Below are 72,089 nucleotides of genomic sequence, written 5' to 3'. Positions count from 1 at the left end.
AAATTAGTGTCCTGAAAAAAATTATTGTGGTTCCTTAATAACAACAGAGATGCTTGGTTCTAATAACAAACCCCATTCTAAGTACTGAATGTTAACAGACTAAATCAGTCGTACAACAGGGCTGAAACAAAGAGGATCCAAATACAGTGAAACAATGCAATATGTTTAGGAACAATTCCACCTATTCACTGATGAAATTTGTAACTGCTAAGATCCCTTAAATTTTTGTATTTCTGATTTTCTTGCAGTGAAAGATATTTTCTTCCAATTGGAGGTTATGTAGCATAACCTCTGTATGCTGTTTCAACACAGGCTTGTTTTTTTCACAATAGCTGCCAATGTTCTGAGCTTTTTCCTTTATTTCTTATGCATAACAGCCTCATCTTGTGTAATAATCTCCTATCTTACTTTTGCAGATGTGTTGCTGATGTAAATGCTTTTTGGTGCTAAGCTCAGGATTATTGACTCATTGACAATTCTGATCCCTAATACAGTTTATTTCCATATTTATGTTCCCCAACTTTAAAAACTCCTTCCTTTTTCTGAGAGTTATCTGTGCATGATTATAGGAGGTCGCATGACTCAGAAAGATGGATAGGGAGCTTCAGCCCTCTGAATCTATTCACAATTATTGTCTGCACAATTATTGTCAAGGTAAACAAATAGGGATTATTTAGATTTTTAACTTACCCGTTATAAAAAAAAACAAAACAAAAAACACGTGACTGTAAATCAATTTTGCAAGCTTTGCACAATGAAGTGATTGTTAAAAAGTGTTTTAGCTAAACACAGCTTCAGGTTTTAATGGTATAAAATGATGATTCACCTTCTGGAGAAGAGAGGTGACGAATTGTGGTTGATTCAGCAAAATCCTCAGTAAATGATGGATATACAGTAGATATATTTAGAGAAGAAAAATACAATGTATGTTACCATGAAAACAGAGCGGCCACCATTGGAAGATAGCTGATTTAAGCCATAAAACATAAAGTGGTTGCAAAAGTGACCTGGTTTCTGACTGCATTATAGAACATGGTACAGATATGTCAAAAGGTCCTACTTTTCATTATTTGTTTTGAAAAAAATAATCACTATGGAAGGATTAAGAAAAGAGTACATAGACATGGTAAACAGCTTAAAAGTTTACCAGTGGGTTATAACAGAAATCAGTTTGATCTCATCCATATTAAATTTAAAGCCAGAAAAGAAATGTTTGCAGCTTTCAGCTTTTATCCCCTTTTCTTTTTAAGTTTTAGAGTAGTCATCTTCTGTTACCCGACTGTGAGCAACAGAAAAGAGAGTTTGGCTAGAGTGTGAGATACTCTGTCCAGGCACAACATGTTTAGGACTAGAGCTGTAATGAGCCATGACAGCTTCTCAGTGGGAGCCCTGTATGAGCAAATGGACAAGAGAAGAGAAGCCATAATGCATCAAACTAAGATGAAACCCTTTATTGACAAATCACTAAAATGATTATCTGATGTTTAAGAATAAAGAAAACAAACTTTAGAGTGCTATCAATGTTTTTTTCTGTAAACAATGTTCAGATTCAGAAGAAAGCAAAAGATTGTTCGATTGAACGTTTTACCAATTAGATAGCATTAAAAGAGATAAAAACATTGATTTCCAAAGAGCATTTACTCCAAGTCTTTTGTGTTGCCTCATAAATGGAGGTGATTTCTGCTTTAACCGAGGCTGTGCTAATTCCAGCCTGGCCTTTGGTACACATGAGGCAGCCCTTTAAAGACAGCTGTCTTTTGAAGCCTGCTGGTCGAGCTGTTCAAAGCTGCAGCTGTTTTTGGTGGTGTTTGACAGCTTTAATTGATGTTTATTTTGGCATCGAGTTTCGTTCCTTTCATGCAAATGTCCAGCATGCAGGGAAGTAGGTCAGGGCAGCACTAGGTGGGCACAGCCTGTGTGTGCTTGGATAAGAGCAAAGCGGTTAACGATTTACATTACAGATCTAAAAACATCAACAAGCACAAAACAAAGAAAAGTACAAATACTGAGGCTTATGTTTGAAAAACAGCTTCATTAGCATCTTCCTGATTAGCTAACACCTGATGGCAGCTTTCAGTAGGATATTACCAATTTTTTTTCACTTTTAAATGAGTTGTACTGTACAACACTGCATGAAAAGTGGGATTTTCGTCAATATGCAGCACTGTAGATTGTCGTGGAACTTCAGGTTAGCGGCAGTTTACGACAATTTGCAGGCTTCGCCGAAAACTCCCGTAAATTGTCAGAAATTGACGTGGACTCTCTTAGGCAGTGTTCCCCCCATGCCTCCCCCCCATGGAATTCTAGGGGAGGCTTTAACATGTAAATGAACATGCTGTGAGCTATACAAATGCAAACCAGGGTTGCAGGGGGGTTTTACCCCAAGTGACATCTTTCTGGGTAAGAAATTCTCTGATACAAAGAGATCAGGCTTAGTATAGCCTCTTCCATTTTAGCTTGGATTGATTTATTTAATTAAAGTATAGAGACCAAAACAGATCTTTAGCTGACAGAGCAATACATTTAGAGCAGTAATTATAAAAAAAAAATTTGCATTTAAGATAAAAAATAAAATGTTGTCTGTCAATATGCTCAATTCACAATTACTTAAGTGGAAAAGTTTCAAGAAATGAGTCTGAGATGATTTACTTTATAACATGGCGCATTATCCTGTTGGAAGTAGCCATGAGAAGATTGGTACACTGTGGTCATAAGATCCGGCCAGGTCAAGATCCGCAATTGCAATCGCACCAAACAGGAAAAAGAACATCGACAAATTCCGGTCCGTCAAATTAAAATATAGCAGCAACAGATCGGTGACTAGAAATTATAGCACAATTCTTATATATATATACTGTATATAAATATATATATATAAAAAAAAACTAACACCGTTTATTTAAATGATTGGATCCAAACTATTGGTTATTCACCAACGAGGAAGCAGATTTCTCATCTCCATCAAAATATTTATTTTATACCGAGGGACTTAAACTTTAATGAAATCCATTCAAAAGAAACTTCTTATTACAGGAATGAAAAGAGATGCTGAGTTTGGAAGTAGTGAACAAGTTCATTAAAAAAAAAGCAGTTTTGAATTATCCTTATCCCCGTTACAAAAATCTACATATATATTTGGGCAGAAACTGAACATGGATGATGGTGGGATTTTTTTAATATGTCATATTAAATTAAGCACTCACAGGGTTCATACAGGAATGAGTGACTCTAATTTAATGCTATTTTAATGCTATTTGAAATGATTTTAATGCCATCATCAAGAACCATGTACACAAGTTATTAGTGTACATGAAATATGAAGGAGCTGCAAGCAGAGTTCCATGACTCCTGTATGTATGTAAACACACACACACACATATATACGTATATATATATCCTCTAGCTTTTTCTCCGCCTGGAGCGATATAATATATCTGACGAAATTGTTTTATAAGCATTTTTTATTAAAGAATTATAAATACTTCGATAAACATATTTAAATAATTTTAATGCCAATTAAGGCCTTGATAAAAAAAAAAAAAAGAATGATTTTTTAATTATTTTTATTGATCCGCGGACACCCTGGTTCATCTCGCGCATGCTCCCTACGATCTCCAAGAAACTCAGAACGGCGGTGTGCAGCCACAGTGGAGGATGTATGCTTTGCTTTGTGCAGCGGTCTGGAGCTTCTGGATTTCGGGGTAAAACTCCTCTTGGACGCGATGGCGACTCTGCATCGAACAAGACGAACTCAAAGAAGAGATTCTAGCGGTAAATATATGTTCGATTACTGCCTGCTAGGCTAAAAGCAGCCTAGCCTAAGCTACCGGCTAATAGCGGCTAATAGTAGCCTTGCTAGAACAAGCTTTATTAAAGTGTATTTTTTGTGATTTACAGGAAGCAGTACGCCCTCTTAACAACTCGGAGACTAATTGCAGGCGCTATGAACCGGAGCAAGGGTAAGATTTAAAGAATATGCTTTCATTCTGCGGTAAAAGGCAATGGATACGGATGGATACCGATCATAGCTTTTACATTTTGTTTTCACAGACCTCCCATCTCGGCAAGTCCAGATTTGCACGATGTTGATAAAGACGACATTGTGTGTAAGTGACTTGTTTTAATGTTTTCTCCTTCCTTGTTACTGTGACTTGCGTTTGATTTTTTATTTATACCACTCTCATTTAATTGTTTTCCAGCTGCCTGTAAGACGTATTTTCAGACGGTACGCAGGAGCTTCAGATATACGCAGCCAGCCACACGCTGCGTGCGGAGGCTATCTGCTCGGAGTCGGGCCAGAAGAAAGAGGGTAAGACTTTATTTGGTGACTATTTTTCAGGTGCATTAATAGATGTGTTGTGTCCATACGCAGTGCGCTGATTCATTGTTTTTTTTTCAGCTGCTGAAAGCGAGGCAGAGTGTGCTAGCAGATCAGGAAGTGGAACTCTGGAAGTCCGCCTTCCTCGGCGGTGTCTCTGGATGGATTGTACGGTCGCCGCCATTTCGTAGGCCGGATCTCACTGAACTCTGTGTTAAGCTGCAGTCCCGGTTAGAAGCGATGCCGAAGTACAGGGCCACGCACACTAGGCGTCTGCACATCGGACCTGCCTCGGAGGGAATGCTGCCAGTTACCTCCAACCCCGAGGAAGCAAACGGACCGTTCACGGAGTTTTAATTTTTAGAAACGCATGTGTTTGGATACGCGTTGTATATAGTTGTGTTTCAATAAAGCTCTTTCTTTGCATAAACAGCTTCCTGGCAAATCTTCATTTCCTGTATAAATTCATTCATGTCCTTGATGGTAGCATAATAATTGTGTAGTAGTGTAGGATAACATAAATACACACCATATGAATGAATAAATATATGAATGAATAAATATATGAATGAATAAATATATATATATATATGAATAAATATATATATATGTAAATTTATATGTAAATATATATATATATGCCAACCAATCACGAGCGACTTTACTTGTTTAAAAAGAAGTGGTTCCGTCCAATACTCAGTAAGAAAATTAAAGCCTGGCGTGGCCACGTGTGGTTTTGCTGCCAATCACGAGCGATTTTACTTGTTTGAGAATAGTGGTTTCAGCCAATACTGAGAAGGTTATTCAAGCCAGACCTGGCCAGCCGCGCGGGTTTGCTGTATTCATATGCTAATTAGGGCCATTAGTACAGCTGATCGCTCTCCACATACGTCACGGTACGTTTCCGACAATTTGTGGCACGACAAACGCGGACAAGCACGGGTTGCAAATTGTCGGAAACTGACGAAAATCAGGCAGATCTGCGGGAGTTTACGGGGGTTTACGGGGACGAAAATCTCACTTTTCATGCAGTGCAAAATATTTCTTTCCATCCATCTCTCCACCTGCACACCCGCTGAGTTTCAGCCAGTTATCAGACACCCTGGCTCCTAGCCTGTGTCCAGTACCCCTCCCCAATCCTATACCCACCCCTCCCTCTTTGCTTGATCCTTTTTCCCTCGGCCTGGTCTGACATCACTATGGAGGCACGCAGGGGCCTCCTCATCTGCTCCCAATTAAAGCCTTTCAAACTCCTCCATGGAAACAACCTCAAACTGCTATGATACTAAGAGGAGCAACCCGAGACCTTGTAAAAACAAGCTAGTGATGAAGCTTGCCACCAGTGTCTGTGGTAAGGTGCAAATTTGTGTATGATCATCAAATTAAAGCATGAACAGCAGTCATTGAAGCGAGGCAGTGTTGAGGATATGGTAATGGAGGATCTTGTCATCTCTGATGACCAAGCATAGATGGGAAGGGGCCTCATTGCTAGTTTTGGCTTCACATCTGTATGTTTTACCCTGTATTTTCCATAATATTTTCAGCTCCAATAGATGGTAGAAAATTTGTTTGTAGTACAGAGATGTCATATTTAATTTTGATATTCTAATTTTGATATTCTAAGATCAAAGCTTTGTTGACAATCATCAAAGTGGTACAAATCAGGTCAGAAGCGACACACATATCATAGATCGTCTTTGGTACAACTACAGAGACATTGGTTGTATTTAAACCATGTAAAAAAAAAAAGAAAACATTTTGCTATATGACTTATCCAGGGCAGAAACCCAAATTCACTCTGGCTCCTTTATATGCGAGTGACCATTTAACAATGTGTTCATAACATACATTTTTGATCAGTTGCAGAGATTTTTGTTTAGAAGTTAAGACTGTTCCAGATTCTATGCAGCACATTGTGTTTCTTCTGCATTTTGCAAGTTCTTTTATTACATTCTTAGCTTTTTCTTAACCTTCTCCTGTTCGATTGATTCTGAGAAACTAGTTCATGCATTTGTCACTTCAAGGCAGGACTATCGTAATTCTTTACTATCAGGAAGTCCACAAACTGTACTTAAAAGCCTTCAGCTGATCCAAAATGCTGCAGCCAGAGTTCTGATGAAAAATAATGTCCTAGCTTCTCTTTATGGGCTTCATGTTAAATCTAGCATATAATTTAAAATCCACCCTCACATATAAAGCCTTAAATGTCCAAGCGTAATCTTATATCAGAGATATGATTTTTACTTGTTCCTAACAGAACACTTCTCTCTCAATCCGCAGGTTTACTAGTGGTTCCAAAAAAGGAATGGGAGGCAGATCTTTTAGTTATCAGGTTCCTCTCCTTTGGAACCAACTACCAGTTTTAGTCTGTGAGGCAGACACCCTGTCTACTTTTAAGGCTAGGCTTAAAAAGATCCTTTCTAAAAAAGCTTATAGTTAGAGTGGCTCAGGTTATCCAGAGCTAACTCTATAGTTATGCTGCTATAGGTTTAGGCAGCTGGAGGACATAAGGACCCCTTTTCATCTTTCTGCTTCATTCTCCCCCTATTCTCCACTCCTGCTTTGTTCTCCCAACAACTTATTTTGTTTATCATCAACAACTGAATTATAAACAAAATAACCTTTATAAATAGACTACTGAAAATTCCAACCAAAATGTGACATTCATTTCCCTTCCTGTGTTTTACTCCTTCCTCATCAAAGAAAGAAAGGCCTCCAACATAATGACGTAACTGATGACCACGCACCCTCATCCCACATTACCTTCACCCCATCCCCCCTTTTTGAAGTCAGTTTAGACCAACAGGCCTCCAACTGGCCAGCCTTTCTGTTTTGGAACAAGAAGAATTGTCTAATTGTGAGGACCCGGCTTCCCCCTCACGCAGGAGAAGGTGGGGCCTCAGAGAATGGACAATGGGGCATCATGCCGTGACCTGGCTTCAGGGGTCAATTCACTCACTCTTCACTCACTCTTCACTCACTGTTCACTCACTCACCACTTGGTAAATCAATATATTTCATTACTGAGTGTCTGTGCTCTCTTCCCAGTCCAGAACCAGCTCAAAACCATATCAAGTGCCAAACGGCTGATATAGTTTTTTTTGTGTTTTTTAATAAAATGTTTGCAGTGATGCTTGCACTGTGAGCAAAAGAGGCAGCACTTAATTCACAACTGAAATGAAAGTGTATATAGGTCATTTGGAAAACGTTTAGTTTATATGGTGGCTACCTTGAACATGAGACTTTTTTTTAACAAGTTTTCTGTATTAGTTTCAGTGGTTGCTTGGAAGGATAAGGATTTTGGTCCTATCATGTCCACCCAGCAGTACTGACCAAACAACCCAGTTAGCAAATGCTAACTTATTGAGGTGAACATGTGTTTTGATCATTTCAGTGAAAAGTCTTTTTTTCTTAAGACTTTTATCAGTCTTCCTAAGAAGAGTCTTATTTTACTGTAAGCCTCTGTAGCAATAGCATGAAATTAGCATCAGACAGATGGAGAGAAGTGGTGTTGTAGTGAAGACCAGTGTCTTTCTTCCAGGTTGGAAGACAACAACAGAAATTTTGCTCTGTGGTTTCCAAGGCAGTATTTTTTAGCTGACTTTGGAAAGTTTAACAAAACTATTATATGGGGCCTTTAAATATGGCTATGTGACAGTATTTACTACTAAGGTCATAACCCTTGTTACTTTTATTACACTTAAATGAGACTCCCTTTCCACTAAATTAGGACTACTGCAAAATCTTTTTGAACTCAATGGCTGCTGGAATGTGATTAGCTTGCTGTAAATCTGGAACTAACTCTAATAGGACTTTTTCTCAATAAGATTATCTTATGTAACCATCTTATCTTAATTTTTCATCTTTATTTTCCCTAATTATTTGTGTTGCCTTCATGCCACTGTGATGTAATTTTAATTTTCTTGTCATGAACACCGCTTTGAATTATACTACTGAATGTGTTTTTTTTTTTTTTATTAACCTGCCTTGTCTCTTATAAAGGCAATAATGGTAACTCTCTTCACCATCTACAGCAGAGGTGGAAAGAGTATTAAAAAATTGTAACTGAGAAAAAGTATCTTTACTTGGCCTAAATTCTACTCAGAGTAAAAGTAAAATTACCCATCTCGAAATTTACTCAAGTAAAAGTACAAAATTACTTCATTTAAAATGTAATTTGAGTAAAAGTTACTTAGTTACTTTGAGTTATTCAATTCATTCATGAGTCATGAATCAAATTGACCACAAAGTGTTTTAATTGATTTCAAGGCGTATTTCAGTGGACATCCACACTTGCAAAAGATCAGCTGGGCTGAAAAACATACTTCCTCATAGCACAGGGTCAGAACCTGAACCATAAAGGGCAAACGATTTTCAATCCTACTGTCCAACAGACAACACCATGATAGGAATAAAGAAATTTAAACTACATTTTAAAGTTTTCAAAATGCACACAAAATTAAATGCCCAAAAGATACCAGAAATCAAACTAAAACGCAACAGGATCCCACTGTTATTAACAAGCTCCTCATTTAATGGTTTTAACTGACACTTGTTTTACTTTAATAGTGATTTTTAACTGACACTTGTTTTTACATCAATTGTTTATATGTTTGAATTGTGTAAATAAAGTGCTGGTAAAAGTCAAAAGTCTTCTTCTATTTTTTAATGGTGATTAAGTGTTGGTTCTGTAACACAGAGGTTTAAATTTCCGGCCGCATTACATTTTTTCACCATCAGTATTTTATTATTTTTTTTACTCAGTTACATGAGGGGGTTTTAAATGTAGCAAAGTAAAACAACTTAGGTTAAAATTTACTAAATTACATATTTCAAAAACTACTCAGAAAATTACAATTACTCATAAAAAGTACTCAATTACAGTAACGTGAGTAAATCTAATTCGTTACTTTCCACCCCTGCTCTACACCACTTCTACACCCTCTTCAGGGTGACAGAGGGTTTATTGGAGTTTACCCAATTGCTTTGTGAACCTGGAGAAGGCATTTTACTATTTCACTTATGTTTGGGGTTGCTCCAAGAGTGCAGAGTTGGGGGCCCTTTAGTAGAGGCCTCTGTGCAAGCAGAGCAGGAGATTGGTCCCCATTGCTGGAGCATGAGGATGGAGCATGTTGAACTGTCAAATGTCTTGTTCATAACCGTTATGGACAGGATTACTGCAGCCAAGGGCCGGAGAGAACAGGTTTGGGGACCAGCTTTTTGCAGATGACAGTGCTCTTCTGGCTGCTTCCTTCCATGACCTCCAGCAGCACTGGGGTGGTTCTCAGCCCCATTGTGGAGTGGCTGGGATATGATTCAGCTCCTCAAAGTCTGAGGCCATGGTTCTGAGAAAAAAAGATGGCATGTACCCTTCAGGTTGAAGGAAAGTTCCTGCTTCAACTGGAGGATGTTGGGGTCCTCTTCATGAGTGAGGGGAGGACAGAGCAGGAGATCGAGAGATGAATAGGTGCTGCTGTTGCTATAATGGGGACCCTGCACTGGTTAGTGAGCTGACAAAAAAGACAAAGCTCCCAAATTACTGGTTTATCTACATTCCTACAAAAATCTAAATCCTAGATATAAACGACTGAAATTATCTTTGTTCTTATGGTGGCTGAGCACTCTCTTAGAGATAGGCTGAAGAGCCTGGTAATCTCAATGAGGCTCAGAGTAGAGCCACTTCTCCCCCACATCTGTTTTAGATGGCCCCTTGATGCATCCCTGGTGTTCCAGGCATGCTCCACCAGGAGGAGGCCCAGGGGACCGCTTAGGACACGTTAGAGAGAGACTATGTCTCTCGGCTTGCCTTGGAGCCACTCAGGCTTCCCCCAGCGGAGCTAAAGGAAGTGTCTGGGAGAGGGAAGCCTTGGAGTTCCTTCTGAAACTGCTGCCCCTGCGACCCAAAGCCAGATCAAGCATAAGATGACGAGAATGAGTATAAGTGATGTTACAAATGCAGTTGAAGTATTTTTTTGTATTTACTGTACGTACTTCTTTCCTTGCTATATTGCCTCTATGTAACACTATGGCTTAACATCTGTGCACAAACATATAATAATCTGCAGATGTTCCTATGTTTCCCTTGTGGCCTCCTCCATTGATTTCAGCCTTGCTGCAAAACCGCACATCCCATTTATTTTCAACAGCCTATAAGCAAAATATAAGAATTCAGTTGTGGAGGATTTCAAGAATTTAATGCATAGCAGAGCATTTTATCCAGAACGTTTAATCTGGTATGGGACTATGTGCATATCAAAAAAGTGCAATCAGATAGTCTCATGCACAAAAATCTGAAACCCTTAGCTACTCCTGTTTTTTTCCAACACTACAAAAAACATGCAGTTTGTGTTTTTGTTCTCAACGATAAGATGAGAAATGTGCTGTACTACAGATTAAACGTTTTACTGTGGTAGAAATCAGCTTGTACAGAATTAAAGCTGTTGCTGTAGTTTTGAAATGCCTCTGCTTTTCTGTAACTGAGCAGATAGATGCAGAGTTCTGGGGGTCTGGTTGTGAGCCAACTCAGAATTTTTTCGTTGCTGTGAAAAAAATTATTACAAGCAGTTGTTTACAACAGTGCTTGGGGCATGCCTGCTTTCAGAGAGAGCGGGCTGCAACTTTTAACTTGTTTTAACATTACATGTTTATAGAATAAACACACAAGAAAGAATACGGGAAAAAACAGCACAACGTAAATAGACTTTTGAGTAATTGCTTCAAGGCTGTACTACATAAACTGAATATGTTTCTTTGGATACATTTGTTATACATTAAGGTATTTAGTATTTTCATGCACGAATTCACATTCTTCTAAGCGGCAACTAAGAGTGGTTTGTAAATCTGTTAGAGAGATTGACTGGCTTTCAAATGTCTTATTCTCTTGAACGTTTTTTTTATTTTTGTATAATTGTCTGGAATCAAAATTTTTGTTAGTTCCAATAAAGCTGCAGTTTTGTTCCACCTTTGTGGTGAATCATGATAGAAATCTGTTGGTTGCTCCTATATCAATCCATGTGTCTATAGGCAAAACCTTTTTACCTCTTTACCAATTAAAGCTGGTGACATTAAACTGTCAATGATTCTCCCATTTACAACTGACCTTTATTGATATTCCAGAAAATCTAAAACACATTGTGATTATTTTCTGTGCCACTGCACCAAACAATACAAGCTCAGAGGTTGGTTGGTAGCTCAGGCAGGCTCATGTATGAGAGAAGACGAGGGGGTATTCAGGGTATGTGTTTGAGGCTTGCCGTCTGACTCTCCTCCTGTTTTGTTTCTGTCTCCTGTCAGGTTTTAATTTTATTACAAGTGTAAACTCTCTAATTGTGTATGATCGCCAAACATTGCTGGACATTGGTGCCTCAGCTGGAAACACGTTACTGAGGACGTATAATGCAGAAAAAACTTCGACCCGGCCGTTGGGCATTCCAGCTCACCTGTGTCGTTTCTGGATTTTGCCTTTCTGTTGGAAGCGGGCGCGCCGCCGTGGAAGGCGCAGCGGTCGGCTGGTGCGATTGAAGGCTGCCCTGCGGCGCGGTTTCTCTGCCTCCGCGATGTGTGGTCTGGTGCCTCGCCTTTCCTGTCCATTGCGTGTGTTGGATCCCGTGGATTCCTGTCTGGTTCCTGTCGGTGGAGGCTGGGATGGAGCGTTCCAGTCCCGTGGTCCCTGCGCTTCTCGGCCCTGTAGACGCAGGGTGAATCCTAGCAACCTGCGCCCTCTCTGCCGGGAGTCCCGGACGGCAGCTGATGACGTGGATCCGCCGATTTCTGTCAGGATCGGTTTGGTAAATGCCAGGTCGCTGGCAAATAAAACTTTCGTAATTAGGGATTTCTTTTCCTCTCAAGGATTAGATTTTTTATTTATAACAGAATCATGGACACGTGGCTTGGGTGATTCCAGCATTTTTAATGAACTTGTCCCAGGGAACTGCAGCTATTTTAATTCTCCAAGGATGTCGGGCTCTGGTGGAGGAATAGTGACTGTTTTTAAAAGTAGTTTTACTTGCAAGCAGTTGCCCGTACCCTCGTTTAGTAGCTTTGAGCTGAGCCTATTTGAACTTGGAAGCTCTCACACTGTGTTGTGTGCTGCAGTCTATCGGCCACCAAAGTATAACAAAAATTTTATAAATGACTTTTCTGATTTCTTGGCCGATATCATGCCAAAATATGACCGAGTTCTCATTGTTGGTGATTTTAATATTCATGTCTGCTGTCCGACTTCACCTATGGCTCAGTCATTTCTTAATGTTATTGATTCTTTTAATTTTGTGCAGTCTGTGACTGGTGCTACTCATGAACATGGTCACACTCTTGATTTGGTTTTATCTTATGGTCTACCAGTCTTTAACTTAGAAATTGGTGACTCATTCTTTTCTGACCATATGCCTGTTTTGTTTGAGACAACGCTGTCCCATGGAAAAGCTAAAACTCGAGCTGCAGCTCGGCTCTGTCGTGTTTTTAACCCTACTACTGCTGGTCAGTTTTCTTCTGTTTTTAATCAGAACTGTACTATTCCAGAGGATGTGGGAAATAACACTGAGGAACTCAGCAACTGGTTTTATTCTACCAGTAAAGCAGCCTTGGATTTGGTGGCACCTCTAAAAATTAGATTTCCAAAATCCAAGCATGAACCCTGGTTAAATGAGGTCACTCGGGCTGCCAGGAGAGACTGCCGCAGAGCAGAACGCAAATGGAGAAAGGACAAATTACAGGTGTCTCTCCAAACATTAAAGGAATGTTGGCGCCGTTATCAAAGGATTGCAAAAGGCAGCCAAAGAAAATACCTGTTGGGTTTGATTGTATCAAATAGTCAGAATCCTGCTATCCTATTTAAAATTATTAACTCTGTTCTAAACGATTCACATAGTGGCTTTATGGAGACCTCACCTGCTGCATGTGAAAACTTCTTACACTTTTTTGATGAGAAAGTTGCTTCTATTAGGGCCCAGATTATCCCCTCTTCTTATGATCCTTCAGTTGTGGTGCCTTGTTCTGGTGTTTTCCACAGCTTTGAATGTGTGAACTTGCAATCATTGCAGGAGGTGGTTAATCACTTAAGGCCAACTGGTTCTCCAGATGATGTTATTTCGCCCCAATTATTTAAAGAAGCTTTCTCTGCTATAGGTCCTTCTGTCCTTGCTCTTGTGAATAGTAGCTTGTCCTCAGGCATTGTTCCTAACGCTCTGAAGCATGCAGTTCTGCAGCCTCTACTTAAGAAACCAGCTTTGGATCCTACTGTTCTGGCAAATTATCGACCTATCTCTAAATTGCCTTTTATTTCAAAAATTCTTGAGAAGGTAGTCTGTAATCAGCTAATGGCCTATCTTAATGAACATAATGTATTAGAGGTTTTTCAGTCTGGTTTTAAACCATTTCATAGCACAGAGTCAGCCCTTTTAAAAGTTTTTAATGATATACTTTTAGCAACTGATTCAGGTGACGTTGTTGTTTTGGTGCTGTTGGATTTATCATCTGCTTTTGACAAGTTGATCATGTCATTTTACTTTCCCGTCTGGAACAGTGGGTGGGCGTCGGTCACATAGCTCTAGATTGGTTTAGATCATATTTGGCTGAACGTACTTTTTGTGTCTGTCTTGATGGCCATAGGTCCCCCTCTGCTCCACTGTCGTGTGGTGTCCCACAGGGCTCAGTTCTAGGCCCGCTCCTTTTCTCACTTTACCTTCTTCCGCTCGGCTCTATTTTAAGAAAACATGGGATTGCCTTTCACTGCTATGCAGATGACACACAGATATATTTACCGCTAAAGAATATATACTCCACCTCTCTTCGGTCTCTGTTTTTATGTCTTGAAGATGTGAAGGCCTGGGTGGCCCTACATTTTTTAAAACTCAATGAGGACAAGACGGACGTAATGATCTTTGGCAGATCCACTGCTGATTCCGTGACCAGTCTTGGCTCCTTGGCTCAGTACGTTAAGCCGGTTATTACAAATTTAGGGGTTAAGATGGATGCTGGTCTTAAAATGGAAGCGCACATCAGAGCCGTTATAAAGTCCAGCTTTTTCCACTTAAGGCAGCTAGCAAAAGTAAAACCCATTCTTTCCAGACAGCATTTCGAAACAGTGATCCATGCATTTGTGACGACACGGCTGGATTACTGTAACTCACTTTATACAGGGGTCAGCGACTTGTATATTTCTCATCTTCAGAGGGTTCAAAATGCTGCTGCACGTCTTTTAACAGGTACACGAAAATTCGACCACATTTCCCCTGTTTTAGCTTCCTTACACTGGCTGCCAGTACATTTTAGGATTAATTTTAAAATTCTTTTATTTGTTTTTAAAACTCTTAATGGCCTTGCTCCTTCTTATCTGTCTGAGCTGTTACATTCTTATACACCCTCCCGTTCCCTCAGGTCAGCTGATCAGTTGCTTCTGAGGGTCCCAAAGACGAAATGCAAGCTCAGAGGAGACCGTGCTTTTTCTGTGGCAGCTCCTAAGCTGTGGAATGATCTGCCTCTGAGCATAAGACAGGCCTCTTCTCTTACTGCTTTTAAGTCCCTTCTTAAGACTCATCTTTTTTCCTTGGCTTTTGACACAATTTGAGACGTTTTACTTTGTTTTATTCTTTTTGTATACTAATATGTATTTTACACTCGTTTTTTCTCTATTTTATAATTTTATTGTATTTTATGATTGTGTACAGCACTTTGGTCCTGTTCGGTGTATAAAGTGCTTCATAAATAAAGTTGGTATGGTATGGTATGGTATGTAGAGGTCGTTTTTTGGCCAATGTAACAGTTATGTCAAGCAAACCAAAAACTTGAGGTGGCCAATACAAACAAACACAAGGTTAGCTACAGAAGCCACCTAAAATGTAATCTTGTTGTGATTTATCTCCTATCTGAAGCGACAGCAAAAACAACAGAAAAAAAAAGATGGTGGATGGGTTTAGACTCTATAAAACGAGGGGACAGAATTTAAAACAATCATCAAATATGCTCTTGAATGCAGTCCACACTTCATACCCAGTACGTAAAGATAAATAGAATATTGTCTCTCATTGGTATGGATTATGGTCTAGTTAAGTAACATTATTCAACCAGCCATGCAAGTGGAGTTTATGGTCAAGATGTTGTCGTTTCTTCTTATTCAAGCCAACTGCATGGTCGTTTTGGGCCTCAGCTCAGCAAGGTAGAACTTGGGATCAACCTCTGCTTTTCTTTTCTATTGTCATGATTCCTGGCACTAGAGCTGGTTTGATTCAGAATGCAATACTCCTCCGCCAAAGCAGCTCCACCCTAAGTCAAATCAGCCTTCATCTGATTCACCTGCTCTGACAATATAACCAGCTCTCAGACCAGTCACTAATGCCATATTATTATGAGCCATCTGTGAGTTTTACCCAGCATTTCTGTTATCGAACTCCTTGCGAGATTCTGACTTGGTTCTGCCTCTTGATTCTCTGAGTCTTCCTCAACCCTGTCGGACCTGTCATAGTGTGTTTTTGGATCTTACCTGTTTTTCTGTGCCGTGATCTAGCTCTTGGATTCTCCCCTCAATTGTCTCTGGATCTTGGATCAGCAGACTTTGACTGTCACCAGTGACACATGCCAACCGGCTTATTCAGAAAGTTCCTCTCATAGTTTGTCCCAAAACTCAGAGAAGGTTAGGAAGCCAGAATCCAGCACTAGAAACATTTCGCTCTGTTTCTGTCCAACTCCCCTCCAGAAGTTCCGGTTTCTGACCCTGGTGAATCCCTCCCGACCTTCTGTATTTTTTTTTTTACATTCCAATAAACTGTTATAATGTCTCTCGTCTTACTCTACCACTTTTTCACATTTGTCAGCTCACGTCACTGCACCGACTGTTCTGCTAATTGCCACCAGAAAGCCTTGGTTGTTGCCACCAGAAGTGTTTTGAGGTGATGATGATCAGTGCCGAGCTTCCATCCATTTTAAACTGCAGACCTCAGTTATTGGCAACTTCTGATTGGCAGAACACAAGATATGTTTGCAGAAAAGATGTATCTCAAATCATATGAAGATATTTTAATTACCAACTAAAGTTAAGGTTATTGGGCAACGAAGTATTGTCCAGATCCTTACAGTGAATACTTAATGAGGTGTTTGTACTAAGGCCCCGTCCACACGAAGTCAAAACCTGGCCTAAACGCACAAATTTTTCATCAAACCAGCCTCTCTTCCATACAAAGCCGGCGTTTCGGGGGTCTGTAAACGATCTTTTTTTTATTCAGCCTTCAGAGTGGGAAGATTTTGAAACGCCGTTTTCGCGTTTCCATCTTTAAGCTCTAACCGCATTTTTTTTTACGCGCATGCGTCATAGCGTCGCCTCTAAACATGCATGCGCGACACAGTATCACAACAACAATGGCGCCGTACTGTGTTGAATGGTTGCTGCTCATGCTACTCACCCTGCTGTCGGGCTTACAACAGAATCTTCTTCTTCTGGAATATCTCCAGGAAGAACAGAGCAATATCGACCACATAGTTCAGCACCTGAATTTGACTGAACCATGAAAATGGACCCGCAGGGCAACCATGTATAAATATTAGTGCGCATGCCCAACATTTCGTCGCCTATTTTTGCTTTGGCACAACAGCGCCACTTACAGGCCTGGCATACATTTTGCAGCGTTTTCGTGCATTCGTGTGGACGATCACATTTATTTTACGTCTCCGTCTTTACGACAAACGTTCTGGAAAATATTAGCGTTTCGTGTTCGTTTTGACTTCGTGTGGACGGGGCCTTAGTTGAGTCCACAGCTTGCATTCGGTTTGGTTTATTTTATCTATATTGTGTCAATTCTCAACACATCATCTCAAGAAAATATACAGTCTCAGTTCAGTCCACTCATTCAGACAGAGGACTAAAAGATTTTTGCTTTTAATCCAGTCAAAGACTTTACAGAATTCAGTCCTGATGTGCATGTAGTGACAGCAGATGTTTCCTTCCATTGTGCATTCCTTTGCAGCAATCCCTCAAGGCACTCCAGCACTCATTGGTATAGGGGGGATTGGAAGAGAACAATTTGATGGAGTTAAAAGAACACTGACTGTTCAAAGTTCACAGAGTGCCCCCTTGATTAACCTGCAGAGGGTCCTGGGGTGAAATGAAATGAAACCCAAACAATAATAATTTCTGTTAATAGACAAACCAAATTACATTGTTGCTGTTTTTGATATTATTACATTACACTTCCACTGTCAATGTAGTCACATGGATGTTTCATAGATCTATGGATTAGCCCAGTGTTAATTACAGTCTCATTTGGACTAAGTATGCCAAAATAGACAACAGCAGTGTCTCTTATTTTAAACATCAGAGCTTCTCAAAGGAAAGACTACTGTTAAGACTATATAGTCAGTGGCTCAGCATGAAATGACAAACAGAAGGTCTGTATGAGTAATGCTGGTCCAAGCTGATAGCAGAGATCACTACCCTTCCCTGTGGTGGCAGTGATAGGCTACAATTTTTTTTCTCCTCTCTTCATTAGCTATTCACATTTGCACCTAATGTGCGGATCACCATCGCCACTCGACGTGAATCCGAGCAGTTCAAAGGCAGAGTTGCTTGGAAGTGTTCACGCCACCCTAGGAGTCTCTGGGTGTTGGCCGCCTGCAGGTTGGTGGGTGCTGAGAGCAGGGGCTTTTTTGGATCAGGGACTGAATTTTCCTCTGAAGATGAGGAAACGGTTTATGGGCATGCTCCCATGAGAGTGTCTCCTGCTCTTTGAAGCTCCTGTCTTGGTGGCTGCTCTTATCTTTGGGAGGGGATTATTTTATCTCCTCCTGTTTCTTTCTTTTTGTTTTTCTTCCCTTTCTTACTCTCCAAAAAACCCAGATCTGGTCCAGAGACCTCTGTGGAGATCATCCCATTGCCCTTACCTTTACTCTCCACTCATTTCTAATTTTTCTTTTAGCACCATCACCCCCAACCTTCCATTGATTTCTCAGTTGCACCCCACATTTTTTTTCTTTCCCTTCAAATCTCCTGTATTCTACCTTCCCAACACATGACAGACTGTGTAATTAATGAGCATCATAAACCTCTCTTTCTATTAGCTACCCATTAATAAACCTGGCATGCCTGTCATTTTGGACAAAAACACACAGCTCCTTCATTTGATCCCCACATCAAAGGGGAACCCCACTGTTCTCGGCTCAATACACTAATTGTGTCCTCGTTCTGGATGGGGCTAAACCCCCACTGCTTTAAAAAAGCAGCCAGTGCTGACTGGAGATAGCAAAGTGGAGTTCATAAGCAGAAATCATTGATTATACAAGCCTAATTTTAGAGAAACCTTTGTAAATGGGAAAATTACCAAACATTTGGCAGAGGGGCCTGAAAGTCAAAATGCGGACATTTATCTGCACACCACCTGAGAGCTTGCTTTTACTGTGGACAATTTTTAAAAATAAGACGTGTCAGTGGGCTTCAGGGTCTGTTAGAGGTGTTTTATGTGCCGCTGTAAAGATAAAAAGGAATTTATAAGCGGGACGGAATGGATTCCCCTACTTTACACTACAAACAAATAATGCAAAATACACAATCGGATATCTGGTTGAGATATGTTTCATCTGAAAATAATACAAAAAGTAACCCATGTGTGTATATGCTATTGTTTCAGTAGTTTTGTGAGCACACGTTCTTCCAAAAAACAAACAAAAGCAAAGCAGGCATAGTTTTTAGAAATATCTAATGCTTAGATATATTACGAATGACCTATAGTACGCTGTCTTTCCTCTTCTTAAAGGCCTGACACATCACACGCTGGGTCACCACAATGGGCCGAGTCACTGCCATGGCAGGAATCATCACTTAACTTCAGTCACGATTGTCTTCTGCCCTTTGCCAGGCTCATGCCCTTTTGTTCCCCTTTATAAAGGCAACCGTCACATGTCTGAGTTTTTTGCGGCCCACAGCTGCTCTTCTCTCCCTCTGCTTCACACCCTCTTCTTTACCTTCAGTAATCATTCCCCCCTGAGGCCAAGAGGTTCATAAAATTGTTAATAGGACATGAACACTTGAAGATTATTGGATCTGCTGGATTCTTTCTGTCTGTCTTCATTGTTTTATTTTTTTTTATTTTTCTAAGGGAGGGGATGACACATTATTAGATGGAATAAGTCAATTTTGGCTATTGAGGATTTTCCACAAGGGTTATGCATCAAGTCAAACAACTTAAATGAGCATCTGTCCCCAAAGTTTAAATGTATTCTATGAAGAGGAAGCAAAGTAATTACAAAAATGTTTTTTCTTTTAATCTGGGCTTGATAAATGTCTCAATGAAGCCTAGATATCTACTTTTTTTGCTCTCTGATTTGATAACTTGCCAGTATAAAAAACAAAACTATCCCATGATTACCAGGGCTGATGGATGCTTTTGGTGGATGTGGTGGTGGGGAGTGCAGGGGGTGGGGTTCTTCATGTCCTTGAGATGGCTTTAAACCCTTGCCACCTCCGCTCTCACAAGCATCAAAGGCGAAAGCTTGGAAATAGGGCTTGCAAAGCCATCTCTCCGTTGGCCTCTTCAAAGGACAGGAAGTGTGTCAGAGGGACAGGCCTTCTTTCCCAGCAAATTTAGGCAAGTTGCAATAATAACAAGCTCATCTGTCTGTCTGTGGCAGTCCGGTTCAAAGGAGAACTCGATTCCTCTTGGTACAACATTCAATGTTTCCTAAACTAGCGAGTTGTAAGCATGGAAGGCTTATTATGGAACATCTTCCAATCAATAGGCTTAATTAGGAAAGTTTTGCAAAGTTTTACATCCTTTTAAAAAAGAATACAAACAGGAGATTCTGAAGATCTTTAGGTAAACTGACACTACCTTTACTTAGATACCCATCCAGGACTGTAGTTGTAACCTGAGCTGGTTCACCAAAGATCTTGAATATGCTTTGTGTACAAATTAAGCATATTCATACTCTTAAAATAAGAGGAAGTTAAAGACTTCAGTCAGACATTATCATACCTGGGTGAATACCATGGATGAAGCTCTTCCTTGGATGTTCTTTACTCTTTCAAACTAAATCAGTGCCTACATTACTGTAGAAGAGCCCTCTAATCCATCTAGCCATCTCCCACTCTATCTCACCAAACAGTACAGTGTAAAGATCATGGTTAGAAAATCCCTGGAGAAATCCAGCATTGTCCAAAAGCAAAGATCAGACATTTAGGTTCCTGAGCATACATGCTCCTCTCCATACCTTTATACTCTAATCCCCAGAAATGCCCCACAGCTTCATTTTTTAACAAAAAAAAAAGAGTGAACTTTTCCACCGTGCTTGAAAATGGTGATTTCCTAATAGTTGGAACAACCTTTCAAACTAAGTGTTTTTCCTGAACCAGACTTCAGTCCTGTTTAGCTCATCCAAACCAATGATCCCCTTAGTCCTATATAGTAACTGTTTGTCGGAACCTGCTTTCACCTTTTGGGAGGGTGAACCTCTGCTCACCCACACCCACCCTCCCATTGATCTAACCCTTCACTGTGACAATTTATACTGACCTGATCTCCCCTTCTCCTCCCTTGAGCCCCACAAGGAGTCACTCAGCCAGACCTACTCTGTTTTATCACTCGAACTTGAGACATGAACAGGCTTCAGGAGGCTGATCATTTGGTTCTTTCAAACTCCAAAACCGATGCTAAACGTATATACAGTTCTATCTAATGACTTATTTTGATGGCTCAAGCTTCTAACCCTTTTATAAAGTATGTTTTGTAATAGAAAACACTCTAAGCTTGGTTAAGAGATCCTTTCAATTATTTCAGTGTTATAATAAAAGAGCCAGCAGTGGAGGAGTTTAAGTATCTTGGGATCTTGTTCACGAATGAGGGAAGAAGGGAGCGGGAGGTCGACAGGCAGATTGGTGCAGCGTCTGCCGTGAAGCGGGCGCTGTACCGGTCCGTCGTGGTGAAGAGAGAGCTGAGTCAAAAAGCGAAGCTCTCGATTTACCGGTCGGTCTACGTTCCTACCCTCATCTATGGTCATGAACTCTGGGTCATGACCAAAAGAACGAGATCGCGGATACAAGCGGCCGAAATGGGTTTCCTCCGTAGGGTGGCTGGGCTCTCCCTTAGGGATAGGGTGAGAAGCTCGGTCATCCGGGAGGGACTCGGAGTAGAGCCGCTGCTCCTCCACGTCGAGAGGAGCCAGTTGAGGTGGCTCAGGCATCTGTTTAGGATGCCTCCTGGACGCCTCCCTCGTGAGGTGTTCCGGGCACGTCCCACCGGGGGGAGGCCCCGGGGAAGACCCAGGACACGCTGGAGAGACTATGTTTCTCGGCTGGCCTGGGAACGCCTTGGGGTTCCTCCTGAAGAGCTGGAAGAAGTGGCTGGGGAGAGGGAAGTCTGGGCCTCCCTTCTTAAGCTGCTGTCCCCGCGACCCGACCCCGGATAAGCGGAGGAAGATGGATGGATAATAAAAGATATTTTAAAAAAGCTATTGTGAAACAACTGTAAAACTGAGGGGCATATCTTTAGGTTGGTAAATAAAACACTGGTTCATTTAGTTTTTTTCTTTTTTTTACGGCACTAGTGGCTCGTTTTTTGTACATTAGGCTGACAGGAAGGGAGGGATGAGAAAGGGGGAGAGACATGCGGGAAAAGACCACAGGCCGGGGTCGCCCGCATCGAGGACTAAAACTGAGCATTAAAAAAATTAACAAATCATTTATAATTAAAATTTTTATTTTTGTAAATTTGGTCACCTCATTTTTTCTTTTTAACTACATTGAGCCTTGATTGAATATAAAATGACCTAATCTATATATAAACCTATTTAAACTTTTTGTTTTTTTAATGAAAATAATGTTAAATTTTGAGTTAGGATATTTTACAGAAAGGGTAGAATAATCATTAATGTGTTACAGATCTTATAAAACTCTTGATTTTTTTAAAATATATTGAGTTTTGATTGAACACCGATGAACTTGACAGAGCATCTCTTTGTAGAACATCAGGAAGCTTAACGTTTTTTTTTTTTTTGTTGGCAGGGAAATGCCCACTGTGTGTAGCATTACTGTCATACTGAGACTGGCAGACTGGCATGAAATGACCCAGTAGCTGCTGTCTTTATGCTGTATATCTGAAGACATCAAAAGCGTCTTAGCTTGCTTTCATCTATCGCCTCAGTCCAATAAGACCCTTATTCTTCTGTCAGAGACCTCAAACAGAGGGATGAGCACTCTGTGCTAATCCTGATTTGATTCTGGCCCCACGAGGCTCAAATGGTTGCATAATTGTTGACTTGGTTTATCTAATTTGGAAAAAGTTGTAAATTTAAATATAATTTAATCAGTCATAGGCCTATATCCTATTCTTTGTTCTTAGATCCAGCCCAGGATTAAAGACACATATCTGAAAATAGATTGTACTTCCTGTAACGCATAATAGAAAGTCACTGAACTATTTTATATTTTATATACTATATATACCTATATATCTCCAATTCACAACATATGTCATGTCAAGGCACTTTACAGAGACAATTCAACCAGATCATACAGTGAAATTGATTAAAAATACAAAGGAAAACCAGTTGATTGACTCATTGAAGACTCGGAGGCACTCCCCCAGTTTTCAGTTTTTGTTTAACCTCTTAGGCTCCGTCCACACGAAGTCAAACCCTGGCCTAAACGCACAAATTTTACACCAAACCAGCCTCTCATCCACACGAAGCCTGCGTTTCGGGGGTCTGTAAACAATCTTTTTTTTATTCAGCCTTCAGAGTGGGAAGATTTTGAAACGCCGTTTTCGCGTTTCCATCTTTACGCTCTAACCGCATTTTTTTTTTTACACGCATGCGTCATAGCTTCGCCTCTAAACACGCATGCGCGACACAGTATCAAAACAACAATGGCGCCGTTGCTGCTAATGCTACTCACCCTGCTGTCGGGCTTACAACAGAATCTTCTTCTTCTGGAATATCTCCAGGAAGAACAGAGCAATATCGATGACATAGTTCAGCACCTGAATTTGACTGAACCACGAAAATGGACCCGCAGGGCAAACATGTATAAATATTAGTGCGCATGCCCAACATTTCGTTGCTTATTTTTGCTTTGGCACCACAGCGCCACTTACAGGCCTGGCATACATTTTGCAGCGTTTTCATGCATTCGTGTGGACGACCACATTTATTTAACGTCTCCGTCTTTACGGCAAATGTTTTGGAAAATATCAGCGTTTCGTGTTCGTTTTGACTTCGTGTGGACGGGGCCTTAATATCCACCTAATTTCTGGGAAATTTGCCTATTTTGCATCCTCAATTGGAAAAGCAAATAACTGAGAAACTAAAGCCCAAATTACTTGTGTGATACGTTATTTGAAAGCTAAGACCTTCTAGTTACTGAATATATATATGATAATTAAGTAAGTGTAACACACCTGAAAAAAAAAAACGGGTAAAGACTTGATCTATTTTTGGTGCACTAACATGTAGTTTAATATGAGATCTAATAAGTAATTCTTAATGTAATTTAGGGTGACCAGACGTCCGTATTTCCCAGGACATGTCCGTATTTCACGTCCTGTCCTGGGCGTCCCGGTTTTTTTTTAGAAAGTGAGGAAATGTCCTGTTTTTTTAAATTACCTTCATTGGACCATTAAATTTACAGGCACTAGGGCACTGCGTGTGACGTAACCCCTGAGCCACGGCAGTGCGGGCAGCCCTGTTCTAATCAGAATATAGATAGCGTGGCTGTCAGTACGCCAACAACATGCAAAGCCACAAATGTATGTTTACCGACGATTTACAAAAGAGTTTCCCCACTTTCAGACCGGGTCGAGAAAAATGGGAGGCCTTGTGCACAGTGTGCAAAGCAGGCACATATGTCTCGATGTCCAATGGAGGTGCAAGAAATCTGAAAAGCCACCTGGACACCGAAAGTAAAGATAGTCTATTGATATGCTTGTTCGTTTTTGGTACATTTTGAGTTATTTTTGCTAAACAAGAGGTATTTTTTGTTAATTAGCTGATTTGTTACTTTTTTTTCTCCAATAGCCTACAGAATAGACATTATTTCGTTCATTGCTGAGGCTGAGTATCATGTATATTGGGAGTTGAGAGTTATTGTTAACTTTTTTGTTAAGTGAGGGATGTTTAGATGAGACATTATTTCTTTCATTGTGCTATTCATTCATTACAGGAATTTTTAAGCATTTTTTAATTAATACATTTTGAATAAAATTATAATTTGTTATGTATTCATTGCTGTTGACTTTTACTGAAAATAATTTTTAATAAACCAACTGTAAATATCATGTTGTTGTAGGATTACGTAGGCCTATGTTAAGTGAGTGCATGCCACAGACATCTCTATGCGTGGGAACAGAGATCCCCCCACCCCCCCACGCTCCAAGGTGTCCTGGTTTGCCCAAATGAAAATATGGTCACCCTAATGTAATCCACCTGACATTTAAAAAGCTAATCTATTCAAAGGTTTTGAGAGTATTATATGTTTTACTTCTGAGACTTAATGTGCTTTTAACATTGTACTTGTTTCATATTGTAATATACATTTTTTTTTTGATACTGTGTGTTCGTTTCTATCCCTGGTTTTCTATTGGGAGCAGGGGTTGCCATGAGGGAGAAGAAAAGGAAAGGGCCGTTTTTTTTCCTGGTGGCTCTGTTTGACAACAGACTTTTATTCCTTTCGTGTTCTGTTAGCTGATACGAGTTGACAGACAGTTTTATAAGGGCCAGCGGATACTGACATATCTGGGCCAACCCGGTTACCTACGTTGTTGATCGCGAGGAGAAGAGAACTACTGCTGTTGCTGGTTTGGACACGCTAGCCGGCAGTTAACTGACTTTCTGCCATTTTCGCTAGCAGTGTTGAGGATACCGGAGTACGAGAGATGTTCGGTGGTGAACTCGTGGATCGGAACGAGTAGGATGATTGTCGTTGGACGTTGACAGCCTGTGGAGTTTAGGCGATGAACGCCACTGGTCGTGAGTAACGCAAACTGGATATATGACCTGAACTATGAATGAGCTCCACCCGCGCGCCAACTGGGCCCTTAGAAACTGTTTATTTTAACCCCGGCCGGGTATTTTATTTCCTCCTTTTTCTTTTTTTTTTTTTTTCATGGAACTCCATATTTATTAGGTTTGACACAACTGAACACTGATCTGTGCCTGATGGTAACTTTTACATAGGAGCAGTTTATTTCACTGTAAAATACTAAGGATTTCCTTGGCATTTTCCGTATTCCTAGCCTGGGTGCCATTCCGAACTTAGTCCCGCCCACAAAGTTTGAGGTCGGGGAAGTTCGGTCTGGCTCTGCTCCATAGTAGCGCGAGTATTATCGCCCACTGTCAGGCGATCCAATCAAATTGTCAGGGCGGGCTTTATATGATGATGGACAGATGACAAACAGTAACGTAATCAACCACGTGACCAATGCGCGCTTGGGTGACAACAATAATGGCTGCCGCTGGAGAGTTGAGGTGAGTAGATTCTGCTATTAGGTCTGTTCTAGAAGATATCGACAGCAAATTAATTTTAAAAGAGGAACAGAGAAACGCGATCAAGTCTCATCTTCTTATTCTAGGCGTGCAACTGCACGCTTTGATTTTTTTGGACAACAACTATGCCTCGCTTAACATACGTCACGCACTCCGTTGCTCTTATTGGTTGTAGGTCTATCCAATTGAGTGCAGAGGCATTTTTTTTCCTGGTTCGTTCGAAACATGCCCCATAATCACAGCTCTATGGAGCAGCATCAGACTCATATTCTGACTAGAATTGAGTAGGACTACGTCAGGCTACCGTATTCCAGCCCTGCCACTGCAAAGGGCCCTCGCAGGCATGCACGTATTTGTTCAGTATCTGAGTACCGAGTCCCGAAGCTGAAGGCCATCTAATCTGTGCTCTGTGGAGTCACCGCTGCAGTCCTCATACTTCACAGCCCAGAAACACATCTCTCCAATGTGAATCATTGTCAGAAGGTGAATGTCAGAAAAAATGCCTTCAGATAAAATGCCTGCTGTAGCGCCTTCATGAAGAACCACCCCATCGCTGAGCTTCACTGTGTTTCTTACTTGTAGCATCCGCATCAAATATCGAACGCCTTCCTGAATACACTTTATGAATGTGTCCTTGTTTTTCTTTATGCATTGCTTTCGCTGATGAAGGGTGTGGCAGTACATGTACAGCAGAGCTCCACGTCCACTGTAAAAATAATTAGGGTGGTTAAACTTAAAAACTTGAGTTAAGCAGCTGCCTTAAAAGCACAAGTTAACACAACTTGAAATAATGTTTTTTTCCAACTTAGGATGGCAAGCTAGAAAAGTAGCTCAATTGCTGATAATTCATTGATTAAATATGATACCATAAGTTGAAATGACTAACTATAGAACATTATTCATTCTTTATAGATTGAGTACGGTACTCTTGTGAAGTAAAATTACAATCATATTCTATTTGAACTCAAATAATTAAGTTATACCACTTGTCTAACTAATGACTACTAGTTGTATGAACTTCATATTCCAAGTTTAAAGGCCTTGCAAAGTTAAGTTATTTATTAAAAAAAACTTGTTTTATTTTGTTGAAGTAGCAAACAATTATATATACTTTCAACTCTCATTTTAAAGTTAAACTGACTAACTGTATTCATACCAATTCCCTTTTTGAGTTAATTTAACTCAAGAGTTTAAGGCAGCTACTGAAGTTCAAATTGCAATTTAAGTAAACTAACATTTCCAAATATTGCTCACTTTCTCCACTAACAATGCCAAGTTTACCAGTTTTCTAAAAATAATTACACCAATACGCTTCCATTTCAGAGTATACATTTTTCTTTCTGTATCAAATATGAGACAAGCCTTAAATCAAGTGTAAAAAGAAAACATTTGTTCGAGACAAGCAGAAGTGTTAACATTTATTGAAGGACCAAAGCAGAAATACATTTTTTGACAAATAACAGAAATATTGTTTTATATAAATCTCAATAAATAAATGCACTTAAAAGGCACCAATTAAGAACTCTACCTAAAGTTTTATTGTAAAAAATTTGTGAGGTATGGTGCATTTTAAGTGCATTTTATTGGCGAGTTTCAGTCCTCCATATAGACCATTATTTTACAAAACATTCTAACCACGTTGAACAGTAGCAGTCCAAAGTCAATACAACTAGCTACCATCTCTCAAAAACAGTCCAAAAAGTGCAAAATGATCAGTGTTTTAACAAACTCATAAGAATCCTGAGAGGTTTTTCCACAGATTCAGCACAATGCTAAATGTTTTAGTGCATAACCATTAGTATTAACATTTAGTGCATAGAACAAACTGAACAAATTCTTACAGGAACTCTTATTTAAGAAAACAAAACTGTAAAAGTACCAGATGTTACAGTTTGTACCTCAGGAGTTTGTTTCTCAAACCACTGCACCTCCTGTCCAGGTGTCAGTCTGCCCACTAAAACTTCTGGCTCAGTCAAGTCTTGCAGCAGCTGCTGGATCTTAACCGGCGAGGAGTCCTCAGGGAATTCCTGATCTACCAGTTGATTCTATTCATAAAAAGTGATGTCAAGTATCGCCTCTGTGTAATCCTGCAGGAGCTTGGAAATGTTATGGCGGATTACAATTACATTAAGAATTACTTATTAGATCTCATATTAAACTACATGTTAGTGCACCAAAAATAGATCAAGTCTTTACCCGTTTTTTTTCAGGTGTGTTACATAAGTAAAACTAGCAAGCTGCATCAGTTCAAACATGACTCAAAGTTTTTTTTTTATTGTCTTTAAGTCTTTTTGAACAGCAGTTATAAAGACATGCTTGCTTGTTGTGGCTGCTTTTGTCATGTTGCATTTCGACATGCTGCTATATCTGTGTTAATTGTGCTTTGGTGCTCGCTGTGTCCATAAAATAGGTGGTTGAATCGTGGAGAACCTAAGCTATCCAACAATGTCTAACAAGTTTATATTGGTAAACATTTTACCAGTGTATTTTTCATGCATCCTGAGTTATTATTTGTAAACGCTTTAAGACGGAGGTTAAATAAATCAATATTTGTACTAATTCTAGAAGTACAAACAGTCACTGAACAGAATTGCTTTTAATGATAGAGAAGCAATATACAACTTGTTTTTTAAAGGTTTTTAATGTTCCCTTAGGTTACTTATTATTCATTTATGTCATCCCTTTTTCTCATGCCTATTAAAACTCCTTGCTTTTCTAAAAACTGTTGTAATATAATATTATTTAAGAATAATTGTCTGTTTTTATTTATTTATTTTTTTAATAAAGTAAAACCAAACAGTATATTTCCACAAGCTGTTTTTCTTCCAGTGTTGAAGACAATAATATACTGATTCTGTTGCAATGTTTGCTTCTAACTCAGCCCTGCTTGTTCTTTTGATTGTATTCTATAATATGCCATTAAAGTTTAACATATTGAGAAATTCTCCATATTCTTCTGGGTAGCTTCCTTTTATGCATCTTCATTTTTCTCTTTCTGCAGCTGTTAATCAGTTCTGTCCAGACAAAACGTGACAGACCTCACGTCCTGACCGGGGGCCCATACTGTGACCCCTGCCTATAGCATGATGACCCGAGTTTTGAGTGAACTGACACTAATCAGCGGGTTTTACACGCATTTCCATTCACCACTTTCCTGATGTGTAGGCTGCACCCTCACTTTAAAATGACAACTTAAGAGCGCTTCAACAAAGCCTGAAGGAGTAAACAACGGCACAAAGTTTTAGTAACAAACGGAACTGAATCCGGAATCAAGACGCTTTAGATTCGTTTTATTTTGACAGAACCGTTTTTTTATTATTATTTAGCGAGTTAGTTTGAAGTATATTATAAAATTTAATCAGCTAAGATCAATATGATTAGAAAACAACAGCGCGTTGATGCTTGGCATAAATGCCTCACGTTACCATAATGTTTACAGATTTTATTTTGAAAAGCCAACAGGAAGTTGTTCGGCCCATGGTGTCTATTGACAGCAGCGCTCCGGATCTGGAGGGGCTAGTTCAGCGCTCGGTCACACGGTCCAGCGCTCCATGTAGTGAGGGCACGGCTTCCACGGACGCTCCGCTGTCTGGATATCACTTTCTCTGGATTATATTCATTTGATGCTTTTTATCTCCACCTCGATGTATAGAAATGGGTAAACTGCACTCCAAGCATGGTAAGACTTCTTATTCCCAATTGGAAAAATCAGTAGTAATTGCTCCAGCCGCGCTTTGATACTTTCTAGTAACACATCCACTGTCTCCAAAATTTCTTTCTCTTAAGCCGCTATTTGTAAACCGAGGGAGAGCCCTGAAGGTAAGCAGTCTTTATTTCTGCCCCCCTACATGGTGAACTTTAACTATTTTCTTGACAGTTTGTAAAAAGAGTTCAGCTCTTTGATTTTAGGAAGCTTTTAAGAAGAGTGTCTTTTTATTTTTAAACAAAGCGTGCGTATTTGTCAATAAACCGTATTTTGTTATGTGTTTCAGGGGACAGCTTTGTTGTGAATGCCTGTTTGGCTAAAAGGGGGGTCGACGACTGGCTCGTGAAGCAGAAGTACTACAGCGCGAGCGCTCGCCTCGAGCAGCAGGACTGTCACCGTAACTACGGGCTTACTGCGCGGGTGAGTTTCACCGCCCATTTACCGTCACCTATTCACTGAGCGCTTTTTTTCCTGGTGGAGCAAAGTTGTTTTTATTCTTCTTTGACATTTTAGATTTTTTTTTTATTTTCTGGCTGTTTTTAAACTGTTTCGTCACGAGGCAACGTTTACGCTCATTTACACAGTATTCACACCTCTTCTCTGCTTGTTATTGTCACTGACTCATTCTTTTTATTGGCATTTTTTATAATATAGACCAGAAAACACAGGAGTGAATAAATCTTGCTTTTATATGATGCCTATTTTCAACACTACTTTTATAGAAACTATACCTGCAGGTATCTTTCAACCATATTTTTGTGTTAATTTGTTTTTTAAAACACCTCAAGCTCAGTCAGATCTGTGATCATCAGTTGTGAAGAACAAATTGTTTCCAACTGATCTAAAATAATGGCTTCAATGTTTAAAGTTTCTACCCTGATTCAAAGGTGGACCTTTTTTTTGATTATCTGCAGCTTCTAACAGGTTTTCCTAATAAATTTAGCTTCTTCCATCCATCTTTGTATTAAAAGAGAGTTCTTTCCATGTACTTGAACCATCTTTTTTGGGGATAACATGTTCAGATACTTGCTTTCTACCTCACAACATGCCTGTGTGTGCAGGAATAAAATGTCAGATTTTGGTCTCATTTGACCAGAGCGGAGTCTTCTACACATTTGCTTTTATTTGACCTTTCTAAAAAGCTGCTGCACGGCTTCCGCCTCACATCTGATGTGTATAATTGTGAATTACATTACCAATAGATGCACTGAAAGTAGATCCTCCTACCTGAGATGTGGATCTCTGCATCGCCAGCTAAGGTCGACTTCTTGGCAGCTTTTTTAATTGATGCTGTCCTTGATTGGCCCGTCAGTTATGATGGATTGGTTCTTAGTTGTGGCTGTAATCTTTTTATGAGATGTTTAAATCTTGGGATGCAGTTTTAAGTGACACTGAATGATCACGCCGCTTGCTTGAACTCTCATTTACTCGTGCACGGAACATTGATGGTGTCAGCCTCTTTTACTGACCTGAGTTTTTCTCTCTCTTGTAATTTAGTTAACAATAGACCCAGACTGAGTTGAAAGCATTGCTGTGTGACAGTCCGGTGACAAGCGTGGATTGCAAAGGCTGAGGAGAAATGTTGGAGGTCATGCTTGTTTTGCATATTGGCAGTGTGGTAAACACTGTGCCGCTGTTGTCAAGTAGGGGAGATCCTTTTGGAATCGCTTCAGAGGAGCTTTTAAGCCTCTTTGGTTTGAGATGCATTTCTCAAAGGCAGGCGTGTTTTAGGAACTGAGGCCTATTGGGGTAAAAAAACAACATAAAATCAATTTATCCACCCACAATCCAGACGTTTGGAGGAGTTTGTCAAAAACAAACCAAATTCCAGGATATTTTCATTTTGAATATGCCAAAGCACTAGCTATTTGATGTGGTAAACACTTTAAATGACCCTTCTAAAGGCTCTTGTTGTCTTTATGTTTAGACGTGTCATCTTGTGCTTGCAGCTCTTCTTAATTTCATGTTTTTATATGGCGTAGAATGGGGATGATTAATAAAAGGTGTGTGAAAAAAACTAGGATTTGTTTGGATAAAATAAAATTCTGAGATGGTTTGCTGGTGAAGAATGTTTAACCTTAAAAACTGCGGCTGTATTGGACAACAAATTTTATTAAATATTATCTTGCAAGTCTAAAGCAGAAATGCTCTCTTTGCCTTCAGTGACACATAAAATGCTAAATATTTTATATTTTATGTCCATTTGTTTATTCAATAAACACGTTAGAAATCCCTCAATTTCCTTTCTATTATCAGATGCAATTTTTAATAAACCAAAATCAAATAAAGTTGAGTTAATCCTGTAATTTCAGCATTTTCTATTCCTTGCTACATCTTTAAATGAACCTCCAGCGCCTTTTTCTCTCTTCTGTGTAAAAAAATTACCTAAATCTACCATAACCGCGTCAGAGTTCAACATCTAGAAGGAAAGCTTTGATTGGTGCATCTCCTGTCTTCTAGTCAATTGTTTTGTTTTGTTGTTTAAGATGTTTCAGCTTCATATCTGTGGTTATCCATGAGGTCAAACTGTAGATTGTTGTGGAAGTTTTGAAGGTGGTGGCGTGAACACTTGGGATTAAGATAATGGAAGCTGGGATGGTCAAAACACTGAAGCTTAGCCTTATGTTTTAGAAATATGTTGAAGAAACGTACGGGTTTCTTTTTTCAGATTAGTCACACTATTTAATCACAATGTTTATATGTTTTGAGGCAATCTACAGATTTTAAGTTGAGTTATATTCAAACATGTAGATGTTTTCCTCCTGTTAATTCCCATTGTGTCTATTTGGAGATGTTTCTCATCTAATAACCATCTGGATCATCCAACCTCGCATACTGATAGAGATTATGAATAAAATGTTGCTTTATTTTACTTCTTCTACGAGTTTTTGGCCTCTTAGAGATTGTGAGAAGTTGCTGGTTCCTGCATTTCCCCACTATGCACTGTATAATTCGGAGCATCCGTTTTTCTTGATTAGATTATTGTCTGAAGTCAAACTTGCACAAATAGATCAGCCTGAGATTGGAAACAGCCTGATATTTTCCTTATCATTAAGCATTAAAAGGTTTTGATTTCCTGTTGTTTTTTTTCTTGATAATTTTCAACCATTTGCAAATTTTTTCAGTTTTATTTGTTAAAGTACTTTATTTTCAAGTGATGATGTCTGAGTCATCAAGGCGTTTTTCAATTTATGCTCAATAAGCGAGACTTCAGAGCGTTCCGCGAGAATGCAAGTCCTCTCTCCGCTCTTTAAAAGTTGTCCCGAGTTGCACAGAATACCTGGGGAGATAGCTATTTATAGCCTCTGTTCTTTAAGCCACCCTCCCAGTTGCACCAGGGTTCAGGAGAATGCGGGTCGGGTGTCATCCGTGGGGTGTCCGAGCTTAAAATTCTTTTGATCCGATCTTCACAATATTCCTTAAAAGAAAAAATCAATGCTTTAAAGGGATGCCAGCGCAGTGAGATGCCACTCCACACATTTTGTGGCCACTGTGTGACATAGTGGTGGCGGCATCATGCTGCGGAGAAACTTTTTTATTTCAGTTTGAAGGAAACTTGTCAGAGTTGGAGGTGATAAGTAATAAAAAGTATTGCCTGAATTGAACATGCAACATTTTTTTCTTAAAGAACATGCTCAAAATCATATATCTACCAATAATTGATATTTAAATCAAATCAATAAAAATAAAATTCCTTTCTTTTGGCACTTAATGTTAGATGACTCCCTTTTTTTTTACCCCTCTACCCCTGGTTCTGCCCTTTTCCCCTGTCTGCCTTCCTAACCTCAATCTGTTTGCTGCGTCTATCATGCTCCCTGTGTTCCTTGTGGTTGATGACATGAGGCTGCATTAGGAGAAGTGATCGTGTTTGTAGTGACACTGATGGCTCCTCCTGTCTGTGAAGCTTCAGCCTGTGTGTAGTTTAAAAGATCCCTCCGCATTGAGTCTTCTGAGCTCCAAAAGCTTAGATTTCCCTCTCCAACAGAAGTTTTTGTGCCATGCAGGCAAAGAGCAATGGTACATTTGACAACAGAATGCGATTCAAAAGCGAATAGCATTGACGCTCCTGCCCCCCCTTTTCCTGTTTCACAGTTGGTTGCATTGTCTTTGATTTTTATTTTTCAAAGCTTTTTTTTTTTTTTAAGTTGAAAGACTTTTTGGAAATACTCCTAAAGATTTTTAAACACATGGCAGGTTGGTGTTTTGCTTTTTCTCTGCAGGTCATTTTCACAAAGCTCTTGTCTGGAAACTGAAAGCACCTTTCAAATTCAGACTCCTCTCCCTCCAGTCCCGCTGCATTGCATTTTGCTTTCCCACCGACTGGCCTCCTGTGCATGCTGTGTGACGTATACCCCCCTCTCCCACCATGCTCTACCCCCTCTGTGGTCCCAAGAGGCCAAGGACCTGTTGTTGCTCTTTGAAGAGGCTGGGAGAAAAGTTTGGAGCCTCTCTCTAAAGAGAAGAAAAGCCCAGCTTTGGGAGGAGGGGGTAGCACCTGGTCATCGGGGCTACAGCGTTGTATGTCACATAGTTTACTGAGAGCTGAGGGAGTTTCTGTTGTGTGATGAAGCAGAGCCGATTACCATGAATGGTGCAATCTGGAAAGAGATCCTGTGAAACAATATTAGTTTAGTGTAAAATAAAGCTCTAGTGGTGTATAGTTATTGAGGCTATTCTTGCTTCTCTAAAACTTACATAATTTCTGTATGTTTTGCACACATTTGCATACATATTGAGAATAATTGGCTGGACTACAAGGAATGTTAGCTAGACATTTAAGAATCTGTTGCATTTCCGAGAATTCGGAAATGCAACGGTTGGAAATGCCCGACTTTACACAAGTGAATAAAGTGAATGTGATTGGTCGTTTATCAAGGGGGCATGATTGTTGTGGCAGAAGGTTTGCAACCTAATGCTAGTAGGTTCCTAATGGGAAATTCCATTGGGACCAAGTAGCACTAAATTGGTGACGTAGCAACGACGCTGTCAAGGAACGCTATGGACAGCAGAAACATGCAAGAGGAGGAGAGTTTTGTGTTGGAGGTCATGGATGAGTCTCCTCCGTCATCCATTTTTTATTTAGAGGAGGAAAGCGGGGACAAAGTTGTTGTGGAAGAGGACGCCAGGGCGGCAGAAGCTTTGTTTGGTGTAGAAGGCTTCCAGCCGTACATGTTTGAGCCCTTGCCTCGCAACGCTGCCAGTTCTGTTAGCTCTACGCCTGCCGAAGACACAGACGTCCATCCCTGTGAACACTGGGACGCAACTCAATGGGAAAGGAAAGGATTCTGATTTCAACCATTGCGTATATTAGCTGCGACATGAATCAAGATGCTATGACCACAAACATTTGATTGACAGATGACCGTTGATATATAATTGGCCACATTTAGGAGTACAGGCTGACGTATAACTAACTGGCCTGCAGAAGATAACGAAAAAAAAACAGATTTTAAGACAGGATTTTTTTTAGAATAGAAATTTTCTAACTTCTGGAACGATATTGTCTGATAAAGAGTACATTTATATGCATGTTTAAGCCAGAATTATTTGACATTTAAATATGACTTCCCTACGACTTTAAGCCGTATTTGCATGCAGTTAGACCCTCCAAGCCCTGAACTTTCATTTATCTTAGGGGAATTTCATGTGTCAGACATAAACACCCTTTAAAGGATATTTGAGAAATGGAAGGAAAGAAATCCATGCTTTTCAAATTGTTTCCACAAAAAAAAAAAAAAAAAAAAAAAAAAAAAAAAAATCTGAAAGGTGTGGAGGACATTTTTATTCATCCCTTTTCAGAAGCGCCATGAAGAAAAATGCTATCTTGGATGTAAAACTACCTCTACTGAGGCTCAGACATATTGCAAAGAAGAATGGGGAGAAAAAAAAAATCATATAGATTTGTGAAGCCGCTAGAGACAGACTTGTACTTGTGTTTGCAGAAAATAGTCTTTCTGCAAAGTGTTGCTTCAAGTTTACTAAATACAAAAACACAGAACACTTTTCAGGACCTGGAAAGTATTAATGGGAAATTTTCCTCATATTACTACATATGCAATAGCTTAAGTTGTTAAATCCCATTAGAGTTCTGATAAAATAAATACATTGAAGTTTGTGCTTGTGAAGGTAAAAAAAAATGTTTTATACATAAAAAGAAAATTTGCAAATATGTTTGATGCCGGCGGACAGATGCCGTCTGTCAGTTGGAAATGAAAACTAGGTTACAGTCGTAGATTTGTTTGTTGTCTATGTTTTGTATGGCGCTGTATTTCAAATACTAGCTTCATCAGAAATTGTCGAGCTAAGCTGAAGAAGGTTCTCTGTGCACATTGGTTTGTGGAAGAAACACTCAGCTGTCACAAAATGTGGCAACCACAAAATAAAAGTGCATTTTGGCACATTATCAGGTCTGTGAGGAGCGCTCGTGTTTGTGTGTGTCTGTTCCACCGCGTGTGCATGTAAGTGTGCAGTATGTCTGAAGTCAGCTGTCCGGATGCACTCCAGAGATCAAAGGCTTCTTTGGGAATGTGCTCTGAATCTCAGGGGATTAGCAGCTGAGATTGTGCTTTGTTTCCCCAAATACACGCTCAGTTCGGAGCAACGGATAGCAGTTGATCAAAGTGTCTTCCCAGCTAAAGGATTTTCTTGCACGCTCGAGGGTGGCGTTTATTTCCAAGCCCTTAAAGAACAGATTTCTGGAGGTGTTCTTATTTATTCGGCTGGACTGGATTTTGATATTCTTTTTTTTTTCTTTTCTTGAACCAGAACAATAGGTTGAGGATAAGAGAAAGATAGTAGAATGTAAAGCATTTAATTTTAGAGATATTTGCTGTGTTTCAGGCAGTATGCCAAGGGAAACCACATCACTTGGATTTTTCACATTCTGCCGCTTTATTACCTCAAACATCAAGTTATTTTGTTGTAGTTTTATCTAAAGCCCTGGTATCTGTTTAACCATTAATAAAAGTTTAGCAGGTATTAGTTGAACCTGGCTGGTTAGAATCGCCCAATCAGGACTCTTTCTATCCAGGCAAATCCAGATTAAGCCATGTTGCAGCTAAAAATGCGCAAAAGCTTCTTTTTCCGCTAAAGTTCAAAGCATTCAGGGTCAAAAGACTTGCTGCTATAATTGCCGCTAAAGATTGTTCATCTTTCTTCCACTTCTCAGCTATGCACCACTTAGTGTCAAATACAGAGTAATTATTTTGTTTGTAAAGTGACAAAACATGAAAAGGTTCAAGGAGTATTACCAGTTCTGCAAGTTCCTGCAGATCAAAAAGACTTTTTGGCCCAACTATCGCTTCAAAACAGACAAAATAAGACATTTTCATTTTGCTCTTCTCATCACTTGGAAGGGGGATAAACCTTCATTTCAACTTCAGAAGCCTCATAAGCTACTGGGGATATTTTTTAATGCTCCACCTCTAATTGGTCTTTGCTCTTTGCTGGATTTTTCATATAAACCTCAGCCTTTGAGAAATGTGTTCATTATATATGTACATTTTTCTGGTGCTAAATAGGATGATAAAGATTGAGAACAAGATACATACGTAGGCACGTAAAGTGCAGTTTTGTTTTCTTTGTATCATTTGTCCTCAGACCTTCGGATGTGTGTAATATTTCCTTTAATAATTACCCGCAGACATATCGGTGAATGCGCACGCGGACATGTTACTGTGAGAGAGACGGCTGTGTTTGTGTGGGTCTAGGAGCAGCTTTGGGTTACTGGGGCCTCTGTGGTAGTTCTGGGCTTTCTTTGGGAGCTCAGTGCTCATTTTAATTAACCACGCAAATGGCTCAGCTGAAGTGGCTTTTTAAGTGTTTAAACCCTGAATAATTCTTTGCCGTTTGTTTATCTGGCTCCCCTGTGGACCGCGCTCTGGCCCATGAGGTAAGTGCTGAATAATTGGACCGACTGAATCCAAAGTGGCTTTCAGATGTGATGAGATCAGCATCTGCATAAAGCTGCTATCAAGCTCTCGTGAGAGGAGGCACATGCGGAGGAGCACGCATGTACAATGAAATGCAGAGGCAGACCCAGATCTGGATCGAAAACAATACCCGTGTGTTTAGCCTGATGTGTGAATCCATTTATCACTGCTAACTGAGTCCCAGCATGGAGCCTCTCCTTTTGTTTGTTTTACAAACTGGATCTCGGGAAATGTCGGTGATGTATGCTCCACAGCTTCCAGGAGCTCTGCTGGTGTATTCATCCTCCTTGTGTTTGCATGCTTTAGTGACCGGGGCTTTAAGGCCACCTGATGCGGAGGGAATGGAGGAAGTACATTTAGGTAAACAGATGTTGAAGAGCATTGTGCCTGACCCTGACAGAGGTTCCAGTCCGTTTTGCCTCTTCCTGTGGCGCCAAGCTTGGAGGAGGTCTGGATTGTCTTTTAGGGGATGTTTTTATTTTAAGGAACATTAAACAGAAGATTGGCCCGTCTGAAAGGAAAGCTGTCCACCCCGGTGTGTTTACTCATCACAAAGAGGACCTTTCTCTCTAGAGAGATAAGATAGAGCAAATCAGCCCACTCAAGTTTTCTACGCTATAATGCTCTCAAGCTCACCAAAAACTAAACACTCAACTACTGATAAAAAAATTTAGTTTTATTTTCAACCCATTGGGGTTCTTATGGACTTTTAAATGATGTTGAGGCTCCCAAAACCCTCCACTCTCCCCCCTTGTGTGTGATCAATAACTTTGTTTTCAGCCAACTTTCAATCGTTTGAAATTCTCCTTAAACATCTAAAGTTCAAAGAACATAAACTTTTCCTTTCCTCTCTGCAGGGTTTTGGTGCTTCCTCTGTGCTTCTAAAGAACGGCACATCAGACAGGAAGTTATGGAAAGTTTTACCATACTGAGCTGTGGACAATGACAGACCAAAATAACATACCACAACATCTCTGGTTCTATGTTAGTTTTGTATCTATAAAGTTTATCCAGGACCTAATGCTACTTGCATTCTGTCCCGCTTTACTCCTCCCAGCCATAAGACTTTAAATATCAAAATGAAAACATGATATTCTGATCTTAAAACATAGAATTTGACCATTTAGCAATCTTACAGCCCTTTTTTTCTCCTTGCAGTGGTACGATATTTTAAACCTTATCTCAGGAGGTTCAGGAGGGTTATGACAATATATCCCTGGGTACATCTGGTTGTGGTGACTCATGAAGCACTGACTGCAGCTTTAGAGCATTTCTTTAAACAACTTAGTGGACTCTACCTCAAAAACCCAGTTGTGTTCATACCTTTTACTGTACGCCTCTATTTATTGCAGTTTTTCCTTCCTCTAAATTTTCCATTAATTTGCTTAGAAACAGCAGCTAGCTTGTAAATAGCTTCTGTTTTCAAATCTCCGCTTTGCCCGCTTATCCTCCTTGTCCATTTTATAAAACATCACTGAACAATATAGATAAAGCAGCCAGACCTTTATTTATTTCTTTATGTTTTTGCAAAACATAGGCGCCCGAAATCACAGTGAAAAAGAATGAAAGTGCAGAAAGAAACATGTGTGTCTGTGATTAATATCTGAGCTGAAATTAAGTTCTTGAACTAAGATATAAAAAAAAAATAACCTTAATAAAATTCATGAAGATTCACTTCTCAGTGTATGCTTTTATTTTGGTTTCTGTACCATTTTTAGAATCTAAGACATGTGAATCTGAAAGGGCAGGCGTATAAACTTAAAGTATATGTGTGTGATTAACATTTGACACAAAGTTAATGTATTAAACTAAAATGGAAAATAAATAAGTTTCTAAATATTTTAGAATTTGTTGACACGCACCTCTAAGAGAATGCTTTTATTTTGCTAAATGTTTTGAATCTAACTGCTGTCTGCAAATGCTGATGCTCCGAGTTCATAATGATTAGCACTGACAGAAGCCACTAATTCCAGTCAGTTATGAATAGAATGTATCTTTGGCACCTGCACGCCTTTATTTAGAAGATAAAGTGTATATTTCTGCTGCTGCGTTTACTTGCTAAGTTCAAACACGCTCTGTAATTACATAGATTTTAAGTGCGCAGTTAAAAGTTCAGATGTGAAGAATGTTTTGAGGTGGTGGCTTGTGGCTGCCAGGACGTCTGCTCCTAACATGGTGTGTGTTGGTGCAGGGTTTTTTTTTTTTTTTGTTTGTGTGCGAAGGCAGTGAGGGAGAATGTGGCCACCTTGGTGTGTAGGTCAGTCCCATCTGGCCAGCTTGCACACTTCAGAGGTTTTAGTGTCTGCTACCTACCACATGGAGCTCTCCGCTCCTGATTCCAGTGACTTTGAATGAATTTTATTATAGTCTCATCCAAATGAAGAAAATTGGATCAGAAGAACTAAACCTTCTTATAATCTTCCTATTCATTGTTCCGTTATCATTTGTTCTTTAAAGTGTTTGGTGCGAAGTAAGATTGAAAAACTCTTTATTACTTTGACTATTTTAGGTTCATGTTAACAGTGTTTTTGTTTAGATTGTTCAGAATATAAAACTGATCCATGAAGCTCTTTTAGTGAGCTTTAGGTTGTATGACCTTAGGAATCAAAGAGATATAGGGGTTGGTCAGATTTTAAATTACTTTCTTGAAGCCCTTTGGGTTTTTTACTTAAACAGTGTTCCTCTGACACTTTTACTCGACTCTAGCATTTTTTCTGGAGCCACCAAGAAAAATCTGGTCCCTGATGAGAACTTTGATAGATCACCCAGAACCTCAAGATGTTGTTTATCACCATTGTTCGTTGCCGTTTACTATTTAACACTTGAGCTTATGGACTGTTTTATCTGTCGTGCTTTTTAGGGTCACACACTTGCACACATTGTTTACTGTACGATCATTCCTATCAGTGAGTTAGGATGTTTTTCTTGTTGCCACACTGGCCACAAATTCTTGGGTGGACGAGATGTATGACTTTCTGTAACACACACATATAGCAATAATATCTTGATTTCTTTTGGTGGTGGAGCTTTAATTTGAAACAAATTGACAAACCATCTCTGTTCAGTACCTGGACATGTCTCTATCAGGTAATACGGTCCCAAAATATAATCTGAAGATTTGGTTGTTTCATATAGTACATTTATCATATTAGAGGATTATTTTAGTATTAATAACATGCATACATCCATTGCACTAATGCACAATGTCCCGCAAAATGCATATCTGAACTGGGATGGGTAGAAGTAAATTACATATATTCCCAACCCTTTAAATATCAAAGAAACACTGGAGAATTTAGCTACGGTATTTGGAAAATGATAAGTCGGAAACTTGTTTTTTCAGAGATCTGTGGTTGAAATTTAATTAAAGCTGTTTATAAGACAGAGTCGCATATCATTGTTGACAGATATTTTTGTTTTTTTTTAAACTAGTGTCCTATAAATTCATCTTAATTGAAAATTGGTTGCTCTCTAAAGCCATGAAAACAGTTTTACATTTGTTTTAGTGGATTTGAGTTTAACACAAAAAAGCACACATTATCCATTTTATTATGTATCATCACTCCTTATCTCCCATGATTACTGAAATAAATTTTGAGAATGTTGAATAAATATTAATATATTCTGCAGTTTTACTTTAGATAGATGACTTAACGTGAATGGAGTTAATAAGATGGTCCACCCTGTAAGTCTTTGACTACTTCCAGGGATATAAAAGCATCATCCTCCCAGTGGTTGCATAGATCATCACACTGCTATCCAGTTTTTTCAGCTGCATACTATATTAGTTGAAACTGATGTATTTATTACTGACAGTTTTTGTAAAAAAACAAAAAACAAAAGAAAATGTCATGACCCTACAGTGGAAAACAAAGAGTTGTTCTGGGCGCCTTATGATGCAACACACCGATGGCAAAGGGACTTTTGATCTTAAAGGTTGCCTCTTCACCTCTCTGCTGAGATACAGCTTTGATAAAAAAGCACAATAAATCTTAACTGCTGTGGTTACATATTTTTCAAAGGCTAATAAAAGCTATTACATTAACTAACAGGAAGGGCTTAGCGCCTGAGGGTTTCCAGAGCCGTAAAAGCTTTTTGTTGCAGGTGTAAAAGTTTTGTTAATGGGTCATTAAAACTGTTGGCCAACTTCATAGATGAAAAAAAAAGAAGAAACAAAAGGGGAGGGAGGTTAGTTCAAGTCAGCATGTCTCTGAAACAGAGAGATGAGGGCTTCAAATCTCTGCTAATATTCAACAGAGCTTTTCAGCAGGCAGCCTTTGATGTGGATGAAGTAATGTGACCAGCAGTGTTTGCAAACCTTAAATCCGACGTGAAGAAATGATTAGGGACAGTGCACCATCATTCTGCAAAGGGAACAGATCCAACATTAGCTTATTTTTATTGAGATAAAAAATAATAAACAGCTAAATCAATTAGTTAAGCAGCTGCTTTTGTCTTTCATGCCTATTGTACAGGGTAATAATCCCAGCTTTGTTTGATGTACACTAAAATATGAATTTTTATATGAGGAAAAAAGGACTTGAGTCTGTGACTTCAACTTGAGTCACTCTTTAGTCGTTACCAAAAAGACATTTTCCTGCTCTTGTAAATCCATTAAGTCAAATTGACATGGAGTAATGCCTCTAAACTGTAAACGATGTGCTATGTATTGAAGAGGAAAGAGTAGCAGCTGCTAACATCATTATGAAGACAAACATAAAAGCACTTGACAATGTTGGCATTTGCAGGTGTTTAACCTGTTTCTACAATTTACCTTAAAAGAGTAAACCAGTACTATATTTCAGGGAGCAAAGTATCACACCGTATTCGTCTTAATGGCACATTTTTTTACATGTTGAATTGAATGTTTTGAAAAAAGGTTTTGAACTGTTATGTCTTCAATCCTCCTGAGCATCTATGATACATTATGTGGCTGGACAGTTGCATTAGAAATTTTATTTACAATAATACAATTTAAAAATATATATAATTATATATTTCCAATATACAGAGGTACTGAATTTTTAGCCTTGTTACATTTAACAAGAATAAAGGCTAGGTCACAACGATTGAGTGGAGTTGAGTGCGTATTTTATTTCTTTCCTGGTTTCACAGACTTTGAAACAAAGTGCGGTCAAATTCTGCAAAGTAAAAAGAATGCATAAACATGCTGAAAGGTAAGGAAAGTATAGCTGGGCTGGCCGTCAATCAAACTACAGAGCAGGCGAAACTCTGCATGATTCTTTTAAAACAACAGCTAAATGATTTTATATAAAACATATAAAGGAAACTACATTTAGCCTGTTAGCTGGCCACACCACAATCACCAGCAATGATATTGAAATGTCAGGAAAAGCATAAATTAAATCAGCTGCTATTCTTTAACCCTTTGGAGTCTCCAGCCTACCATTTAAAACTTTGTAATGGTTGAGAGTAGCCTCATTGTGGTAGTTTGTAGGCACAGCATCCGACCCGTAGACAGGATGTGACAGTTAATGGTAAAGAAAAACTCAGGCACCAAAAAAATACTTCTCATGAGATTGTCGCTGAATTGTTGCATAGGTGTGACCAAAATAGGCCAGTGGTGCAGCTCAGCTGGAGCTACGCAAGTACAGTTGCAGAGAATATTGTGTGGTCTGACCAGCGTCATGGATTTTCATTGAAATGTAAGTGCCACACCCTTATGCTAGGCTTTAAGACGCATCATGCCTCACTCCAGCTCTTTGATAGTCATTTTTAAAAAATCTGTTAAAAGAAAAAATATGATGTTCTGAAACATTTAAACATGTTAAGAAAAACCTAAAAAAAAAAAAAACATTTAATTTTGTTGGGTAAAAGCCAACAAACTGTAGCCTATATTCTACAATTGAATATGACTGTTTGTGTGGGTGTAGGTGTGTAGACCGAGTACTCGGGGGGGACCAACCTCTGGTATCCATGGGCACAAATACTTTTCTAGGGTTAGGTGTTTAGATTTAGGAGTAAGGTGTGAGTTGAGTTTAGGTAGGGGTTAGTTAGGTATGAACCTGTCATGGTTAGGGTGTAGAAATGGGTTAGAAAGAAATGAAAGTCAATTGAAAGTCCCCACGAGGATAGAGAAACACACTTGTGTATGTGTGTGGTGCATCTTAACATGACCTGCGTGGTAAACTTAACACGGTAAGGCCTCAGGCATGTGTAGCCTCCTTAAACCCTTTTAGCTTTGTGTGTCGCTGACCGTGCAGACTTTAATCATGGAGCTGCTCACTTCAACCTGCCTGGTGATGGATCCCAACTCCATGACTATAATTTCCTTCCTGGGGTGCAGGAAGAGAGCGTGTCGTGGCTGAAGGGTGTCTGACATGGGACCACTTAGTCTGCAATGAGTGTGTCCCTCTTTGAAGCTGATCAACAAACTCTAACGCTGCATATTATTACTTAAAGTAAATTAGACAGAAAGTTGTTTTTTCATATTTATAAATATATATCTGGATGCTATTTTAATAATTTTCTATTGCAATCCTCTAAAGAACAATACTGCAAAATGCTTCACTTCAGAAAGCCAATATTCTGGAGGCTTATATTAGCATTTTTGTGTTCTTGTATCATCTTTAGCCGATATGAGTATGCATTCACCGATTGTCATTTTATTCAGCAGCCATGCTTTCTAATCAAATGCATCGCTGCTTCCTCTTTCTGCTATTGATTCTTAGTGTTTTGTTTGATTTGTTAAGAAATGTTTACTTTTCTATTTACATTAAGACTTGTTTAACATTTGTTTATCATTATTTAATTCTTATCATATAAATGCTAGAAGAAAAGGCATCTTTCCCCAAAAATCTGCAGCACTATTGGGGGATCGACTTTAAAAAGCCTGAATAGGTTGATCTCTATTGCACATTAATTAACAGATTGTATGTTTTAGTTATCTGGTATTGTCAAAGGATATAGAACAGCTGATCTCTGGAAACGCTTTTACCATTTTTTATATAACTGACATAATATGAAGCTGTAAAGCATGGAACATACAATGTTTATGCAGTGCATACTGTTCATGGCCGGGCTGCTTTGCATGTGATCATTTTGTTGTAAAACTTTTTTGCAATTAAATATTCACCAGATCACGTGATCAAAAGCTTAAAAGTCTAACAGAAATACTAAACTGTTGCTGAAGAGAAATGTTTTGAGAGCCACTTGTCACGGCTTTTAGTGAGGAGGTGTTGTCTGAAAATCATCCCAATCTCCTGTTCCACTGTAAACGGCACCGTCTCACGTCAGCTTGCTACGCCGTATGATTATCTGAGATCTTTATTTCATGTGTGAAAATGATCCCCTTTGAAGTTTCACTCAGAGGCAGTGCGTTGCTTCACCACGTCACATCAACACCTTCTATCTTGGCTCCATCTCGGGGGGCGTCATGTTTTACTGCTACGTGGCGCTTTGAATGAGGCTGTTTTATGTTGCTGGAAGGTGAGGAGTGCTCCAGCTTAAAGAAGTGGGAAAGCAGCCAGAAGCTGGTCTTAACCGCTGCTTGATGATAACTCATGATGCCCCCCCTCCCCTTGATCTACACCAATACTCTTAGCACACTTTGCAGGATGGGCATCACTCCAGATTCCAAGGGTCGTCTTGCTCAGTCCTTTGAAATTACCACCGGTGTAGCTCCATTTACTCACTTCCTCTCTTGAGGAGTTCTGTTAGGAATAGCAAACCTATCAGCTAATTCACATTTGGAACAAGGTCATTTTTGGTGCTTTAAAGCATTGCCTATGAGCTCTATAGACATGACCATGAAATACATCTGTTTGTTCCATTAATAAAACAGAATAGATAAAAATGACTTTACTTACCAAGAACAAAGATATACGTGGCTCAGAACAAATAAACAATGTTTACATCAGAGACTGTATGTCTTTCTTTTTTGTATATAATTCTTTCTTCGACTGTTTTTTCTGGCTTATAATTCACTGTATTTAGATAAATACCTGGTTCAAAAATTCGAAAAAAGGACAAGTGATGACATATGCAATGCCAAATCATTTCCCACCTAACACGAAAGTGATATATGCAAAACCTCCAGCTTGAATTTGTTTAAAAGTTATATGGTAAAATGTGTAGGGGGAAGGAGGAACTTTTCAGAAATTACTTACAGCAGTAACTCAGAGACCTAATAAAGCAATACCTGATGATAGGATTTAAAAGCGCTCATCTGAGCCGTGCCTGCCTAAAAAAAATCACTGCAATTGCATGCATGTGACAGAAACTTTAAGTTACATTAAAACATTACAATTCTTCTTATCATGTTCCACCCAACAGCTCACCAGAAAAGTCTACTGCATATTAGGTATTGATGCAGTGGTTACGTTAGAAAGTTTTAGCTATGCCACCAAAATTCACTGAGCTCAGTATATTTTCTTAAGGGTAGTTAAAGTGTGGCTATATAATCAGTTAGTTTGCTCACTAACATTCTTTCCTTTATTTGGAGTAAGGAAAGCGGGAAAAGCATAAAAATTTAATTTTATCTGCAGACAGTAGCAGAGGATCCACAGAAATTATTTCTACTTTCTAGAGAAACTTTCTGCTCGAAAACAAAAGCTAGAGGTCAGATGCTGCGCTGGATCCTCACTATTCAGGGTACCAGACGTAACCTCAGAATAAACAGTAAATGCTCCTCTTTTTGCAGCTGTAAATTGTTTGTTCCCTCAAATCTGACCTTTCAGTTCTTTGTAAAACCTGCGTCAAAAGGTGTTTTCGACCGAGACACGGTTTTCTTTTGTATGTGTGAAGAAATCCTTAATCTGTACTAAGATTTCTTACGCAGAATTCCACTATGAGTTCATTGCAAAATGGCTACATTGATTAAAAGAGGCCTGTCAAAAATGGTTTATTTGTAGAGACTTTAAGACTGTGTAAAGGATAAATAAATTGGTGTTCTAATTTTTTACAAACCATAGAAATAAGTTTTATTAAATAACCCATCTGAATAAGCATATGAAATTAGGTCTCAAAAGTAACAGAAACATTTTTTTTCTCTGCCCTGAGATGTTGGGGCTCAGTGCACTAGGACTAATGAAATGACACCCAGATTCTATTCTTTTGCACTGCTGCAGTTTTAGAGAAAAACAAATTACACTAGATATTATATCTACATTCAGATTTTCAGTTCAGGACGATCAGTGGAAGCTTCACACGTGTGACCCATGTTATATGGTTAAACAGATAACGGTTAAGAATGATTTATACTCAAAAACCTGGTCATGTGCGTGTGCAGACCAGGTCAGACGATGCAAATGGCCTAGTTTGGAAGTATAAATCCGCCTTGAGGCCCTTTGTTTTGGAGGAGGGAAGGGCTTGTCCACTAACTGTTGCCTGAAGACATTAAACTCAGAGCAATTGGTGCAACTGTTGTCACCAAAGTCTCCGACAAGACAGGAAAAATATGCTTGATTTGTCGGCAGTCACTTTAAAAATAATTTCTAGAGGTGTCTGAAAAGTATTAACCTGACAACAGCCAGATGCATGTCCCGCTCCGCCTAGCTCCACTCGCATACATCTGGGACACCGTTCATTGAAAGTAATTTCCCCAACCAAATTTATGGTCTGTCCAATCAGGACGTAGGGCAGGTGTTTCCTGGATGTGACGTAGTGGAGAAGTGAGTTCTGTAAGTCGTTCGTCTATACTTTTTTGGTTGGCTTCTTTTTTTAAAATAGGTCTGCTGTGCACAATGTTGCCTTTTATCCGCACATTTTCATGGCACAAACGTCATTGATCATTTACCGACATTGCGCTGATTCCACTGTTGCTATATCCAAGATGTCGGCTGTTCTGTTTTGTTTTTTCCTGCGTAGCTCTCACATCGTCACGGGTTAGCTTCGGTGTGAGTGGTTGAAATAGCACGTCGATAAAGATGACAGACAAGTGGCTTATCCAATCATATGCAAGGAGTTTTGATAAGGCCCAGCCTTCAGTAAAGGCAATTCCTATGGCGGTGTCCCAGATGTATGTGAGTGGAGCTAGGCGGAGCGAGACATGCATCTGGCTGTTGTCAGGTTAGAAAAGTATAGCAATAAGGTCACTGAGTTGGCAAAAATGCAGAGAAAGCCTCACTGTTTTTACACTGCCGGGCCAGCAGGGGAAGGCCTATGCTAGAAACGGCTGCATGACATGATGCTGGACTTTTAGACACAAACTTATCACATATTATTAGGGTTTAGTTTTCATTGACCGTCTATGTTTCTAAATTTAGTTAAGTTAATGTAATAAAGCCTTTAAACAGTGACACATTGATCTGATGTACCACGTCTCACTCATTTATTTTTTTCATTGAAGTGTTTGACAGAGAGTGCTTTTTAGGTGCTATGTTTAGACTCAACCTCTTTGCTTTTTTTTCCCTTTTGTTATTGTGAATATCAGCAACCTGAAGAACAAAGACACATTTATTGCTGCTATTTTTTTTGCTATTTTTTGCCCATTAGTCTTCCTTTCTGGCTTGTTAGAGTCAATATGTGTTAATCTGTAACCTTTAATTTGACTGGTTCAATCCCAAAGGTGTATTCTTCCACTGAGGAGAGGACAGAGAAGGCACCAGGCTCCAGCCTTAATGAGATTTTTCCTGGGTTTTGATGGAGTGCCAGTAGTGCTGCCATTGCTCCCGAGGCCTGCCTCCACCGAGCCCTGGCGTGCGATCAGGGGGAGCTGTCGTCGGCCGCATAAATTGTCAGCCTGTGTGGTGGGTCATGGAGGCAGACGGCATAGAGACTGAGAGGCCTTGTGGGACTTTCCCACAATCACACACAAGTACATATTACTTGCACTTTAATGTAGCCTTTTGGTCCAATGACAGACTGGGAGAAAAAAACTTGGCCTCACTGGAACAGTGTCTGCAGACATAAGTAAGGTGATGCTAGAAGCAACTTTGTGTTTTGTAACTCCTGCCAGCATGTGCACGCTGTCTGGATCACTTTCTGTTTCACTCTTGGTCCCCACCAAGTGAAGCTTTGCTTTTATCTAAAGCAGACCAGTTGAGCTGATTTTGTTCTGAGGGTCAGATCCCATTTTTGGGGACTTAAGGCTGGTTTATGCTCAGAAACCAGGTCGTCCGCAGACACTCTGCACCTCTCCACAACTGTAGATGACCGCAGACAGTGCCGCAGTCAGGAGGCCTCTGATTGGTCAAATCTACATCCCCTGTACACTATGCCTATTTCCTATTTGGTACCTTACTGGCTTGTTTTGATTCGATCGCATTAACATTGAACTTTTTATTCAGATATTGGTTATTAATGATATCGCAGTGTTTTATAGTTTCTTTTTTAGCTAAAGTGGGCACTGTACTCTTATTTTAGAGGAAAAATGAAAGCCTCTAATGGGTTGTCAGCAGTTATAATGCTTTAATGAGCTGCCAAAATCTTTTGAAATGGTATTCTCTGGCCAACCAATATAAACTTTACCGCTTAACTGATATGTTTTAATAAAAATTCCAGTGTTTGTTTGCTAGATTCAAATAAAGGGATTTGTTTTTTAAAGTTTGTCTTGTTTAGGGTAACATGTCCAACTTTAATCACATTTTATGAATAAAGTTCTTAATTAGAAATACAACATTAAAGTTGAACTTCTAGATGTGATGCTTAAAAGTTAGGGAGTTTCTTACCTTCAGAGAATTTGTAGAAGATTTTACACCCTTTTTAGCCAGTAGGAGTCAGCAATATGATTCACACTGCTGGTTGTTCATGTTGATCTCCCTCCTGCGCCTCACTAGCTGTCTTTACATATTCATAATTTCACGATTGGATTAAAATGTGTTATGACTAGCTAAAAAAAAGACAGAAAAATGGACATAACTAATTTGAATAAAACAGGCTTAAATCGGCCTAAAATGTATCACATAAATATGCCAAAGAGAATATTGTGATAGCATCCAGCTGGAGTAAATAGCCTCTCAAAGTCAGTTTAAGACATATTACTTATGTCTTTGTAATTGTAGCTACTGTGTTTAACGTGATGAAATCAAAGAAATTTGTAATTAATTCATAATAAGTTCTATGTATATCACAAATATGATGTTGCCATAATCAGAGTAAATCATTTCAACATCGCAAATGAATGTTGGAGTCTATAATTGAAGCTCACACTTTGCCTTCCAGTATAATATTCAGGCCCCGTCCACACGAAGACAAACCCTGGCCTAAACGCACAAATTTTTCACCAAACCAGCCTCTCATCCATACAAAGCCGGCGTTTCGGGGTCTGTAAACAATCTTTTTTTTATTCAGCCTTCAGAGTGGGAAGATTTTGAAACGCCGTTTTCGCGTTTCCATCTTTAAGCTCTAACCGCATTTTTTTTTTCACGCATGCGTCATAGCGTCACCTCTAAACAAGCATACGCGACACAGTATCACAACAACAATGGCGCCGTACTGTGTTGAATGGTTGCTGCTCATGCTACTCACCCTGCTGTCGGGCTTACAACAGAATCTTCTTCTTCTGGAATATCTCCAGGAAGAACAGAGCAATATAGACGACATAGTTCAGCACCTGAATTTGACTGAACCACGAAAATGGACCCGCAGGGCAACCATGTATAAATATTAGTGCGCATGCCCAACATTTCGTCGCCTATTTTTGCTTTGGCACCACAGCGCCACTTACAGGCCTGGCATACATTTTGCAGCGTTTTCATGCATTCGTGTGGACGATCACATTTATTTTACGTCTCCGTCTTTACGACAAACGTTCTGGAAAATATTAGCGTTTCGTGTTCGTTTTGACTTCGTGTGGACGGGGCCTCAGCCTGGGATAGTCTCAAAGAAGCAGATCTCCTCACACCTGACAAATATTACAGTTTCCAAGAAACTAAAGGTTACACAGAGTTCTGCAGAAAGGGGGGAGGGACAGATATGTTTATTGAAGTATTCAACTCTTATTGTAATATTAAAAAATACCTTGACCATCTCATTATGTTAAATATCATCTTGTGTGTTTTTTTTTTTAGGATCCTGTAAGTACACTGTGATGGATTCTACATCTGAACCAATAGTTTCTTCTTTATTAAAAAAAAAAGATTCACATATAATCTTTCTCATAACAGACTGTGGAAATGAGAAATACGTCCATCAGTAACTTTGCTTCAGTCAATGTTATCGCTCCAAAATATATTAATTTGACTCAACCATTTTGATGAAGTGGGTTATTGCGTGAGCAACCTATCTTATTTTATTGTGTGACAACCACCGGAGATCATGGATTCTGAATGACACTAAAAAACACTACATTCAGTAAAGAGGTCAAGCAATAAATCATTTACTTTGACGGGAAGTTAAGTACTTTAAAACACACAGGAACATTTTCTTTTTATTCCCTGAAGAAGCTCTGAAGGACCAACCTTTGCTTTCCCACTGAATGCAAAGGTTTCCCGCTCTGGTTTCCACAGACCATTAAATGGTTGGAAAATTGCTTTAGCTTTTCTCAAGGGAAGTGAAGGGTTGTTATTTTGTGTCTTGAACCCTGCACCTCTGAACCTTGGTGACTCATTGCTTGAGGTGTCAGGAACAGATTTAATATTTAGGTGAAACAATAGGCAAACAAAAAGAAATGAAGCTTTAAGACTTCTGATTTTATTTTATTTATTTTTTATTTTTTTAAACCACAGTTAATCTCTGTCAGCAGGCAGATTCCTCTGCTGTTGTCCTACATCTTGAGGTTGAGTATTAAGAGAGTTTGAGAGATTATTAAAACGTCTGTGACCCTTGACTTGATGAGCGTCCTGCAGATCTGCCACTAGCTTTTTGCTTTTCCAAAACAAATTGTTGGCTCCTATGTGACTCTGTGCAAGTACTTTAGAGTGATTGGTAAATTTCAACTAAGTCTTCCCCTGGATTCTCAAATTGGATTTAGGTCTGGACCATTTTAATACATCACGATTATGTTATCTAAACATTTCCATTGTGCCTCTGACTGTATTCATAGGGTTATGAAGACTGGACTTCTCTCTCAGTCCCATATTTGTTCCAACCCCTTTTTTCAAACAGTGTTCTGGATTTGGTTTTATCTATCTTCCCATCCATTCGGACGTGCTTCTGTTCATGCTGTAAATATTATACCCTCAGCATTATCTTGGCATCACCATGTCTCGCAGTTGGTATGATGTGTTGTGGGCAATGTTTTTTTTTTTTTTTTGCCAGACATGTTTTTATTTGTAGCTCAAAATGTCAGCGTTTGTGCTCTTTTTACAAAATGTATTTCCATTTCCATGTATTCCCCTACATGGATTTTGGTCAGCTTTCAGCTGGAATTCTAATGCCGTCGTCCTTTCAGGTAAAAAAAGAAAGCTAAATTGATAGAGGGCATGAATGTTCTTCCATCTGAACAGTGAGTCTCTGCAGCTCTTCCGAAGTTACCATGAGCCCCTTCTATTCTGCTTCTCTGTTACACTCTTCATTTGAATAAAGGCTTGTGCTTGAAACATCACAAAATATGGAACATTTAAGAGCTGTGCGTTTGCAGTATCTGGTTTTGCACTAATCTCAAAACTATAAACTAACTTGATAAAATACGGATGTACATTTTGTTTGGATGTTTAAAACTGACAGTAAAGTAATATTTTTTTCAAAGCTAAGCATGAATCCACTAAAAGCACTTCAGTTATTCCTCTGTTTGTCTGAGTAGCAATAGAAGGGCTCTTAAAAACAAGCTATGCCTTTTTTATTTTAGGAAAGAAACCGTTTCAAGGAAAATTCTGACCTTCTAATGCATCCAAAATGGAGAAAGCATGGACTATTTTCTGTTAACATTGACCAAAGTGTGTCCCAAAGTTTCCCCAGTTTACTAATAATATAACTCTCATCCATCAGAGATGACAACAACCAATTAGTACATTCCTCTTCTCCCTTTTTCTCATGCTTGTGGCTAACCTCTCAATAACTTATGATCATTTATAAAAATAAATACACTAGAAAAGTATTTTTTTGTATTTTCTTCCTTCAGTGTTTATCTACAGCTTTGAATTAAATAATTGCTTGCTGTATTGGGTGTCAATAAATACTGGAGCCTATATATTTTAAAGCATAATTTTGAAAAAAGAAACTATAAAGCACCAAAAGTCCCCCAAATACTAAAATATGACTCTTTTTTTTTTACCTTACCTCTTAGCCTGATGTTTTTTTTATGAGTTTTAAGCTTTTGTAAAAGTTAAGTATTAAACAAAATCACATTTAGCCTCTAACTATAGGGTGACACAACCTGGCAATAATTACATACAAACCTTAGAGATACAATTGAACCCAAGACAAACGTGGAAGATGTTTTGCATGGCTAGCAATTCGTCTGGACACCACCTTAAACCTGCTGCAGGCTTACAGGATGAGAGCTGATGTTAAAGTCAAGACTTTTAAGAGTTTAGAATGCATTGACCTCTTTTTAAATCAGTTTTATTCCACTCATATATTCCTATTCCTCAAATAATATATTGTTGAGCTGTTTTTTGACACTTTTGGCCTTTTTTGGAAAGTTGGCCGACAGGAAATTGGATTGAGACACAGAGTCAAGAAATGCAGCAAAGGTCACACAGGCCGGGCCTTGAAGACTAGATGGCCAAATGAAAGAATGACATCTCTGCACATTGGTTGATTGCTTTACCCTTGCACCAAGGCCTTGGTTTTGAAACTTTTAATGGTGTGTGTAAATATGAGTGTATTTTGTGAGTATAAAAAAATTATAGGACAAGAAGGTGTTTTAAAGGGTGAATATGTTCAGGAGACTGTAATTTCATTGTATGTTATAATGAAGTGACCACGTTTGAATCGTTAAATTTTGGGGATAAACCCTTGAATACAGCCCAAAAGGTTTAGCTGCCCTGTTTGCATGCTTTACAAAATAAAATTGTAAGCAAATATTAGAATGTGTGCTTTTTACATACAAATGAGTTACATTATTGTACCTGCAAATACATGAATCATTATTAAGAAATATTATTTTTAATGAATCAGTGCATGAGACTAGTGAGCTTAAAATGCAGAAAAAGCTAAAATAAGCACAGGACCATGTGTATGGGCCTATGCATATTTTAGTGTAAATTTCTATATGAATGCGCTTCAGTCTAGAGCAGGAAACTGACAGACATTGCTAATATTATATATTTCTGTCTACCAACCAGGTCTTGGTTATTCCTGTGTTATAAAGCTAAACGGGTTTATAAGAAACTTACTGGCCATTGAGTTGATACCACAAACAATGCAAAAATAAAAAAATCCCAACTGCTTGCTTTGGGATTTCAGCCTTTAAGCCTTTATCCAGTTTTTTTTTTTCTTCTATTCTCTGTCTGGGGCCACCCACAGCGCTGCACTGCAGCCACCATCTGACTAAGAAGGGTAGAATAATGATATCTGACCTCCTACCTCTCTGGATCATACAGACATTTCCTCTCACACTGAAACAGTCTGACACTTACACTAGCATTTATGTCATGAAAACACTTGCTTTGTACATACAGGGGCATTCAAGGACACTGTCTATGTTCTTAGAGGTGACCTAACTAAGCTTATCATTTGCAGTGGTAGAGACTTGTTTTTATTGGAGATATACTCATCAAAGTTAGTTAGTTAGATAACTTTGTTAATCATTTGCAGGTTTAGTATTGTACCATTAATAAAATGGGACGATTAATTCCCTTGGATAATAATATTTTATTGAGGCTATTGTAAAAGATACAGACACACCTTCACAGTGTCTGTTTTGCATTGTGGCTAAGCAGGTACCATGTTTAGACTTGTATAAAACTTTTTTATCTGCCTGTTGTAAACGCTTGCATTACAGACATGATATCATTTCTGGATCAGTTAATAAATGACTTCTATGCTTATATTTAGATGCAGCATTTTGCCTTAAATAGCAAATATAAATTACCTAAATAAACGTTTTTGTACCCCTTGAGGTTTTACACATTGTTCCAATTGTTTTAAATCAACACAAATAAATGTGAAGCCTTAGGTTGAGTGTAAATCTATGTTTTCTTAAAGTCTTTGTGTTTTACGAATGTTAAAATTCAACATTATTCCCGGAACACCCTAGCAGGGGCTCTACTTGCTATGCTGGTGAGTTATTCTGTTTTTTTAGACATTTTCTGACTGGCTGCGTGTCCCTTTAACATGTTGCATTCTGGCATGCACTTGGGAAACCACACAGTAGGATACAGTGCAAAGATCCTATAGGAATTAAAAGAAGTAACATTGACAATTTCTAGAAAGAAAAATTGCTTCTTTTTATTAAATTAAATTTCAATTCAGTTTATTTCTATAGCGCCAATTCACAACACGCTGTTTCAAGGCACTTTACAGGTCACCAGATCCTACAGTCAAATTGATTCAAAGTGTTCTACCTAAGCAAAACCTGTTGATTGCTTCGACTCATTGACTCGAAGGCAATCTCTCACACTAAGCATGCTTGTAGTGACAGTGGAGAGGAAAAACTCCCCTTTAACAGGAAGAACGCTCCAGCAGAACCAGGCTCAGTGTGAGCGGCCATCTGCTGAGGCCGACTGGGGTTCAAGGAGACAGAAGCAGATATACAAATGGCAACTGTACAAGGCAGATAGGAAACACAAAGCCAGGCAGACAAGCTCTGAGCCAGCTCCCATGTCAGAGGATGAAGAGAGCAAATCCAGTCAGTCACGGTCAGAGAAAAAGAACTACACTGAAAAACAGGCAGACCTCCAATAGGGCTGCAACAACGAATCGGTAAAATCGATAAAAATCGACTTTTAAAAGCGTTGGCAACGAATTTCATCATCGATTAGTTGTGTCGCGTGATTAATGCGTCATCCGCCGCGCCGTCATCACTGCCTCTTGACTGAAAGAGGAAGAAAAAAAATACGGCAGAGCGAGTCAGCGCCGCAGGTGCAGTGTTGCCAACTCAGCGACTTTTCAGACCCCTCCAGCGACTATTTTTCAAAAAAAGCGACTAGCGACAAATCTGGCGACTTTTTACGGTGTCATTGGCGGCTTTTGGAGACTCTTACGTGAAAGCATGTATCGTTCCTACTCTGCCATGGGGCGCCTCCCCCACCCCAACCGTGTTTTCCCGCAGGAGTCCCTCTCAGCGCTGCAGTCAGAGCCTCAGCGTCCAGACTGCAAATGAAGCGCGCATGCGGCGGGATTGACGTCGCAAATTGATCACAATAATTAAAATAGCCTGCGCTTTGTAAAGTGAAAAAAGTGATAACATGCAACTTTTGTCAAAAGAAATTAACATGGCACGGCAGCACCATGTTTGTTTGGTTTTAAAGTGGGGAAACGTAACGTTAGTTTCTCAGGTAGCTCATCTGATGCTTTCCTTACCTTGTTAGTAGGTTACAGACAGTGATAAGGTTGGCTACTTATTTTACTTTTAATTTCATTTGAATTAGCTTAAGCAGCGTTTATATTTACTTTATAAATAAATTAACTTGCAAATTATGAGGGCAAGGCTTTTAAAGTTTAAATCTTCTGGCAAAGATAAAGTAAAGAAGATCCTGCAATTTATGGAAGTAAAGCAGAATAAAATCCAGCAAGATCAGTAATATGTCAATTAATTATCTGCCACATTCCCATGTAAATTGGAGTCTTTGGAGGATGTGTTTTTTTTACCACCCCTAGTTCTCATTTTTATTCCAAATACAATTTATAATTTGAATCACAGGGCTATTTTTATCTCTATGGTTCAGTATTTTCTCAAGTAGCAACTTTAACTGCTATACTTTCCTGTCTTAAAAGGCAGAACTCTTCTAGTCTAAAAAAAACCTCATTTGTTGAAATGGGGGGGCCTATTGTTTGAACCCCTTAGGTGCTTTTAAAAACAAAAATGTCTTTTTTTGCGCTTTATGAAACAAAGTACCCTATATTTTGTGGATGTACAGCTACATTTCTCATGTAAGTTTGCGTAGTTTTAACACAAACATAAATTTTTTTCATATTGCACCAGGACAGTTAATGAGCAACCTGTACTTGTGTGCTTGTTTGTTCTGTCTAAAATGTTTATTTTGGAATAAAGAGGTTAATATAAAAAATATTTTTTGTCCGATTCATCGATTAATCGAAAAAATAATCGTCCGATTCATCGATTTTTAAAATAATCGTTAGTTGCAGCACTAACCTCCAACATCTATAAACAAAGGTGTTGATGGCAGCAGCACAACTGATATTTCTCACAGCCAAACAGGAACAGGTGAGGCTACTATGAGAAAAGGCAGAGAGCATAATGTTAAAGATTGAACTAATAGAGTGGGAGAATAGAGATATAATGAAGCAGAATGATGAAAAAGGGGTCCCTATGTACTCCAGAAGTCTAAGCCTATAGCAGCATAACTATAGAGATAACTCAGGAAAAAGGAAAGTTTTAAGCCTACCCTTAAAATTAGAAAGGATGTCTATCTCACTGACTAAAACTGGTAGCTGGTTCCACAGGAGAGGAGCCTGATAACTAAAAGATCTGCCTACCATTCTACTTTTAGAAATTCTAGGAACCACTAGTAAACCTGCAGATTGAGAGCAAAGTGCCCTTTTAGGAACATAAGGAACAATCATATCTCTGATATAAGATGGAGCTTGGCCATTTAAGGCTGAGAAGGAGGATTTTAAATTCTATTCTGGATTTAACAGGAAGCCAATGAAGAGAAGCCAGGATTAGAGATATGTGATTTTCATCAGAACTCTGGTTGCAGCATTTTGGATCAGCTGAAGGCTTTCAACTACAGTTTTTGAACTTTCTGATAATAAAGAATTACAATAGTCCAGCCTTGAAGTAACAAATGCATGGACTAGTTTCTCAGCATCACCCCTGGACAGGAGATTTCTAATGTTTGCAATATTCCGCAGATAAAAGAAGGAAATTCTAGAAAACTCTTTGATATGGGATTTAAATGACAGGTCCTGAGTAAAATAGCTCCAAGATGTTTTACTTTATTATCTGAGATCAGTTTAATCCCATCCAAATGATGTGACTGACTAATCAGCTTCTTTTTCAAATAAACTGGTCCAAAGACTATAACTTCTGTTTTGTCTGCATTCAGGAGCTTCAAGACATGCCTGTAATCTATGTAATGGGTTAGCTTCATCTGGATTTATAGAAAGATATAGTATTATCAGCATAACAGGGGAAATTAATCCCATACTGTCTAATAATTCTACCGATTGGTAGCATATATATATCGTAAAGAGAATTAGTCCTAGCACTGATCCCTGTGGTACTCCACAGGTAACCTTTGAACATGAGGAAGATTTGTCATTGATGTGAACAAACTGAAATAGCAACATTTAAAGTCTTTGGTACATATTCCTGTAACATGGAGGACAAGATCAAAGGGAATACTTCCTTAAATAACCTGGTTGGAACTGGATCTAACACTCAAGATGAAGACTTGGATGAAGACAATAGTTTTGTTAACTCTGAAAGTTCAACTGGATCAAAGCAGTCTAAACCCAGTTCAGATTCAGATCAGTACATTTACAGTGGTACTGATTAAGATCTACTAACTATTGAGTTGGTCTTGACTTATTTTGATATATTTAGGTGGAAATTAGGTCTAAATATTCATTGTTAGCACCTCAGCTGGCAGTCTGTTGATAATACCTTTAGCAGTACCCCTCAATAAATAAATATTTTGCAACAACATACATTAATTTAATCATTTTGGTGGATTTAATGATTTTAACGTGCTTCCTCTTATGGTTTATTGCTATATATAATATTTGGTTAATGTAATAGATAAATAAATGTTACACCTACTTTCATTACTATTTTACAGTATAGAGGTCCTTCTCAAAATCTTAGCATATTGTGATAAAGTTTATTATTTTCATTATTGTAATGATAAAACTTGAACATTCATATATTTTAGATTCATTGCACACTAACTGAAATATTTCAGGTCTTTTATTGTCTTAATGCGGATGATTTTGGCGTACAGCTCACAAAATTAGCATATTTCATCCGATCAATAAAAGAAGAGTGTTCTTAATAACAAAAAAGTAATCTTTATTTATATACAGTTATACACTCAATACTTGGTCGGGAATCCTTTTGCAGAAATGACTACTTCAGTGTGGCGTGGCTTGGAGGCTATCAGCCTGTGGTACTGCTGAGGTGTTATGGAGGCCCAGGATGCTTCGATAGCGGCCTTTAGCTCATCAGTGTTGGGTCTTATGTCTCTCAACTTTTTCTTTACAATATCCCGCAGATTCTCTATGGGGTTCAGGTCAGGAGAGTTGGCAGGCCAACTGAGCACAGTAATCCATGGTCAGTAAACCATTTAGCAGCGGTTTTGGCACTGTGAACTGGTGCCAGGTCGTGCTGAAAAAAGAAATCTTCATCTCCATAAAGCTTTTTGGCAAATGGAAGCATAAAGTGCTCCAAAATCTCCTGATAGCTAGCTGCATTGACCCTTCCCTTGATAAAACACAGTGGACCAACACCAGCAACTGACATGGCCATCACTGACTGTGGGTACTTGACACTGGATGTTTCTGGTGGCTTCAGATGTTTCTACTCCAGACTCAGTCCACTGCTTCAGCAGCTCCCCCAAGGTCTGGAATCGGCCCTTCTCCACAGTCTTCCTCAGGGTGGGTTTTCTGCCACACTTTGTCTTTCCCACAGACTTCCCACTGAGGTGCCTTGATACAGCACTCTGGGAACAGCCTATTTATTCAGAAATATTTTTCTGTGTCGTATCCTCTTGCTTGAGGGTGTCAATGATGGCCTTCTGGACAGCAGTCAGGTCGGCAGTCTTACCCATGATTTTAAGTGATGAACCAGGCTGGGAGTTTTTAAGCCCTAAGGAGTCGTTTGCAGGTGTTTAGAATTGATTTGATGATATAGATGATTAGGTGCATAGCTCGTTTAGAGACCTTTTTCGTGATATGCTAATTTTGTGAGATAGGAATTTTGGATTTTCATTAGTTGTATGCTAAAATCATCCGTATTAAGACAATTAAAGATCTGAAATATTTCAGTTAGTGTGCATTGAATCTAATATATATGAATGTTCAAGTTTTATCTTTACATTATGGAAAATAATGAACTTTACCACCATATGCTAAGATTTTGAGAAGGACCTGTATTCATTTCATAATGATTTTGGAAACAGCTAATGATGTTTCTGCAAAGTGTTGCAAACGCCTTCCAATTTGCTGTCGTTCACCCAGCAGCCTGTATCTAGGGCTGTAAGAGCGTTTGTATGTATCCGGAATGCAGGTCTTTGCCTGTGTATGAATGTTGTGCGGTTGTCAGAATGTGAGTAATGGTTTTTCAGCTGAATGACTGCAGTGCCACATGGATATCGGAGCCAGATATTTTCCACAGCTAAGCCTGGGGATCACATGTCCCCCCAGCCTCTATGGTACGCATCAACAGGCATAAAGGTCCGAGATGAAACAAACTCCCTGGACGTGTCCCTCCATTAGGACAGCGAGCCCCAGAAATAGCCCCTCTATCGGGCCACTCGCTCAGAATCCATTACGCAGTCAGAGACAGTGATTTAGATGCTTCTTTCTTAATCTGAAATCTACGTGCTAATCTTGTGCTCATTTTGTTGCAGCCCTACAATTACCATACCTTTAAACTTTCCACTGCTGTTTAAGCTCAGCGCACAGTTGTCAAACATAGTTATATAAATATAGAAAAGCTGTAATTTAAAAACTTTGGCCTGTGATGGAAGGCGAGTTTTTTGTAAGGCCGATTTTTTTTCTCTCTTTTGTTTGACACCACTGTGATTACTTCTTTTATATAAGGATAAACCAATGACATTACATGTCTTTTCTTTGTCTCTGTCTTTGTAGGACTCATTGGCTGACGCAGGGATCATTGATGAACACTATCGTTTAGAAGGTAAACTCAGATCTTTGATCCACTTGTATTCTCTTGTGGTTGCTTTTCGTTCAATTTATTTATCATTTTGATTTTGGGTATCTCTTTACTCCAGGTCATCCTTCTAATGTCCCATTTTTTTACCTCCCCTCCTTTGCCCCCTTCTTCAGCAGTTGTAGGCAGAGTGCTTCAGCTCCTTCATATTTCTCTCTGATGTGATCCTGGATTAAGAGCCCTGGGAGGAGAAAGTCTCCTTCTCATTTAAAGACAGTGTTGGACGTGAGCTGCAGGCTGATACCTACCATTTAGTGAGATCGGCCCAGAATTGGGAAGAAAAGGAAAATAAATTTTACTTTGATTTCAGTTCAGCTTCACTGGGTCGTAGCAGAAAGAAGATGCATGTTGGCCAAAGCTGTCCTCCCCGGAAGACAGATGCTAGTCATTAGATTATATTGCTCTATTCATCCTCAGTGATTAACTGGAAAGTGAGAATCTGGGAATTTTTATGACTTCCTAAAGTCTTAATCTTTTAAAAGCAACTCTATACCAGTAACTAGGCTTTAATGAAATACTTAATTCCCTTTTACAATAGGAAACTAAATATACAGCTTATAGCAAATAATATATATGCTCCTAGGACATAAGGAGATAGCAGATTACCGTTGCTCCTTCTGGAATTTCATTAGCTCCAAGATAAGTATCGTTTCACCATATTGAACCTGCCACCGAACAGATTTACCCCTCGCGCACAATGTTCCCTTTGAACACCTCAAACGTTCAGACAGCAGGACCTCAAATCTTGCTCCTCTCCAAAAAGTTGGTAAAAAGCTCCCTGGGATGAAGCCTTTCATTTCTGGCATATTCGCCCGCCCAGGTCCGCTTTGATCTCCGTTGGATCAGGAGGAAAGAAATTGGTCTGTTGTGTCTGCTCTATTGGCGAACAAACAAACAGTGTTTCAGATTTAACTTGGCTTAATTAATTAAAGATTCTGTTTTACTGCTTGTTTGATCCTCTTCCAGAAGGTCTGAGAATGGAACTTCAAAGTAGTAGAAGAGGGTGGGGGAGAGAGGCGTGGTCTGTGTAACTCTGTGGGTGTGTGCTTCCTGCATTTAATGTGAACTTCTTTATACGTTTTAAATATACATTAAATTGAGCTGATTAAGCATCCCTGCGGAACAAGAATGAAACTGCAAGTAAGGGGCATGAAATGTCTGCTTAACTAATTTATGGGAGCTTGTGAGGTTTCAAATCTGTTGTCTCAACTATCAAGCAATGCAAAAAGAAGAAGAAGGCAAGGATATCCTGCAGCATTACTTCTGACAGCTCAAACATGATACAAGACCCCGGAAATAGACGGAAACCATTATCATGTTTTCATCCACCATTGTGGGCAGCCTTGAGTGTATCAAACCAATAATACGTCACTAAAATCTGTCACTTCGGACATTTAAAAACAACCCTTGAAATTAGGAACCGCTTGGTTGGAGTAAAAAACAAACAAACTTGAATTACTTCAATAACTTCCCATTTTGGTATTGCCAGTTTCACATGGCAAAGATTTTAGAATGAAGCTAACAAACTGCTTACATGATAAGTAGCAAGGAATCTTTTTGTTTAACCCATGAGTTATTTATTTATTTTCCTCGCGAAACAATTCCTGATCGACCAAAGGTCACATTAGACAGGCTGGATCCTCGTCCGTGCTCGGGGGAACATCAGGTATATAAGTAAATACGTCCCGTTGGTCCCCAAATTGACATTATAGCATTTTTAAAGTCCTTCTTAGGAGTCTAGATCACTCACACAGCACAGCCACGTTACCTCATGAGATCGTCTTAAAGGAATAGTACACCCAAAACATGATTAGCCTTCATTTTCTACTCACCCCCATGCTGAGCAACACTCTGGAGTACTTTTTTGATATCTCAAATGCATCTGGAGATCTGGGAGGCTTCTCGCTGTCTGCTGACATTCAAATAATGGAGGTCTATGGCGCCCGAGGCAGAAAGGTCCATAAAAGTCCACAAAAAATGTGTCAATATTCCTCCATACTGCTCGTCCAATGTATTCCAAGTGTCCTGAGTGGGTAGCATCCATAATTTACTCGAAACGAAGTCATTTAGAATGTTTTTAGAGCATAAACAGTAGTGTATAGGATTTCCTAAAAGCGCGTTCACGAGTCTACGGAAACCGCGGCAGACCAAACCAGATGAAAGTGCGCATTCAGCGTCTGCTCTGCCGATAATGCAAGCGTAGAAGAAGAAATGTGCTGTTTACCTGTGCAAAGAAAGAAACAACGAAAGAAAAATGTCTGAGGACTTCAGTGTTGAGGAAGAGCATGAGTTCTTTGCCGAGCTGAATGCACACTTTCATCTGGTTTGGTCTGCCGGCTTCCGTAGACTCGTGAACGCGCTTTCAGGAAGTCCTTTACACTACTGTTTATGCTCTAAAAACATTCTAAATGACTTCATTTCGAGTAAATTCTGGATGCTACCCACTCAGGACACTTGGAATACATTGGACGAGCAGTATGGAGGAATATTGACACATTTTTTGTGGACTTTTATGGACCTTTCTGCCTCGGGCGCCATAGACCTCCATTATTTGAATGTCAGCAGACAGCGAGAAGCCTCCCAGATCTCCAGATGCATTTGAGATATCAAAAAAGTACAGGTGCTGGTCATAAAATTAGAATATCATGAAAAAGTAGATTGATTTCAGTAATTCCATTTAAAAAGTGAAACTTGTATATTATATTCATACATTACATACAAACTCATATATTTCAGATGTTTATTTTGTTTAATTTTGATGATTACAAATGACAACAAATGAAAATCTCAAATTCATCATATCAGAAAATTAGAATATTGTGAAAAGGTTCAAAATTGATGGCCCCTGGTGCCACACTCTAATCAGCTAATTAACTCAAACCACCTGCAAAAGCCTTTAAATGGTCTTTCAGTCTAGTTCTATAGGCTACACAATCATGGGGAAGACTGCTGACTTGACAGTTGTCCAAAAGACGACCATCGACACCTTGCACAAGGAGGGCAAGACACAAAAGGTCATCGCTAAAGAGGCTGGCTGTTCACAGAGCTCAGTGTCCAAGCACATTAATAGAGAGGCGAAGGGAAGGAAAAGATGTGGTCGAAAAAAGTGTACAAGCAAGAGAGATAACTGCACCCTGGAGAGGATTGTGAAACAAAACCCATTCAAAAATGTGGGGGAGATTCACAAAGAGTGGACTGCAGCTGGAGTGAGTGCTTCAAGAACCACCACACACAGACGTATGAAAGACATGGGTTTCTGCTGTCGCATTCCTTGTGTCAAGCCACTCTTGAACCACAGACAGCGTCGGAAGCGTCTTGCCTGGGCTAAAGAGAAACAGGACTGGACTGCTGGTGAGTGGTCCAAAGTCATGTTCTCTGATGAAAGTAAATTTTGCATTTCCTTTGGAAATCAAGGTCCCAGAGTCTGGAGGAAAAGAAGAGAGGCACTTTATCCACGTTGCTTGAAGTCCAGTGTAAAGTTTCCACAGTCAGTGATGGTTTGGGGTGCCATGTCATCTGCTGGTGTTGGTCCATTGTGTTTTCTGAGGTCCAGGGTCAACGCAGCCACATACCAGGAAGTTTTAGAGCACTTCATGCTTCCTGCAGCTGACCAACTTTTTGGAGATGCAGATTTCATTTTCCAACAGGACTTGGCACCTGCACACAGTGCCAAAGCTACCAGTACCTGGTTGAAGGACCATGGTATCCCTGTTCTTAATTGGCCAGCAAACTCTCCTGACCTTAACCCCATAGAAAATCTATGGGGTATTGTGAAGAAGAAGATGCAATACACCAGACCCAACAATTCAGAAGAGCTAAAAGCCACTATTAGAGCAACCTGGGCTATCATAACACCTGAGCAGTGCCACAGACTGATCGACTCCATGCCACGCCGCATTGCTGCAGTAATACAGGCCAAAGGAGGCCCAACTAAATACTGAGTGCTGTACATGCTCATACTTTTCATGTTCATACTTTTCAGTTGGCCAACATTTCTATAAATCCTTTGTTTTTATTGGTCTTCAGTAATATTCTAATTTTCTGATATGATGAATTTGAGATTTTCATTTGTTGTCATTTGTAATCATCAAAATTAAACAAAATAAACATCTGAAATATATGAGTTTGTATGTAATGTATGAATATAATATACAAGTTTCACTTTTTAAATGGAATTACTGAAATCAATCTACTTTTTCATGATATTCTAATTTTATGACCAGCACCTGTACTTTTAAATCATTTAAATTTAAATGGTTTATTTTGTCTATTTTCCCATTTTTGTTTTAGGTACAACTGGACCTTCAGGACAAAACGAAAATAGGAAAAGCAATAATTTTTTTCTGTTTTTTTAACCACTTTGATAACTACTACTAGTATGATATCAGAACTTCTTGTCCACTGTACAGTTGAGGATCAGTGATGCTGTGGGCTTTTGTCTCCTCTTTTTCCTGCCCTGTTAGACTGGGTGGATTCCGAAAATGAAAAATTGGTCATCACTGATTGTCTAAGCTGAACAATGATCCAAATGGCTAAATAAACACAGACATATTTTACTGTACACATAATCAGTCTTCCTCTGTGTCCATCACTGTCCCCAAACATTAATCCTTAAATATTAAGCTTTTTTTTAAATCAAGATTATTTGAAAAAAAAAAAAAGAAGTGTAGATTAATCTGTTTTTTTTTTCTGTCTTATGTTCAGAAATAATTCAATTTTCACTGGTAACATAATTTTCAATTAAATGCTGAGAAAGGCATCTCAGAAGCTCAAGAATCACATTTCTGTACTTCTAAACACGTTTCCTCTTGACCCCCCACCATGTCTTAGATTTGTTTTGCTCCGATTGCTTACCAAAATATTTTTTGACGGTAAGAACCAAAATCTGCTTTGATTTTCTGCAGCCTTTGAGCAAGATCACAAACACTGTGAACAACTACAACTTCTGTGCATCTGAGCAACCCAGCTCATAAAATTCACTACTATTAATAAAATTAGGGAAAAAAGACAGATTTTTTTTGCTCAAAGGTAGACGTTGAGATGTGCCACATCTTTATTTAAGCCGCCAAATGTGAAAGCACGAGCTTACAAGTAAAACTAGAAAGAGACGACTTGTCCTCAGGTTAAGGCTGCACCCACCGATTCTGTCCTCAGGCTCTGTCTTTTATCTTTCCGCGCGTGGGTTCACTTCTATGTGTGTGTTGCTGCAGTGGCTCTACCCCCGGAGAAGACAGACATCTGCTGTGTGGAGGAGAAGATGCAGGAGAGGGACAGCCGGTCCCCCGCAGGGCAACAGAAACAGCTCCAGTTTGAAGTGAGTGTCAGCACAGAGCAGGACGATTATCACTTCCCCCTGCACGTAAAAGTGGGGCAGTGGCAGGACATGCACAAAACGGCACACTCACAGACATGCAGTATGAAACCAAGCTTATTTGCTCTGCTTTTTCAGGAGCTGGAGTGTGCTGTGTCTTTGGAGGAGGACAACAGACAGGAGTGGACCTTTACCCTCTATGATTTTGACAACAATGGCAAAGTTACTCGAGAGGTAATAAAATGATTACATCATATTTTGATTCTTATCATATAAATAATAAAATTAAGGTGTTCTCGAATGCTTTAGTTCCAGAAGTATTAAATAAATATATGAAACAAAGCCATTTATTATATCAGTTATTATATCAGTCGTCATATCCTGGCGCCGCCTCGGGTGGCAGCCTGTAGCCGAAGCTCCCGCTGTGCGCTGCAATTTCCCAGCTTGGGATAAAAAAAGTACATCTATCTATCTGTCTGTCTGTCTGTCTGTCTGTCTGTCTGTCTGTCTGTCTGTCTATCTTTTGTTAATTTTGATGATGATGCCTTATTGGAAATCAACAAAGCAAATAACCAGTACTACAGGGAATTATTAAATATGATTTTATGACTCCTTTAGTCTTAGTGGTCTTTCATGGAGTGATTGACACCCTCCAAAAGGATTATAAGGTTATTTCCAACCCATCACTTATAATTGAAAGTGAATAGAAGGGAAAGTATGGTACAAAAGGGTGCAATAGGGATAACTGCACTCTTAAAAGTGTTTTGATGCAAAGCATATTTTAGAGTTTGGAGCTTTTCAGGGGTTTCCCTGAACATGAACTGTAGCTAGAGTTGGTCTTAAGAGCAGCATGTTCTCAAACTGTGACAGCGTAGAAGAAAAAAAAACATCTCAACATACGCCAGCTCTAAGTATTTATTCTCAAACACCACATTATAGAAACTTTTCTTCTTTTTATTCAATTCAACGCTTTAAAATAGAAAAATCAACATCCAGGTGCATCTTGGAAAATAAAGACATCCCACTTGTTTATTAGCATTTAACCTCTCCTAAAAAAGCAAAAAGTAAGAACATACAGCATGACACTCACTCACTCCACTGCATGAAAAGTGAGATTTTCGTCCCCGTAAACCCCCGTAAACTCCCGCAGATCTGCCTGATTTTCGTCAGTTTCCGACAATTTGCAACCCGTGCTTGTCCGCGTTTGTCGTGCCACAAATTGTCGGAAACGGACTCTGACGTATGTGGAGAGCGATCAGCTGTACTAATGGCCCTAATTAGCATATGAATGCAGCAAACCCGCGCGGCTGGCCAAGTCTGGCTTGAATAACCTTCTCAGTATTGGCTGAAACCACTATTCTCAAACAAGTGAAATCGCTCGTGATTGGCAGCAAAACCACACGTGGCCACGCCAGGCTTTAATTTTCTTACTGAGTATTGGACGGAACCGCTTCCTTTTAAACAAGTAAAGTCGCTCGTGATTGGTTGGCATATATATATATATTTACATATATATTTATTCATATATATATTTATTCATTCATATATATATATATATATATATATTCATATATTTATTCATTCATATATTTATTCATTCATATGCTGTGTATTTATGTTATCCTACACTACTACACAATTATTATGCTACCATCAAGGACATGAATGAATTTATACAGGAAATGAAGATTTGCCAGGAAGCTGTTTATGCAAAGAAAGAGCTTTATTAAAACACACCCAACTATATACAACGCGTATCCAAACACATGCGTATCTAAAAATTACAACTCCGTGAACGGTCCGTTTGCTTCCTCGGGGTTGGAGGTAACAGGCAGCATTCCCTCCGAGGCAGGTCCGATGTGCAGACGCCTACTGTGCGTGGCCCTGTACTTCGGCATCGCTTCTAACCGGGACTGCAGCTTAACACAGAGTTCAGTGAGATCCGGCCTACAAAATGGCGGCGACCGTACAATCCATCCAGAGACACCGCCGACGACGCCATCTTCTTCGTCGGACATGAGGTCGACGGTGGCGGACTTACAGAGTTCCACTTCCTCATCTGATAGCACACTCTGCCTCGCCTTCAGCAGCTGAAAAAAAAACAATGAATCAGCGCACTGCATATGGACACAACACATCTATCAATGCACCTGAAAAATAGTCACCAAATAAAGTCTTACTCTCTTTCTTCTGGCCCGACTCCGAGCAGATAGCCTGGCGGCCTCCGCACGCAGTGTGCTGGCTAGCAGCGTGTATCTGAAGCTCCTGCATACCGTCTCATAATACGTCTTACAGGCAGCTGGAAAACAATTAAATGAGAGTGGTATGAATAAAAAAAAAAATCAAACGCAAGTCACAGTAACAAGGAAGGAGAAAACATTAAAACAAGTCACTTACACACAATATCGTCTTTATCAACATCGTGCAAATCCGAGCAAATAGGAGGTCACCGCCTCATTGTGAGGCGACTGTAGTCTGTGAAAAAAAAAAAAAAAGTACAGCTATGGTCGGTATCCATCCGTATCCATGTCCTTTTACCGCATATTCTTTAAACCTTACCCCTGCTCCGGTTCATAGCGCCTGCAATTAGTTTCCGAGTTGTTAAGACGGCATATTGCTTCCTGTGAATCACAAAAAATACACTTTAATAAAGCTTTAGGCTAGGCTGCTTTTAGCTTACCTAGCTAGGCTAGGTTGTCTTTAGCTTGCCTAGCTAAGCTAGGCTGCTTTTAGCATAGCTACCAGAAATCGAACATATATTTACCGCTAGCGTGGCGTTGTTCACCCGTCTTCTCTTCCTCGAGTTCGTATATCCTGCAAAGTTGCTCGACTGCAGTCAGAGCCGCCATCTTGTCCTCTATGGACTACAACCTGGAGTGCATCGAATTCTCCAGCTGAGTGAGGCGCTCATTCATGTCGGCAGTATGTTGGGCAAGCTGACGAGACAGTCCGCTGATAGCAATCAGCTGTTTCTTCTCGTCAGTCTGCGGGCTGGCCGAAAGTTGTGGACTAAGAGCAGTTGGAGGCGAGTTGAACGCGAAACGTCGTGCAGCCATTGTTCACGTAACAACAAAATACAAACACGGTAAATGGAGATGAAGTTCTTCTAAGTGTAGTAACACAAACATGTCTGCTAATATGCTGGTCTCGCGAGAAGTCGTAGTGCACAAAAGCTCACACGTGATTGGACGATGGGGCCGAAGGCTCATCAGGCTCCTCCAATCACATACGACGTCATTGTTATACGGAAGGACTCGCGAGAAGAGCTCGCGTCGCTCCATTCTGGAAGGTGGCGGTAATGCACCTATAAATTGTTTGCAATTGTAATTGTTTGTCTCCATAAGATTGAATTTGAGCAGGTGGACATTAGAGATAATAAATGCAACAACAAGTTTTTGAATCAATATTCTATAAATAATATGTACCCAGGAAGAACAAAAAGCACAGCTCTTACAAAATTTTAAGAAATCTATGATAGTCAAAAATTGGAATTTTTAATCAATATTCTAATAATTGTAACAAAGTATTATATCCATAAATGTCGCTATGCAAAATGCTCCCTCTCAATCTCTGCTCTCAAAAATGAACTTTCCCTTTTCAAAAGATGTCTGAGAAAGATGCAGAATTTAAATGCAATTAAATTGTTTGAGTTAATTGAAGAATTTCAGTTGGTAGTCCCCACTGATTAATTTACTTTAAACCCTATTATTATTTTATTTATTTTTATTTATTTTATTTTATACTTTGTTCCAGCCTGTGCATTTAATTTTATTTTTCAAAAGCAGGAGTTGTGATATTTCTTCTTGTATTGAAATATTTGTTATTGACTTGTTGTTTGAGATTGTTATTGTTTTCTTATGTATTCAATAACAAAAAAAAAAAAAAGTGGAAATCTAAAAAAAAAAAATTTACCATTACAGCCAACTGATTCTGATTAAAACTAATTTTTGAAGTAAATTATTTTGTGTATTTTCTTTTACATAACATTTGCATACACAGTAATCTAGCGTACTTTAATTAAATAAATCAATTCAAGCTAAAATGTAAGAGTCTATAATTAGGCTATACTGGGCCTGATCTATTTCTACCATCTATTTGGAGGATATTTATTGCCACACTTTGGGCCACTTAATACCAATTTAGCATGCTGACCTATGACCTTATGACCACAGTGTACCAATCTTCTGATGGCTACTTCCAACAGGATAATGCGCCATGTTATAAAGTGAATCATCTCAGAATCATTTCTTGAAACTTTTCCACTTAAGTAATTGTGAATTGAGCATATTGACAGACAACATTTAATTTTTTATCTTAAATGCAAATAAAAAAAAAAAAAATTACTGCTCTAAATGTATTGCTCTGTCAGCTAAAGATCTGTTTTGGTCTCTATACTTTAATTAAATAAATCAATTCAAGCTAAAATGTAAGAGGCTATACCTGATCTCTTTGTATCAGAGATTTTCTTACCCAGGGTTGCAGGGGGGCCCCCCCTGCAACCCTGGTTTGCATTTGTATAGCTCACAGCATGTTCATTTACATGTTAAAGCCTCCCCTAGAATTCCATGGGGGGGAGGCATGGGGGGAACACTGCCTAAGAAATTCCACGTCAATTTCTGACAATTTACGGGAGTTTACGGCAAGGCCTGCAAATTGCCGTAAACTGCCGCTAACCTGAAGTTCCACGACAATCTACAGTGCCGTATATTGACGAAAATCCCACTTTTCATGCAGTGCTCTGTCTAACTTAGAGCAGGATCCAGGGAAAACTCTGCTCCTGCAAGGTACCATGCTGCATGTGTCTTCCCGCTGGAGATGAGAGAAAACATCCAGAAAGGCTTGTTTTTTAGAACAACTTGAAACAGTGAGTAGAGACTGTTGCTCTCCTCGCTGGGGTTGGTTGTGCAGTCTGTTTGGCGGTGCCTGTGGATCTGTGGCTCATGAGACGGCAGACGGTGACTTGGTGGGGAAGAAAAAGCTTTCTCCTCCACACTGGTGGTTTAATTACTCACTTCTCTGAGGAAAAATGGAGTTAAAAAAAAATAAATAAAAGCACAAATGATACAGAGATCATTCATTTTTGTTTTAGTTTAGGGATGAAACCAATCCCAGAGCAATTTGTTAGCAATTAGACTAATTAAGTTTGAAAAACTGAAGGCTGTTATAGATGGGTAAAAACTTCCACTGCCACTAGCTTTAAACATATTAGGAAGATGTTTTATCGATCATAACAGATTTGAAAAGTTAAAACACAAAAACTTAGCAAAAAGTGAAAACTAGGAATATCTAAATCCATTTTATCTGAAGCACCTGGTAATTCCGGTGGAGCTGCAAAGACCAACAGCTCAGGAGGTAATAGTCTCAGGCCCCGTCCACACGAAGTCAAAACGAACACGAAACGCTAATATTTTCCAGAATGTTTGTCGTAAAGACGGAGACGTAAAATAAATGTGATCGTCCACACGAATGCATGAAAACGCTGCAAAATGTATGCCAGGCCTGTAAGTGGCGCTGTGGTGCCAAAGCAAAAATAGGCGACGAAATGTTGGGCATGCGCACTAATATTTATATATGGTTGCCCTGCGGGTCCATTTTCGTGGTTCAGTCAAATTCAGGTGCTGAACTATGTCGTCGATATTACTCTGTTCTTCCTGGAGATATTCCAGAAGAAGAAGATTCTGTTGTAAGCCCGACAGCAGGGTGAGTAGCATGAGCAGCAACCATTCAACACAGTACGGCGCCATTGTTGTTGTGATACTGTGTCGCGCATGCGTGTTTAGAGGCGACGCTATGACGCATGCATGTAAGAAAAAAAATGTGGTTAGAGCTTAAAGATGGAAACGCGAAAACGGCGTTTCAAAATCTTCCCACTCTGAAGGCTTAATAAAAAAAAGATCATTTACAGACCCCCAAAACGCCGGCTTCGTATGGATGAGAGGCTGGTTTGGTGAAAAATGTGTGCGTTTAGGCCAGGGTTTGACTTCGTGTGGACGGGGCCTCAATAGCAATGTATATTTAGTTTATTCCTGTGTCTAGTTTAGTTGATCTGTTTGGAGAAACCAAAATTTGCAAATATGTACCACACTATGCTGGTCCATTGGTTTAAAATTCCAATAAAATACACCAAAGTGTAGATCATGAACCTTTTTTTGGGCGCTCTCAGGCTTACTAGCTCTTCTCTTTGACAGGACATTACCAGCCTGCTCCACACCATTTATGAGGTCGTGGATGCCTCCGTCAAACCACTCTCCTGGCAACAGCAAGACTTTGAGGGTCAACTCTCCGTCGCTCCGGACTCAAGTCAGCGGTGGAGGAGCTGTGCTCAGGGTGCGACAGGTAAAGCTCCCGTTGACTCAGTGTGGGGCAGCGGCAGAGAAAAGAGGGCATTGTTACCTTCCATTTACACGTCTGCGCTGACAGCTCACTCAGACGTTTTGTTTGTTGTCATGTAGAGAGGCGGCCGCTTCAGGCCTGTCAGGTTTTTTGTCCTTGCAGTCTCTTCC

At 39.3% G+C, this 72,089-nt stretch overlaps 1 protein-coding gene across 1 annotated transcript; it reads left to right on the top strand.

Annotated features, from left to right (window-relative positions):
• Nucleotides 1-29,281: 29,281 nt before the first annotated feature.
• Nucleotides 29,282-72,053, top strand: nkd1 (NKD inhibitor of WNT signaling pathway 1). The gene is given in 9 exon segments (XM_038282601.1): nucleotides 29,282-29,453; nucleotides 29,561-29,593; nucleotides 29,767-29,900; nucleotides 60,194-60,242; nucleotides 65,486-65,589; nucleotides 65,725-65,820; nucleotides 71,775-71,825; nucleotides 71,827-71,860; nucleotides 71,863-72,053. Coding segments are annotated over 9 exon segments (702 nt in total). The 5' UTR covers nucleotides 29,282-29,428; the 3' UTR covers nucleotides 72,039-72,053.
• The last annotated feature ends 36 nt before the right edge of the window (nucleotides 72,054-72,089 follow it).

The sequence above is a fragment of the Cyprinodon tularosa genome, unplaced genomic scaffold (assembly GCF_016077235.1).
Source record: "Cyprinodon tularosa strain WSP-4 unplaced genomic scaffold, ASM1607723v1 ctg186, whole genome shotgun sequence".
Classification (NCBI taxonomy): Eukaryota; Metazoa; Chordata; class Actinopteri; order Cyprinodontiformes; family Cyprinodontidae; genus Cyprinodon; species Cyprinodon tularosa.
This window is presented reverse-complemented; position numbering and strand designations above follow the sequence as displayed.